Source organism: Rattus norvegicus, chromosome 14 (genome assembly GCF_021556685.1).
Source record: "Rattus norvegicus strain SHRSP/BbbUtx chromosome 14, alternate assembly SHRSP_T2T, whole genome shotgun sequence".
In the NCBI taxonomy this organism is placed as follows: Eukaryota; Metazoa; Chordata; class Mammalia; order Rodentia; family Muridae; genus Rattus; species Rattus norvegicus.
The window spans coordinates 26,369,544-26,441,632 of NC_141547.1; the positions used below are offsets into that span (position 1 = coordinate 26,369,544).

Consider the following 72,089-nt stretch of genomic DNA (forward strand, 5'->3'; position numbering starts at 1 on the left):
AAGACCAGGGGAAAGAGTCGAGACACCCCCACTCCCACCCTTAGGAGTCCCACAAAAAGTGTTTTACAATTTATATTAAACTGAAATCATAGGGACATGGAGATTATAATTTCCCCAAAATAATTTAATTATTTTGTTCTTTAATCTCAAACCACGAGGAGCAAGGGCTTTAGTGCTATACAAAAATTCTCCAGATAGTTTGTTCTATCTAGAGATGCTGGCTGTCTTCCTCGTCCCCACTTCAGATGAAGGTATGCTTGAAGTCCAATGAGTTATGCTTGGCTCCATCCTCCCTAGTCATCCCTGTAGATATTGATGTCTCTTGCTCTTGATTACATTCGATATCCACAGTAAAATTAGTGAAAGGTGACTTTCGTCATTGTAACGTAAGCAGGCATATGGTATATGAGGTAACTGCTCTTATTTTGCTTGACAGACTATTAAAATAGAGGAATAATTGCTTCATGCCTTGCTATCAAATGATTAATTAGTATTTTCTATATGTTGCTTACATGTGTGAACATGTAAAGCACATGTTATAAAAGTGTTCATTTAAGTACATATACCTCCGTGATTGTATGTGAGCAATTACACACAGATTTAACACTAATCCCGTTCTTTCCTTATCCCTGGGTTTATTTTTCTATGTTATAGTAAATAAAAAAGTCATTCAGGTACCTGTGTAAATTTATGTGAACACATAAACTCATAGCCATTCTAATTAAATACATAGAAAGCTTTGTGTGTGGTCTGTCAGGATGAGTGATGTAAGGCTTCAATCTGAGGTTTGTTATACTGTCTCAAAAAAGAAAAAAAAAAGTCCAATCCTAAGTTACCATGGTTTCCTGCAGAAAGTCACAAACCCTGAAAATTATCAGAGTGAGTGGTCATCACAAAAAATTGCTTGTATTTCCTATGTAATTTAATAATAACATTTTATATAGTGATATATATAGTTTACTTATGATCAAAACAACTTTCAGTAAATGATTGCATATTTCAAATCGTACTTAATATTGTCATTATGTATTTTCTTTTCTTCCCAGTAGCTCAATGTGTTTTCTTCCTATTTTTACAAACAGCGAAGCAGAAATCTGGTGAATAGTGTAATGACCCACTGTAAAGTGTGTTGTTACTATGGCAATAAGAAGAGCAAATGTCCAAATTCCTTTGGATGAAATTCCTTTCTTTTTGTGACTATTTAGCTTTCTGTATTTAATGTAAGCAACCATCCATGTGAATACTTAAATTAAATAAAATACTTTGTTTTAACTTATATTTATTTAAACAAAATCCTACCATGTCTTACATAGAGATACTAACACCATCAAAATACCACTTCTGATCTCTATAATATTGTCTGTTTGAGAAAATGGGAAAACGCATGAGCATAATGCATTGTAATAAAAAAGATGTACATAAGAAACAACATCTAACATTTTTCCTCCTCCTCTCCCTCCTCTCCCTCCTCCTCTCCCTTTCTTCTCCTGCTCCTCCTCTCCTATCCCTATCCTACTCCTTTGTTCTCTTTCTCCTTCTCTCCCCTGCCATCCTCTTCATACCTCTACCTTACTCGCCCTGAGCTCCTACTCCTCTCCCTTCTCATTTTATTTCAATGAATAAAAGGGAATTTCATACAGTAGTTAAAAAAAGCCAAAGAAAGGACAATGAGAAGTATAGATAGTTAATATCATATGGAATTAAACAAATATCTATTTCCCCTCAATTCATGTATTCTAACACATTTTTTGCATTCAGCTATAAGTCCTGGATCTTATTCCATAGTAAAAAAATAAGATATCTGACAAAATTGTGGATACTAAGAGTTTAAGATGATTGGTACCAATGCAGAACTAATCTGTCATATTAAGATTATTAAAATATAGCTTCAGGCATAGTATCAACCTTTTTCAGTTGTGACATTGTGCTTGTTTTCACAGTGCTAACTCTTGTGTTGCCAACTAAATCAGCTTTATTAGAAACACAATGAAGAGGTATGAAATCGGAGACACAGAAAAGGGCACACATTCTAATAGAGCACGTATTTCCTCCAAGTTCTGCACTATATACAAATATACACAGATATACCACATGTGGAAAACTTCCTTTCAGGACTTGACTCAAAGGATTGTGGAGATTGGTAAGACCAAAGAGCCTGGTGTGGCCCCTCTGGCTGTCAAAATAGAGCATAGAGACTGGTGCTAGAGAGACTGTCTCAAGATGGTGCACTGGCACTCACTCACTCTTTCTTGACCTCAAGCCCATCTTCTACTGATTGGATTAATCCTATTCACATTATGAATGAAACTGTCTTATCAAGAACACTGATTTAAGTGAAAATATTGCATTTAATCCTAGAAGAAGAGGGGAGTTGTGCCCAAACCCCCACCCCTAGCTGAGGAACAAGTGACAATTGTCAGCTGCTGGGAGAGGGCAGATCAATTGATAAGTTGATCATGCTGAAATGGAAGGCCATATATCCAAGATCATTCAAGTGACTTGGTAGGTGGAAAATGGGGTGTGAACCCAGAAAGAGTAGAGGGAGGGTAAATATGGACAAAACACTAATAAAATTTTGAAAATAGTTAATATGAATATTAAAATTTTGGATAATTGAAACGTCTTTCTTGGCTAAGTTGACATGTGACATTATCGAACATGTTTTAAAATGTATTTTCACCATATTTATTCACCATTTAGCATTAAATATAAGACTGTATAAATATTATTTGTCATATCTTGTAAGATAGAAAATGTTTGCTGCCAATCATTTCATAATCAAGTACGTGGCTATTGGTAAATTGTCTTGGACTTATGAAAAAATGAGAAAGGGATTTAGCACACCCAATTTGTTTACAAGTCTTATTCACCCTTTTATCTCCTTCCTACCCTGTCATGTTCCTGCTCCTGAATGTCCCTTCCTCATTTATGGTATGTTATTTTCCTTTGTTTTGTAGTCCTCTGATTTTAACTAATCTGTGTAGTGAAACAGTTTGGAAAACTCCACTATAAAACTTGGTTCACTAATTCTTCTTAAGGTATAGAGATGCATGAGCTCTTAATCAAGACTGGTGGCTTTGAGGCACAGTGCAGGCAACCATATCTGCTGTAAAGAAAATGTTTGTGACGGCCACGTTATGCTCTGGAGACAGTATTTTACATCTCTTCTCCCTGCCTTAACACTTGTTATACTCTCTGCTTCCTGAACTTTATGTGGAATTCTATAAAATGCACTGATAGATCTGAGCATCAACGTTTATTATAAGTATCCAGAGTAGCCATGCGGCTCCGGTTTGACTACCATTCACTCAAGAGAAGTTTCTTTGATTAAAGATGAAAGTTATATTTGCCCTTGTGTATAGACAAAAATAACAGTCTTGGGTATGCTTATTTAGCTAACAATAGAAGTAAATTCCTCTTAGGACCTGTACTTTTCCCCATCCAGGATTTTTGATGAAGTTTATGGTACCAGACACATATTTCCTCTTGGAGTGGGCCTCAAAATCAGTCTGAGACCAGAAAATTTCCCAGATGATAGTTACTGAGAGGTTACAAGAAAATCCATCTGAAGAATACAGACACAGGGATACCTGTTATATTTGATATCATACCTATGGCAATTTATATGTGAAGCATTTCCTCCCATAGGCTCATATCTTTGGTATTTATTTGGTTGTCTCAATCTGATTAAGAATACATTTTAAAAGACTACAACTACATATGTAAAGTATATTTAAAGACATGGAATGGACAATCTAAAATAAGAGATACTCATACACAAGTTTCAGGAAGCCATGAAATACTGGAAAATGTTACTCTATGAGTATCTCTTAAAAATTTATGCTTTTCTTCTAATATAAAACCAACTTTTAGGAATACATACTCTGAATGTTGAATGATTTGTTGGTGTGAAACTCTTCATGTATGTATAGCTATGTGGCCAATGAATTAGTACTAACTAGAAACTTTTATAATCCCATAAACTGAAAATGTGTGCAAATCTACAGTTTATACATGAAATCTATCATTTAAATAATCCTTACTCACATTTAAGGATATCCCTGCCCTGCCAGTCATTGTTGTAATTCGTGGGCATCTTAGCATTTCCATTGCTGTGAAGAGACACCAGGACCAAGCCAACTCTTATAAGGAAAACATTTAATTGAGGCTGCTTTACAGTTTCAGAGGTTTAGTCCATTATCTTCATGGCAGTAACTATGGCAGCATACAGTTGGACATGGTGCAAGATAAGGAGCTGAGATTTATAAATCTTGATGGAAAGGCAGCCAGGAGACTGTCTGATACTACCCTGAGTTTGAGCACTAAGGAGACCTCAAAGCCCACACCCACAGTGATATACTTCCTCCAACAAGGGCACATCTACTTGTAGTGACACTCCTTGTGGGCAAAGCATTCACAGAGGAGTATATGGGTACCAAACCTGTTTAAACTATCACAATGGGTTACACAGATGAATTGGAATAATGGCTTCTCCTCTCCATTGACAACTTGTAAAGCACCTACTGATACTATTTAAAATAGCCCTTAGGGAAGAGGCTTTCAGGTTAACCTAACTTTAATCTTCCTAGTTTTGTGTCCAACAATGATGATGTCTTCTCCAATAGGACTTTCCTTCAGTGTACTCAGACCTTGAAATAACGAACATCTATTTGTACCTAAGGCTAACTCAACAAGAGAGAAGGCATAAAGCTTTCCTGAGCTCTGAATATTTTTTATACATACAAATAAGAATAGCTCTCTCCTCTCATTAAAGAAGCTTCTCTTTGCAGCAGACGGGGACCATTACAAAATACCACAACTGGTCAAGATTCAAAGAACTGTTTACTGTATAGTATCTGAACACAAAGAATACTTCTACAGTAGAATTGCACCTAAGGCTCAAAGATTATCACCAAATATACACAGGGTGATTGTCTCAAATACAGGCAACTATCTCCTCAAATTATACTAGGAACTTCTAAAGACAGCATAACAAAAATATCTGCATAACCAAGTAAAGTAGATTTTTTTCCAGTTTTTTTTTATTAACTTGAGTATTTCTTATATACATTCCAGTGTTATTCCCTTTCCCAGTTTCCGGGGAAACATCCCCCTCCCCCCACCCCTTTCTTATCTGTGTTCCCCACACCATCCTCCCCCCATTGCCACCCTCCCCCCAACAATCTAGTTCACTGGGGGTTCAGTCTTAGCAGGACCCAGGACTTCCCCTTCCACTGGTGCTCTTACTAGGATATTCATTGCTACCTATGAGGTCAGAGTCAAGGGTCACTCCAAGTATAGTCTTTAGGTAGTGGCTTAGTCCCTGGAAGCTCTGGTTGCTTGGCATTGTTGTTCATAAGGGGTCTCAAGCCTCTTCAAGCTCTTCCAGTTTTTTCTCTGATTCCTTCAACGGTGGTCCAATTCTCAGTTCAGTGATTTGCTGCTGGCATTCGCCTCTGTGTTTACTGTATTCTGGCTGTGTCTCTCAGGAGCGATCTACATCCGGCTCCTGTCAGCCTGCACTTCTTTGCTTCATCCATCTTGTCTAATTGGATGGCTGCATATGTATGGGACACATGTGGGGCAGGCTCTGAATGGGTGTTCCTTCTGTGTCTGTTTCAATCTTTGCCTCTCTCTTCCCTGCCAAGGATATTCTTGTTCCACTTTTAAAGAAGGAGTGAAGCATTCACATTTTGATCATCCATCTTGAGTTTCATTTGTTCTAGGCATCTAGGGTAATTCAAGCATTTGGGCTAATAGCCACTTATCAATGAGTGCATACCATGTGTGTTTTTCTGTGATTGGGTTACCTCGCTCAGGATGATATTTTCCAGTTCCAACCATTTGCCTACGAATTTCATAAAGTCATTGTTTTTGATAGCTGAGTAATATTCCATTGTGTAGATGTACCACATTTTCTGTATCCATTCCGCTGTTGAAGGTCATCTGGGTTCTTTCCAGCTTCTGGCTATTATAAATAAGGCTGGGATGAACATAGTGGAGCACGTGTCCTTTTTATATGTTGGGGCATCTTTTGGGTATATACCCAAGAGAGGTATAGGCGCATCCTCAGGCAGTTCAATGCCCAATTTTCTGAGGAACCTCCAGACTGATTTCCAGAATGGTTGTACCAGTCTGCAATCCCACCAATAATGGAGGAGTTTTCCTCTTTCTCTGCATCCTCGCCAGCATCTGCTGTCACCTGAGTTTTTGATCTTAGCCATTCTCACTGGTGTGAGGTGAAATCCCAGGGTTGTTTTGATTTGCATTTCCCTTATGACTAAAGATGTTGAACATTTCTTTAGGTGTTTCTCAGCCATTCGACATTCCTCACCTGTGAATTATTTGTTTAGCTCTGAACCCCATTTTTTAATAGGGTTATTTGTCTCCCTGCAGTCTAACTTCTTGAGTTCTTTGTATATTTTTTTTATTAACTTGAGTATTTCTTATATACATTTCGAGTGTTATTCCCTTTCCCGGTATCCGGGCAAACATCCCCCTCCCCCCTCCCCTTCCTTATGGGTGTTCCCCTCCCAACCCTCCCCCCATTGCTGCCCTCCCCCCACCAGTCTAGTTCACTGGGGGTTCAGTCTTAGCAGGACCCAGGGCTTCTCCTTCCACTGGTGCTCTTACTAGGATATTCATTGCTACCTATGGGGTCAGAATCCAGGGTCAGTCCATGTATAGTCTTTAGGTAGTGGCTTAGTCCCTGGAAGCTCTGGTTGCTTAGCATTGTTGTACATATGGGGTCTCGAGCCCCTTCAAGATCTTCCAGTTCTTTCTCTGATTCCTTCAACGGGGGTCCTATTCTCAGTTCAGTGGTTTGCTGCTGGCATTCGCCTCTGTATTTGCTTTATTCTGACTGTGTCTCTTAGGAGCGATCTACATCCGGCTCCTGTCGGTCTGCACTTCTTTGCTTCATCCATCTTGTCTAATTGGGTGGCTGTATATGTATGGGCCACATGTGGGGCAGGCTCTGAAGGGGTGTTCCTTCAGTCTCTGTTTTAATCTTTGCCTCTCTCTTCCCTGCCAAGGGGATTCTTGTTCCCCTTTTAAAGAAGGAGTGAAGCATTCACATTTTGATCATCCATCTTGAGTTTCATTTGTTCTAGGCATCTAGGGTAATTCAAGCATTTGGGCTAATAGCCACTTATCAATGAGTGCATACCATGTATGTCTTTCTGTGATTGGGTTAGCTCACTCAGGATCATGTTTTCCAGTTCCAACCATTTGCCTACGAATTTCATAAAGTCGTTGTTTTTGATAGCTGAGTAATATTCCATTGTGTAGATGTACCACATTTTCTGTATCCATTCCTCTGTTGAAGGGCATCTGGGTTCTTTCCAGCTTCTGGCTATTATAAATAAGGCTGCAATGAACATAGTGGAGCACGTGTCTTTTTTATATGTTGGGACATCTTTTGGGTATATGCCCAAGAGAGGTATAGCTGGATCCTCAGGCAGTTCAATGTCCAATTTTCTGAGGATACTCCAGACTGATTTCCAGAATGGTTGTACCAGTTTGCAATCCGACCAACAATGGAGGAGTGTTCCTCTTTCTCCACATCCTCGCCAGCATCTGTTGTCCCCTGAGTTTTTGATCATAGCCATTCTCACTGGTGTGAGGTGAAATCTCAGGGTTGTTTTGATTTTCATTTCCCTTATGACTAAAGATGTTGAACATTTCTTTAGGTGTTTCTCAGCCATTTGGCATTCCTCAGCTATGAATTCTTTGTTTAGCTCTGAACCCCATTTTTTAATAGGGTTATTTGTTTCCTGCGGTCTAACTTCTTGAGTTCTTTGTATATTTTGGATATAAGGCCTCTATCTGTTGTAGGACTGGTAAAGATCTTTTCTTAAGCTGTTGGTTGCCGTTTTGTCCTAACCACAGTGTCCTTTGCCTTACAGAAGCTTCGCAGTTTATGAGATCCCATTTGTCGATTCTTGATCTTACAGCATAAGTCATTGGTGTTTGGTTCAGGAAATTTTTTCCAGTGCCCATGTGTTCAAGATGCTGCCCTTGTTTTTCTTCTATTAGTTTGAGTGTATCTGGTTTGATGTGGAGGTCCTTGATCCACTTGGACTTAAGCTTTGTACAGGGTGATAAGCATGGATTGATCTGCATTCTTCTACATGTTGACCTCCAGTTGAAGCAGGACCATTTGCTGAAAATGTTATCTTTTTTCCATTTGATGGTTTTGGCTCCTTTGTCAAAAATCAAGTGCCCATAGGTGTGTGGGTTCATTTCTGGGTCTTCAATTCTGTTCCATTGGTCTATCTGTCTGTCTCTGTACCAATACCATGTAGATTTATCACTATTGCTCTGGAATACAGCTTGAGTTCAGGGATAGTGATTCCCCCTGAAGTCCTTTTATTGTTGAGGATAGTTTTAGCTACCCTGGGTTTTTTGTTATTCAAAATGAATTTGCAAATTGTTCTGTCTAACTCTTTGAAGAATTGGATTGGTATTTTGATGGGGATTGCATTGAATCTGTAGATAGCTTTTGGTAAAATGGCCATTTTTACTATATTAATCCTGCCAATCCATGAGCATGGGAGATCTTTCCATCTTCTGAGGTCTTCTTCAATTTCTTTCTTCAGAGTCTTGAAGTTCTTATTGTACAGATCTTTTACTTGCTTGGTTAAAGTCACACCGAGGTACTTTATATTATTTGGGTCTATTATGAAGGGTGTCGTTTCCCTAATTTCTTTCTCGGCTTGTTTCTCTTTTGTGTAGAGGACGGCTAATGATTTATTTGACATAATTTTATACACAGCAACTTTGCTGAAGTTGTTTATCAGCTTTAGTAGTTCTCTGGTGGAACTTTTGGGATCACTTAAATATACTATAATATCATCTGCAGATAGTGATATTTTGACTTCTTCTTTTCCGATCTGTATCCCCTTGAGCTCCTTTTGTTGTCTGAATGCTCTGGCTAGAACTTCAAGAACTATATTGAATAAGTAGGGAGAGAGTGGGCAGCCTTGTCTAGTCCCTGATTTTAGTGGGATTGCTTCAAGTTTCTCTCCATTTAGTTTAATGTTAGCAACTGGTTTGCTGTATATGGCTTTTACTATGTTCAGGTATGGGCCTTGAATTCCTATTCTTTCCAGGACTTTTATCATGAAGGGGTGTTGAATTTTGTCAAATGCTTTCTCAGCGTCTAATGAAATGATCATGTGGTTTTGTTCTTTCAGTTTGTTTATATAATGGATCACGTTGATAGTTTTCCATATATTAAACCATCCCTGCATGCCTGGGATGAAGCCTACTTGGTCATGGTGGATGATTGTTTTGAAGTGCTCTTGGATTCGGTTTGCCAGAATTTTGTTGAGTATTTTTGCGTCGATATTCATAAGGGAAATTGGTCTGAAGTTCTCTTTCTTTGTTGTGTCTTTGTATGGTTAAGGTATAAGAGTAATTGTGGCTTCATAGAAGGTATTCGGTAGTGATCCATCTGTTTCAATTTTGTGGAGTAGTTTGGATAATATTGGTATGAGGTCTTCTATGAAGGTCTGATAGAATTCTGCACTAAATCTGTCTGGACCTGGGCTCTTTTTGGTTGGGAGACCTTTAATGACTGCTTCTATTTCCTTAGGAGTTATGGGGTTGTTTAACTGGTTTATCTGTTCCTGATTTAACTTCGATACCTGGTATCTGTCTAGGAAATTGTCCATTTCCTGAAGATTTTCAAATTTTGTTGAATATAGGTTTTTATAGTAAGATCTGATGATTTTTTGAATTTCCTCTGAATCTGTAGTTATGTCTCCCTTTTCATTTCTGATTTTGTAAATTTGGGCACACTCTCTGTGTCCTCTTGTTAGTCTGGCTAAGGGTTTAATCTATCTTGTTGATTTTCTCAAAGAACCAACTTTTGGTTCTGTTGATTCTTTCTATGGTCCTTTTTGTTTCTACTTGGTTGATTTCAGTTCTGAGTTTGATTATTTCCTGCCATCTACTCCTCCTGGGTGTATTTACTTCTTTTTGTTCTAGAGCTTTTAGGTGTGCTGTCAAGTTGCTGACATATGCTCTTTCCTGTTTCTTTCTGCCGGCACTCAGAGCTATGAGTTTTCCTCTTAGCACAGCTTTCATTGTGTCCCATAAGTTTGGGTATGTTGTACCTTCATTTTCATTAAATTCTAAAAAGTCTTTAATTTCTTTCTATTTCTTCCTTGACCAGGTTATCATTGAGTGGAGCATTGTTCAATTTCCACGTATATGTGAGCATTCTTCTCTTATTGTTATTGAAGACCAGTTTTAGGCTGTGGTGGTCCGATAGCATGCATGGGATTATTTCTATCTTTCTGTACCTGGTGAGGCCCGTTTTTTGACCAATTATATGGTCAATTTTGGAGAAAGTACCATGAGGAGCTGAGAAGAAGGTATAACCTTTTGCTTTAGGATAGAATGTTCTATAAATATCTGTTAAGTCCATTTGGCTCATGACTTCTCTTAGTCTGTCTATGTCTCTGTTTAATTTTGTTTCCATGATCTGTCCATTGATGAGAGTGGGGTGTTGAAATCTCCTACTATTATTGTGTGAGGTACAATGTGTGTTTTGAGCTTTAGTAAGGTTTCTTTTACATATGTAGGTGCCCTTGTAATTGGGGCATAGATATTTAGGATTGAGAGTTCATCTTGGTAGATTTTTCCTTTGATGAATATGAAGTGTCCTTCCTTATCTTTTTGGATGAATTTTAGTTAAAAATTGATTTTATTTGATATTAGAATAGCTACTCCAGCTTGCTTCTTCCGACCATTTGCTTGGAAAGCTGTTTTCCAGCCTTTCACTCTGAGGTAGTGTCTGTCTTTGTCTCTGAGGTGTGTTTCCTGTAGGCAGCAGAATGCAGGGTCCTCGTTGCGTATCCAGTTTGTTAATCTATGTCTTTTTATTGGGGAGTTGAGGCCATTGATATTGAGAGATATTAAGGAATAGTGATTATTGCTTCCCGTTATATTCATATCTGGATATGAGTTTATGTTTGTGTGCTTTTCTTCTCTTTGTTTTGTTGCCAAGACGATTAGTTTCTTGCTTCTTCTAGGGTATAGCTTGCCTCCTTATGTTGGGCTTTACCATTTATTATCCTTTGTAGTGCTGGATTTGTAGAAAGATATTGTGTAAATTTGGTTTTGTCATGGAATATCTTGGTTTCTCCATCTATGCTAATTGAGAGTTTTGCAGGATACAGTAACCTGGGCTGGCATTTGTGTTCTCTTAGGGTCTGTATGACATCAGTCCAGGATCTTCTGGCTTTCATAGTTTCTGGCAAAATGTCTGGTATGATTCTGATAGGTCTGCCTTTATATGTTACTTGACCTTTTTCCCTTACTGCTTTTAATATTCTTTCTTTATTTTGTGTGTTTGTTGTTTTGACTATTATGTGACGGTAGGTGTTTCTTTTCTGGTCCAATCTATTTGGAGTTCTGTAGGCTTCTTGTTTCCCTATGGGTATCTCTTTTTTTAGGTTAGGGAGGTTTTCTTCTATGATTTTGTTGAAGCTATTTATGGTCCTTTGAGCTGGGAGTCTTCACTCTCTTCTATACCTATTATCCTCATGTTTGATCTTCTCATTGAGTCCTGGATTTCCTGTATGTTTTGGACCAGTAGCTTTTTCTGCTTTACATTATCTTTGACAGTTGAGTCAATGATTTCTATGGAATCTTCTGCTCCCGAGATTCTCTCTTCCATCTCTTGTATTCTGTTGGTGAAGCTCATATCTACAGCTCCTTGTCTCTTCTTTTGGTTTTCTATATCCAGGGTTGTTTCCATGTGTTCTTTCTTGATTGCTTCTATTTCCATTTTTAATTCCTTCAACTGTTTGATTGTGTTTTCCTGGAATTCTTTCAGGGATTTTTGTGACTCCTCTCTATGGGTTCTTAAATTTGTTTATGTTTTCCTGGAATTCTTTCAGGGATTTTTGCGATTCCTCTCTCTAGGCTTCTACTTGTTTATTAATGTTTTCCTGTGTTTCTCTAAGGGAGTTCTTCACAACTTTCTTGAAGTCCTCCAGCATCATGATCAAATATGATTTTGAAACTAGATCTTCCTTTTCTGGTGTGTTTGGATATTCCGTGTTTGCTTTGGTGGGAGAATTGGGCTCCGATGATGCCATGTAGTCTTGGTTTCTGTTGCTTGGGTTCCTGTGCTTGCCTCTTGCCATCAGATTATCTCTAGTGTTACATTGGTCTGCTATTTCTGACAGTGGCTAGACTGTCCTATAAGCCTGTGTGTCAGGAGTGCTGTAGACCTGTTTTCCTGTTTTCTTTCAGCCAGTTATGGGGACAGAGTGTTCTGCTTTAGGGCGTGTAGTTTTTCCTATCTACAGGCCTTCAGCTGTTCCTGTGGGCCTGTGTCTTGAGTTCACCAGGCAGGTCGCTTGCAGCAGAAAAGTTGGTCTTACCTATGGTCCCGAGGCTCAAGTTTGCTCGTGGGGTGTTGCTTATGAGTTCTCTGAGGCGGCAGCAACCAGGAAGATCTGTGCCGCCCTTTCTGGGTGCTTCAGTGCACCAGGGTTCCAGATGGCATTCGGTGTTTTCCTCTGGCGTCAGAGATGTGTGCAGAGTGCAGTCTCTTCTGGTTTCCCAGGCGTGTCTGCCTCTCTGAAGGTTTAGCTCTCCCTCCCATGGGATTTGGGTGCAGAGAACTGTTTATCCGGTAGATCCCTTCAGGTTCTGGCGGTGTCTCAGACGCAGCGGTCCTGCTGCTCTTGGGCCCTCCTTTATGGGAACCCAGAGGCCTTATACAGTTTCCTCTTGGGCCAGGGATGTGGGCAGGGGTGGGCAGTGTTGGTGGTCTCTTCTGCTCTGCAGCCTCAGGAGTGCCCACCTGACCAGGCGGTGAGGTCTCTCTCCCACGGGGTTTGGGAGCAGAGAGCTGCTGCGGGCCGGATCCACGGGTTTGGGACTCCCGGTAAACACCAGAAGTGCCCGGTCCTACAAGAATTTTGCCTCTGTGTGTCCTGAGTTCACCAGGCAGGTCTCTTGCAGCAGAAAAGTTGGTCTTACCTGTGGTCCCAAGGCTCAAGTTTGCTCGTGGGTTGCTGCCTACGAGCTCTCTGCGGTGGCAGCAACCAGGAAGATCTGCCGTGAAGTAGATTTTAAAAAAATAAAATCATAATCAATGAATAATTTTGATGAATTAGATTTCACTAAAGTCGAAAGCTTTATGGAATGATTATGATTTTAAAATAGAAATCACAAATGGAAGGAAATGCTTGCAAAACACTTGTCTCATTACCCATATAAGCAAGAATTCCAAATAAATAAATAAATAAAGCAACATTGAGAAAACAAGCTAATTAAACAGAGGTCAAGGGTGTGTGAATATTCAAATTACCAGAGAAAATCTACAGATGAACAAAATAAGCAAATGAACTGTGAAAATGCTAACAGCCATAAGTCATTAGGAAAAGTATCTTATTGTGAGATTCTATTTTGTACCAATTTGGATACTCAAATTAAATGTACTTTAAATATTAAATATAGGTATGCATAAATGGTGTGAATACTAAATTGTATTTGAAGGCAGAAGAACAGTTTTAAAAAGTAAAACTAATTTTCCAATGTCATCTAGGAATTACAACTCATGGTATTTTCAAATGACTTGAAGACATCTAAATAAAATGTTCACAATTTTTGTACAATTTTATTCATTATTGGTAAAACTTGGATATAACAAGGTCTCTTGTTATATGTGAGTTATAAATTGTGATATGTGAAATTGTATCCTCAGATAAAAGTAACAGACCTGCCAAATCACAGAAAAGCATGAGGAAAGGTTACATTTGAATTGACCAGTGAAAGAAGAGTTTAAATCTACATCGTATTTGGTTATATTTAATTGCCATTACCATTAGGAAAAGGTAAAAACAACAATCTGTAATTGCCCGGTTTGTGGCAAGAAGTGAGAATAAAAAACTCTCTGTGACATATAGGATGATTTTCGCTCTCCATTATTCTTGTAGATACATGACATTGTGCATTTATTAAAAGTTACTTCACTATAACAATGAAGTGTTAGCTCTAATTTAAAGAACTGGCTTTATTTCATCATAATGTATCAATATTAGTTTATCAATTCTATCAATGTCATGCAAACATAATATATTATTAGCATATATAACCACTGTGAGTTAAACCCTGAGTTCTAAAACATAGTATGTAGGAAGTTAGTACATATTACTTATCTTCATTGAATTTCAAAACTGTTCTGAGAATTAAATGTATGAAAATAAGAAAAAGGGACTTAGTGGAACTGCTTGAGAGAAACAAACTTGTTTTCTATTTTTCTGTGGTTATTAAAATGATGACTGTTCTACCGTTATTTTATTTGTATTTATATTCTGGCCTGTTTATCCAATTGACAGTATTCTCTAAAAGAATGTATTTGGAACAGTTGTCAATGTATTAATAGAGGCAACACTTATGACACCAAGTGAGAATCAGTTCTATATTTCAACAGTAGAGCACAAGCTTTGAATTCCTTCAGGAATCCACAAAGTGCATATTAAACTTTCACACATTACTTCTAAAAGCAAAGGCAGAAGCCAGGCCTTAAAAAACAATGACTCAATAAAAAAAATAAAAAATAAATAAAACAAACCACACACAAAAGGCAACTGCTATTTTGTTCTGCAAACAAACAAATCTGTAAAAGAAAATGTTTATATTTTATTCAATGGTAGGTCTCAGAGATTCTGTAAAGAACGAATTCTATTCCAAAAGTCTATATCACCTCTATTGTAAGGGAAAGGTCAGTGTGAAGGGGAAGTTGACCCCTACCATGTTAAGACATGCAAGCAACCAGAAAGTTCTTTCCTTTAGACACTTAGAAACATGACTTCAGGTTTTTCTAAGAGACAACTATAAATGGGGCTAGTTCCAGGCCTTTTTTTTTTTTTTTTTTTTTTTGTGGGGCAGGCTCTGAATGGGTGTTACTTCTGTGTCTGTTTTTTTTTTTTTCTTTTTTTTTTTTTTATTAACTTGAGTATTTCTTATATACATTACGAGTGTTATTCCCTTTCCCGGTTTCCGGGCAAACATCCCCCTCCCCCCTCCCCTTCCTTATGGGTGTTCCCCTCTCAACCCTCCCCCCATTGCCGCCCTCCCCCCATAGACTAGTTCACTGGGGGTTCAGTCTTAGCAGGACCCAGGGCTTCCCCTTCCACTGGTGCTCTTACTAGGATATTCATTGCTACCTATGGGGTCAGAGTCCAGGGTCAGTCCATGTATAGTCTTTAGGTAGTGGCTTAGTCTCTGAAAGCTCTGGTTGCTTGGCATTGTTGTACTTTTGGGGTCTCGAGCCCCTTCAAGCTCTTCCAGTTCTTTCTCTGATTCCTTCAATAGGGGACCTATTCTCAGTTCAGTGGTTTGCTGCTGGCATTCGCCTCTATATTTGCTGTATTCTGGCTGTGTCTCTCAGGAGCGATCTACATCCGGCTCCTGTCGGTCTGCACTTCTTTGCTTCATCCATCTTGTCTAATTGGGTGGCTGTATATGTATGGGCCACATGTGGGGCAGGCTCTGAATGGGTGTTCCTTCAGTCTCTGTTTCAATCTTTGCCTCTCCCTTCCCTGCTAAGGGTATTCTTTTTCCTCATTTAAAGAAGGAGTGAAGCATTCACATTTTGATCATCCGTCTTGAGTTTCGTTTGTTCTAGGGATCTAGGGTAATTCAAGCATTTGGGCTAATAGCCACTTATCAATGAGTGCATACCATGTATGTCTTTCTGTGATTGGGTTAGCTCACTCAGGATGATATTTTCCAGTTCCAACCATTTGCCTACGAATTTCATAAACTCGTTGTTTTTGATAGCTGAGTAATATTCCATTGTGTAGATGTACCACATTTTCTGTATCCATTCCTCTGTTGAAGGGCATCTGGGTTCTTTCCATTTTCTGGCTATTATAAATAAGGCTGCGATGAACATAGTGGAGCACGTGTCTCTTTTATATGTTGAGGAATCTTTTGGGTATATGCCCAAGAGAGGTATAGCTGGATCCTCAGGCAGTTCTATGTCCAATTTTCTGAGGAACCTCCAGACTGATTTCCAGAATGGTTTTACCAGTCTGCAACCCCACCAACAATGGAGGAGTGTTCCTCTTTCTCCACATCCTCGCCAGCATCTGCTGTCACCTGAGTTTTTGATCTTAGCCAATCGCACTGGTGTGAGGTGAAATCTCAGGGTTGTTTTGATTTGCATTTCCCTTATGACTAAAGATGTTGAACATTTCTTTAGGTGTTTCTCAGCCATTCGGCATTCCTCAGCTGTGAATTCTTTGTTTAGCTCTGAACCCCATTTTTTAATAGGGTTATTTGTTTCCCTGCGGTCTAACTTCTTGAGTTCTTTGTATATTTTGGATATAAGGCCTCTATCTGTTGTAGGATTGGTAAAGATCTTTTCCCAATCTGTTGGTTGCCGTTTTGTCCTAACCACAGTGTCCTTTGCCTTACAGAAGCTTTGCAGTTTTATGAGATCCCATTTGTCGATTCTTTATCTTAGAGCATAAGTCATTGGTGTTTTGTTCAGGAAATTTTGTCCAGTGCCCATGTGTTCCAGATGCTTCCCTAGTTTTTCTTCTATTAGTTTGAGTGTGTCTGGTTTGATGTGGACGTCCTTGATCCACTTGGACTTAAGCTTTGTACAGGGTGATAAGCATGGATCGATCTGCATTTTTCTACATGTTGCCCTCCAGTTGAATCAGCACCATTTGCTGAAAATGCTATCTTTTTTCCATTGGATGGTTTTGACTCCTTTGTCAAAAATCAAGTGACCATAGGTGTGTGGGTTCATTTCTGGGTCTTCAATTCTATTCCATTGGTCTATCTGTCTGTCTCTGTACCAATACCATGCAGTTTTTATCACTATTGCTCTGTAATACTGCTTGAGTTCAGGGATAGTGATTCCCCCTGAAGTCCTTTTATTGTTGAGGATAGCTTTAGCTATCCTGGGTTTTTTGTTATTCCAGATGAATTTGCAAATTGTTCTGTCTAACTCTTTGAAGAATTGGATTGGTATTTTGATGGGGATTGCATTGAATCTGTAGATTGCTTTTGGTAAAATGGCCATTTTTACTATATTAATCCTGCCAATCCATGAGCATGGGAGATCTTTCCATCTTCTGAGGTCTTCTTCAATTTCTTTCCTCAGTGTCTTGAAGTTCTTATTGTACAGATCTTTTACTTGCTTGGTTAAAGTCACACCGAGGTACTTTATATTATTTGGGTCTATTATGAAGGGTGTCGTTTCCCTAATTTCTTTCTCGGCTTGTTTCTCTTTTGTATAGAGGAAGGCAACTGATTTATTTGAGTTAATTTTATACCTGGCCACTTTGCTAAAGTTGTTTATCAGCTTTAGTAGTTCTCTGGTGGAACTTTTGGGATCACTTAAATATACTATCATGTTATCTGCAAATAGTGATATTTTGACTTCTTCTTTTCCGATCTGTATCCACTTGATCTCCTTTTGTTGTCTGATTGCTCTGGCTAGAACTTCAAGAACTATATTGAATAAGTAGGGAGAGAGTGGGCAGCCTTGTCTAGTCCCTGATTTTAGTAGGATTGCTTCAAGTTTCTCTCCATTTAGTTTAATGTTAGCAACTGGTTTGCTGTATATGGCTTTTACTATGTTTAGGTATGGGCCTTGAATTCCTATTCTTTCCAGGACTTTTATCATGAAGGGGTGTTGAATTTTGTCAAATGCTTTCTCAGCATCTAATGAAATGATCATGTGGTTCTGTTCTTTCAGTTTGTTTATATAATGGATCACGTTGATGGTTTTCCGTATATTAAACCATCCCTGCATGCCTGGGATGAAGCCTACTTGATCATGGTGGATGATTGTTTTGATGTGCTCTTGAATTCGGTTTGCCAGAATTTTATTGAGTATTTTTGCGTCGATATTCATAAGGGAAATTGGTCTGAAGTTCTCTTTCTTTGTTGTGTCTTTGTGTGGTTTAGGTATAAGAGTAATTGTGGCTTCGTAGAAGGAATTCGGTAGGGCTCCATCTGTTTCAATTTTGTGGAATAGTTTGGATAATATTGGTATGAGGTCTTCTATGAAGGTTTGATAGAATTCTGCACTAAACCCGAATGGACCTGGGCTCTTTTTGGTTGGGAGACCTTTAATGACTGCTTCTATTTCCTTAGGAGTTATGGGGTTGTTTAACTGGTTTATCTGTTCCTGATTTAACTTCGATACCTGGTATTTGTCTAGGAAATTGTCCATTTCCTGAAGATTTTCAAATTTTGTTGAATATAGGTTTTTATAGTAAGATCTGATGATTTTTTGAATTTCCTCTGAATCTGTACTTATGTCTCCCTTTTCATTTCTGATTTTGTTAATTTGGACGCACTCTCTGTGTCCTCTCTTTAGTCTGGCTAAGGGTTTATCTATCTTGTTGATTTTCTCAAAGAACCAACTTTTGGTTCTGTTGATTCTTTCTATGGTCCTTTTTGTTTCTACTTGGTTGATTTCAGCTCTAAGTTTGATTATTTCCTGCCTTCTACTCCTCCTGGGTGTATTTGCTTCTTTTTGTTCTAGAGCTTTTAGGTGTGCTGTCAAGCTGCTGACATATGCTCTTTCCTGTTTCTTTCTGCAGGCACTCAGCGCTATGAATTTTCCTCTTAGCACAGCTTTCATTGTGTCCCATAAGTTTGAGTATGTTGTATCTTCATTTTCATTAAATTCTAAAAAATTTTTAATTTCTTTCTTTATTTCTTCCTTGACCAGGTTATCATTGAGTAGAGCATTGTTCAATTTCCACGTATATGTGGGCATTCTTCCCTTATTGTTATTGAAGACCAGTTTTAGGCCGTGGTGGTCCGATAGCACGCATGGGATTATTTCTATCTTTCTGTACCTGTTGAGGCCCGTTTTTTGACCAATTATATGGTCAATTTTGGAGAAAGTACCATGAGGAGCTGAGAAGAAGTTATATCCTTTTGCTTTAGGATAGAATGTTCTATAAATATCCGTTAAGTCCATTTGGCTCATGACTTCTCTTAGTCTGTCGACATTACTGTTTAATTTCTGTTTCCATGATCTGTCCATTGATGAGAGTGGGGTGTTGAAATCTCCCACTATTATTGTGTGAGGTGCAATGTGTGTTTTGAGCTTTAGTAAGGTTTCTTTTACGTATGTAGGTGCCCTTGTATTTGGGGCATAGATATTTAGGATTGAGAGTTCATCTTGGTTGATTTTTCCTTTGATGAATATGAAGTGTCCTTCCTTATCTTTTTTGATGACTTTTAATTGAAAATTGATTTTATTTGATATTAGAATGGCTACTCCAGCTTGCTTCTTCTGACCATTTGCTTGGAAAGTTGTTTTCCAGCCTTTCACTCTGAGGTAGTGTCTGTCTTTGTCTCTGAGGTGTATTTCCTGTAGGCAGCAGAATGCAGGGTCCTCGTTGCGTATCCAGTTTGTTAATCTATGTCTTTTTATTGGGGAGTTGAGGCCATTGATATTGAGAGATATTAAGGAATAGTGATTATTGCTTCCCGTTATATTCATATTTGGATGGGAGGTTATGTTTGTGTGCTTTCATTCTCTTTGTTTTGTTGCCAAGACGATTAGTTTCTTGCTTCTTCTAGGGTATAGCTTGCCTCCTTATGTTGGGCTTTACCATTTATTATCCTTTGTAGTGCTGGATTTGTAGAAAGATATTGTGTAAATTTGGTTTTGTCATGGAATATCTTGGTTTCTCCATCAATGTTAATTGAGAGTTTTACTGGATACAGTAACCCGGGCTGGCATTTGTGTTCTCTTAGGGTCTGTATGACATCAGTCCAGGATCTTCTGGCCTTCATAGTTTCTGGCGAGAAGTCTGGTGTGATTCTGATAGGTCTCCCTTTATATGTTACTTGACCTTTTTCCCTTACTGCTTTTAATATTCTTTCTTTATTTTGTGCGTTTGGTGTTTTGACATTTATGTGACGGGAGGTGTTTCTTTTCTGGTCCAATCTATTTGGAGTTCTGTAGGCTTCTTGTATGTCTATGGGTATCTCTTTTTTTAGGTTAGGGAAGTTTTCTTCTATGATTTTGTTGAAGATATTTACTGGTCCTTTGAGCTGGGAGTCTTCACTCTCTTCTATACCTATTATCCTTAGGTTTGATCTTCTCATTGAGTCCTGGATTTCCTGTATGTTTTGGACCAGTAGCTTTTTCCGCTTTACATTATCTTTGACAGTTGAGTCAATGATTTCTATGGAATCTTCTGCTCCTGAGATTCTCTCTTCCATCTCTTGTATTCTGTTGGTGAAGCTTGTATCTACAGCTCCTTGTCTCTTCTTTTGGTTTTCTATATCCAGGGTTGTTTCCATGTGTTCTTTCTTGATTGCTTCTATTTCCATTTTTAATTCCTTCAACTGTTTGATTGTGTTTTCCTGGAATTCTTTCAGGGATTTTTGCGATTCCTCTCTGTAGGCTTCTACTTGTTTATTAAAGTTTTCCTGTGTTTCCCTAAGTGTGTTCATGTCTTTCTTGAAGTCCTCCAGCATCATGATCAAATATGATTTTGAAACTAGATCTTGCTTTTCTGGTGTGTTTGGATATTCCATGTTTGTTTTGGTGGGAGAATTGGGCTCCGATGATGGCATGTAGTCTTGGTTTCTGTTGCTTGGGTTCCTGCGCTTGCCTCTCGCCATCAGATTATCTCTAGTGTTACTTTGTTCTGCTATTTCTGACAGTGGCTAGACTGTCCTATAAGCCTGTGTGTCAGGAGTGCTGTAGACCTGTTTTCCTCTCTTTCAGTCAGTTCTGGGGACAGAGTGTTCTGCTTTCGGGCATGTAGTTTTTCCTCTCTACAGGTCTTCAGCTGTTCCTGTGGGCCTGTGTCTTGAGTTCACCAGGCAGCTTTCTTGCAGCAGAAAATTTGGTCTTACCTGTGGTCCCGAGGCTCAGGTTTGCTCGTGGGGTGCTGCCCAGGGCTCTCTGCAGCGGCAGCAACCAGGAAGACCTGTGCCGCCCCTTCCGGGAGCTTCAGTGCACCAGGGTTCCAGATGGTCTTTGGCTTTTTCCTCTGGCGTCCGAGATGTGTGTGCAGGGAGCAGTCTCTTCTGGTTTCCCAGGCTTGTCTGCCTCTCTGAAGGTTTAGCTCTCCCTCCCACGGGATTTGGGTGCAGAGAACTGTTTATCCGGTCTGTTTCCTTCAGGGTCCGGAGGTGTCTCTGGCAGGGGTCCTGCCGCTCCTGGGCCCTCCCCCACGGGAGCCCAGAGGCCTTATACAGTTTCCTCTTGGGCCAGGGATGTGGGCAGGGGTGAGCAGTGTTGGTGGTCTCTTCAGCTCTGCAGCCTCAGGAGTGCCCACCAGACCAGGCGGTTGGGTCTCTCTCTCACTGGGTCTGGGAGCAGAGAGCTGCTGCGGGCCGGGATCCGCGGGTGTGGGATTTCCGGTAAACACAGAACGTGCCCGGTCCTAGAGAAATTCTGCTTCCGTGTGTCCCAAGCTCACCAGGCCGCTTTCTTGCAGCAGAAAATTTGGTCTTACCTGTGGTCCCGAGGCTCAGGTTCGCTCGTGGGGTGCTGTCCAGGGGCTCTCTACAGCGGCAGCAACCAGGAAGTCCAGGCCTTATTGAAACATAGCATCTACAACTCCTTTATTTTAGTGTGACATAGGTGCCCATTGTTGATGCTGATGAAGACTGTCAATATTGAGGCCTTTGAAACTTGTAGCATCGATCTCTATGTGGTGAGAAGAATATGTTATCAGTATTCACTCACAGGAGAAGGCACTTTCGGTGTTTCCTCAAATATAAACTTATCCTATAAAATTTAGTCCACATATGAAAAATATATTCAATAAAACCCTGTCTTATGACTAACTAAACTAAAACAGCATATCAAAAGGGACATAAAACACAAATGTCATTGTATACTATTTCTACATTATAAAAATGCAATTACAGACCCGGTGAGAGAGAGACCCAACCGCCTGGTCAGGTGGGCACTCCTGAGGCTGCAGAGCGGAAGATACCACCAACACTGCTCACCCCTGCCCACATCCCTGGCCCAAGAGGAAACTGTATAAGGCCTCTGGGCTCCCGTGGGGGAGGGCTCAGGAGCGGCAGGACCCCTGCCAGAGACACCGCCGGACCCTGAATGAAACAGACCGGATAAACAGTTCTCTGCACCCAAATCCCGTGGGAGGGAGAGCTAAACCTTCAGAGAGGCAGACAGGCCTGGGAAACCAGAAGAGACTGCTCCCTGCACACACATCTCGGACGCCAGAGGAAAAAGCCAAAGACCATCTGGAACCCTGGTGCACTGAAGCTCCCGGAAGGGGCGGCACAGGTCTTCCTGGTTGATGCCGCTGCAGAGAGCCCCTGGGCAGCACCCCACGAGCGAACTTGAGCCTCGGGACCACAGGTAAGACCAAATTTTCTGCTGCAAGAAAGCTGCCTGGTGAGCTTGGGACACAGGGAAGCAGAATTTCTCTAGAACCGGGCACGTTCTGTGTTTACCGGAAGTCCCACACCCGCGGATCCCGGCCCGCAGCAGCTCTCTGCTCCCAGACCCGGTGAGAGAGAGACCCAACCGCCTGGTCAGGTGGGCACTCATGAGGCTGCAGAGCGGAAGAGACCACCAACACTGCTCACCCCTGCCCACATCCCTGGCCCAAGAGGAAACTGTATAAGGCCTCTGGGCTCCCGTGGGGGAGGGCCCAGGAGCGGCAGGACCCCTGCCAGAGACACCGCCGGACCCTGAAGGAAACAGACCGGATAAACAGTTCTCTGCACCCAAATCCCGTGGGAGGGAGAGCTAAACCTTCAGAGAGGCAGACAGGCCTGGGAAACCAGAAGAGACTGCTCCCTGCACACACATCTCGGACACCAGAGGAAAAAGCCAAAGACCATCTGGAACCCTGGTGCACTGAAGCTCCCGGAAGGGGCGGCACAGGTCTTCCTGGTTGCTGCCGCTGCAGAGAGCCCCTGGACAGCACCCCACGAGCAAACCTGAGCCTCGGGACCACAGGTAAGACCAAATTTTCTGCTGCAAGAAAGCTGCCTGGTGAACTCAAGACACAGGCCCACAGGAACAGCTGAAGACCTGTAGAGAGGAAAAACTACACGCCCGAAATCAGAACACTCTGTCCCCATAACTGACTGAAAGAGAGAAAAACAGGTCTACAGCACTCCTGACACATAGGCTTATAGGACAGTCTAGCCACTGTCAGAAATAGCAAAACAAAGTAACACTAGAGATAATCTGATGGCGAGAGGCAAGCGCAGGAACCCAAGCAACAGAAACCAAGACTACATGCCATCATCGGAGCCCAATTCTCCCACCAAAACAACCATGGAATATCCAAACACACCAGAAAAGCAAGATCTAGTTTCAAAATCATATTTGATCATGATGCTGGAGGACTTCAAGAAAGACTTGAACACACTTAGGGAAGCACAGGAAAACATTAATAAACAAGTAAAAGCCTACAGAGAGGAATCGCAAAAATCCCTGAAAGAATTCCAGGAAAACACAATCAAACAGTTGAAGGAATTAAAAATGGAAATAGAAGCAATCAAGAAAGAACACATGGAAACAACCCTGGATATAGAAAACCAAAAGAAGAGACAAGGAGCTGTAGATACAAGCTTCACCAACAGAATACAAGAGATGGAAGAGAGAATCTCAGGAGCAGAAGATTCCATAGAAATCATTGACTCAACTGTCAAAGATAATGTAAAGCGGAAAAAGCTACTGGTCCAAAACATACAGGAAATCCAGGACTCAATGAGAAGATCAAACCTAAGGATAATAGGTATAGAAGAGAGTGAAGACTCCCAGCTCAAAGGACCAGTAAATATCTTCAACAAAATCATAGAAGAAAACTTCCCTGACCTAAAAAAAGAGATACCCATAGACATACAAGAAGCCTACAGAACTCCAAATAGATTGGACCAGAAAAGAAACACCTCCCGTCACATAATTGTCAAAACACCAAACGCACAAAATAAAGAAAGAATATTAAAAGCAGTAAGGGAAAAAGGTCAAGTAACATATAAAGGGAGACCTATCAGAATCACACCAGACTTCTCGCCAGAAACTATGAAGGCCAGAAGATCCTGGACTGATGTTATACAGACCCTAAGAGAACACAAATGCCAGCCCAGATTACTGTATCCAGCAAAACTCTCAATTAACATTGATGGAGAAACCAAGATATTCCATGACAAAACCAAATTTACACAATATCTTTCTACAAATCCAGCACTACAAAGGATAATAAATGGTAAAGCCCAACTTAAGGAGGCAAGCTATATCCTAGAAGAAGCAAGAAACTAATCGTCTTGGCAACAAAACAAAGAGAATGAAAGCACACAAACATAACCTCACATCCAAATATGAATATAACGGGAAGCAATAATCACTATTCCTTAATATCTCTCAATATCAATGGCCTCAACTCCCCAATAAAAAGACATAGATTAACAAACTGGATACGCAACGAGGACCCTGCATTCTGCTGCCTACAGGAAACACATCTCAGAGACAAAGACAGACACTACCTCAGAGTGAAAGGCTGGAAAACAACTTTCCAAGCAAATGGTCAGAAGAAGCAAGCTGGAGTAGCCATTCTAATATCAAATAAAATCAATTTTCAATTAAAAGTCATCAAAAAAGATAAGGAAGGACACTTCATATTCATCAAAGGAAAAATCAACCAAGATGAACTCTCAATCCTAAATATCTATGCCCCAAATACAAGGGCACCTACATACGTAAAAGAAACCTTACTAAAGCTCAAAACACACATTGCACCTCACACAATAATAGTGGGAGATTTCAACACCCCACTCTCATCAATGGACAGATCATGGAAACAGAAATTAAACAGTAATGTCGACAGACTAAGAGAAGTCATGAGCCAAATGGACTTAACGGATATTTATAGAACATTCTATCCTAAAGCAAAAGGATATACCTTCTTCTCAGCTCCTCATGGTACTTTCTCCAAAATTGACCATATAATTGGTCAAAAAACGGGCCTCAACAGGTACAGAAAGATAGAAATAATCCCATGCGTGCTATCGGACCACCACGGCCTAAAACTGGTCTTCAATAACAATAAGGGAAGAATGCCCACATATACATGGAAATTGAACAATGCTCTACTCAATGATAACCTGGTCAAGGAAGAAATAAAGAAAGAAATTAAAAACTTTTTAGAATTTAATGAAAATGAAGATACAACATACTCAAACTTATGGGACACAATGAAAGCTGTGCTAAGAGGAAAACTCATAGCGCTGAGTGCCTGCAGAAAGAAACAGGAAAGAGCATATGTCAGCAGCTTGACAGCACACCTAAAAGCTCTAGAACAAAAAGAAGCAAATACACCCAGGAGGAGTAGAAGGCAGGAAATAATCAAACTCAGAGCTGAAATCAACCAAGTAGAAACAAAAAGGACCATAGAAAGAATCAACAGAACCAAAAGTTGGTTCTTTGAGAAAATCAACAAGATAGATAAACCCTTAGCCAGACTAACGAGAGGACACAGAGAGTGTGTCCAAATTAACAAAATCAGAAATGAAAAGGGAGACATAACTACAGATTCGGAGGAAATTCAAAAAATCATCAGATCTTACTATAAAAACCTATATTCAACAAAATTTGAAAATCTTCAGGAAATGGACAATTTCCTAGACAGATACCAGGTATCGAAGTTAAATCAGGAACAGATAAACCAGTTAAACAACCCCATAACTCCTAAGGAAATAGAAGCAGTCATTAAAGGTCTCCCAACCAAAAAGAGCCCAGGTCCAGACGGGTTTAGTGCAGAATTCTATCAAACCTTCATAGAAGACCTCATACCAATATTATCCAAACTATTCCACAAAATTGAAACAGATGGAGCCCTACCGAATTCCTTCTACGAAGCCACAATTACTCTTATACCTAAACCACACAAAGACACAACAAAGAAAGAGAACTTCAGACCAATTTCCCTTATGAATATCGACGCAAAAATACTCAATAAAATTCTGGCAAACCGAATTCAAGAGCACATCAAAACAATCATCCACCATGATCAAGTAGGCTTCATCCCAGGCATGCAGGGATGGTTTAATATACGGAAAACCATCAACGTGATCCATTATATAAACAAACTGAAAGAACAGAACCACATGATCATTTCATTAGATGCTGAGAAAGCATTTGACAAAATTCAACACCCCTTCATGATAAAAGTCCTGGAAAGAATAGGAATTCAAGGCCCATACCTAAACATAGTAAAAGCCATATACAGCAAACCAGTTGCTAACATTAAACTAAATGGAGAGAAACTTGAAGCAATCCCACTAAAATCAGGGACTAGACAAGGCTGCCCACTCTCTCCCTACTTATTCAATATAGTTCTTGAAGTTCTAGCCAGAGCAATCAGACAACAAAAGGAGATCAAAGGGATACAGATCGGAAAAGAAGAGGTCAAAATATCACTATTTGCAGATGACATGATAGTATATTTAAGTGATCCCAAAAGTTCCACCAGAGAACTACTAAAGCTGATAAACAACTTCAGCAAAGTGGCTGGGTATAAAATTAACTCAAATAAATCAGTTGCCTTCCTCTATACAAAAGAGAAACAAGCCGAGAAAGAAATTAGGGAAACGACACCCTTCATAATAGACCCAAATAATATAAAGTACCTCGGTGTGACTTTAACCAAGCAAGTAAAAGATCTCTACAATAAGAACTTCAAGACACTGAGGAAAGAAATTGAAGAAGACCTCAGAAGATGGAAAGATCTCCCATGCTCATGGATTGGCAGGATTAATATGGTAAAAATGGCCATTTTACCAAAAGCAATCTACAGATTCAATGCAATCCCCATCAAAATACCAATCCAATTCTTCAAAGAGTTAGACAGAACAATTTGCAAATTCATCTGGAATAACAAAAAACCCAGGATAGCTAAAGCTATCCTCAACAATAAAAGGACTTCAGGGGGAATCACTATCCCTGAACTCAAGCAGTATTACAGAGCAATAGTGATAAAAACTGCATGGTATTGGTACAGAGACAGACAGATAGACCAATGGAATAGAATTGAAGACCCAGAAATGAACCCACACACCTATGGTCACTTGATTTTTGACAAAGGAGCCAAAACCATCCAATGGAAAAAAGATAGCATTTTCAGCAAATGGTGCTGGTTCAAGTGGAGGGCAACATGTAGAAGAATGCAGATCGATCCATCCTTATCACCCTGTACAAAGCTTAAGTCCAAGTGGATCAAGGACCTCCACATCAAACCAGACACACTCAAACTAATAGAAGAAAAACTAGGGAAGCATCTGGAACACATGGGCACTGGAAAAAATTTCCTGAACAAAACACCAATGGCTTATGCTCTAAGATCAAGAATCAACAAATGGGATCTCATAAAACTGCAAAGCTTCTGTAAGGCAAAGGACACTGTGGTTAGGACAAAACGGCAACCAACAGATTGGGAAAAGATCTTTACCAATCCTACAACAGATAGAGGCCTTATTTCCAAAATATACAAAGAACTCAAGAAGTTAGACCGCAGGGAAACAAATAACCCTATTAAAAAATGGGGTTCAGAGCTAAACAAAGAATTCACAGCTGAGGAATGCCGAATGGCGGAGAAACACCTAAAGAAATGTTCAACATCTTTAGTCATAAGGGAAATGCAAATCAAAACAACCCTGAGATTTCACCTCACACCAGTGCGATTGGCTAAGATCAAAAACTCAGGTGACAGCAGATGCTGGCGAGGATGTGGAGAAAGAGGAACACTCCTCCATTGTTGGTGGGATTGCAGACTGGTAAAACCATTCTGGAAATCAGTCTGGAGGTTCCTCAGAAAATTGGACATTGAACTGCCTGAGGATCCAGCTATACCTCTCTTGGGCATATACCCAAAAGATGCCTCAACATATAAAAGAGACACGTGCTCCACTATGTTCATCGCAGCCTTATTTATAATAGCCAGAAGCTGGAAAGAACCCAGATGCCCTTCAACAGAGGAATGGATACAGAAAATGTGGTACATCTACACAATGGAATATTACTCAGCTATCAAAAACAACGAGTTTATGAAATTCGTAGGCAAATGGTTGGAACTGGAAAATATCATCCTGAGTGAGCTAACCCAATCACAGAAAGACATACATGGTATGCACTCATTGATAAGTGGCTATTAGCCCAAATGCTTGAATTACCCTAGATCCCTAGAACAAACGAAACTCAAGACGGATGATCAAAATGTGAATGCTTCACTCCTTCTTTAAATGAGGAAAAAGAATACTCTTGGCAGGGAAGGGAGAGGCAAAGATTAAAACAGAGACTGAAGGAACACCCATTCAGAGCCTGCCCCACATGTGGCCCATACATATACAGCCACCCAATTAGACAAGATGGATGAAGCAAAGAAGTGCAGACCGACAGGAGCCGGATGTAGATCGCTCCTGAGAGACACAGCCAAAATACAGCAAATATAGAGGCGAATGCCAGCAGCAAACCACTGAACTGAGAATAGGTCCCCTATTGAAGGAATCAGAGAAAGAACTGGAAGAGCTTGAAGGGGCTCGAGACCCCAAAAGTACAACAATGCCAAGCAACCAGAGCTTCCAGGGACTAAGCCACTACCTAAAGACTATACATGGACTGACCCTGGACTATGACCCCATAGGTAGCAATGAATATCCTAGTAAGAGCACCAGTGGAAGGGGAAGCCCTGGGTCCTGCTAAGACTGAACCCCCAGTGAACTAGTCTATGGGGGGAGGGCGGCAATGGGGGGAGGGTTGGGAGGGGAACACCCATAAGGAAGGGGAGGGGGGAGGGGGATGTTTGCCCGGAAACCGGGAAAGGGAATAACACTCGAAATGTATATAAGAAATACTCAAGTTAATAAAAAAAAATCAAAAAAAATGCAATTAATTTAATAGTAATGAAAATAGAGTTGATTTTTTGGCTATCATGACTATCATAATAGCTGGAATATTTTTGAATAAAAATGTATAAAATTATTAGATGTTCCAGAGAAGCCTCGGAGGATGGGCTATGAAATTATGATTAAATTTAAGCATTAAGCCTTGCCTTAAAACACTGGAGGAAGTTATTCCAGATATTAAATTACTTTTGAAAATTAAACTTATTTTAAAAGCAAAAAAACTGTGTGAAAGGAAGATACTTTTAATGAGAAGTAGGATAGGGACTAGATAGGATAGAAGGAATAGTTTTTCATTATTGCAAAAGACCAGATTTAGTTGCTAGCATCCATATTAGGTAACTGTGAGCTGCCTCTGACTCTAGATGCAGGGATTCTAGATGCAAATGCTGGCGTGGATGTGGAGAAAGAGGAACACTCCTCCATTGTTGGTGGGATTGCAGACTGGTACAACCATTCTGGAAATCAGTCTGGAGGTTCCTCAGAAAATTGGACATTAAATACCTGAGGATCCAGCTGTACCTCTCTTGGGCATATACCCAAAAGATGCCCCAACATATAAAAAAGACACATGCTCCACTATGTTCATCCCAGCCTTATTTATAATAGCCAGAACCTGGGAAGAACCCAGATGCCCTTCAACAGAGGAATGGATATAGAAAATGTGGTACATCTACACAATGGAATATTACTCAGCTATGAAAAGCAATTACTTTATGAAATTTATAGGCAAATTGATGGAACTGGATTGCCCCTAAAACTAGATAAGATGGATGAAGCTAAGAAGTTCATGCTGACAGGAATGGGATATAGATGTCTCCTGAGAGACACAGTCAGAGCATGTCAAATACAGAGGCAAATGCTAGCAGCAAACCACTGAATGGAGAAAGCAACCCCCATTGGAGGAATTAGAGAAAGGATTGAGAGAAGTGAAGGGCCTTGCAGCCTCATAAGAACAATAATGCCAAACACCATGGACTGAACCCTGGGTTTAACTGCATGTGTAGCAAAGGATGGCCTTATTGGGCACCAGTGGAAGGAGAACCCCTTGGTCCTGCCTAAGTTGGACCCCCAGTGTAGGGGAATGTCAGGGAGCGAGGGGGATTAGATGGGGAGCTTTTTTTGAAGAAGGGAAGGGGGATGGGATAGGGTAAGTTTGTTGGGAAACCCTGGGAAAGGGAATAATATCTGAAATGTAAATTTAAAAAATCCAATAAAAAATGAAGGTAAAACATTCCATCTTTCATAAAATTATTTAACCTCAGGAATTAAACAATTCAAATGCTTCAGGAATTCCCTGAAACTGACCAGATTCATAAGGCTTCCGTATCTACAAGTGAATTGAAGCAGTTAGGACTGCTAAGAGATATTTTGCCAGGAGAGGCTCAGAGCAGCCGAGCCACATGGCTGAGGTCCCTTCACTACAATATTTATAACATTTGTTCCACAATGGTTTTCAGAGATGCTTTCCACTTTCTGTAAAGACAGGCATCCTTAACGAGTAATGGGAGCTACACTTATCAATGGCTATAATGATAGTATTAAGGATATAATAAATATTATGCTGGTCTGGCAAGGTAGAGGGGAGTACTTTCTTTTAAGGTCTGCGAATGCAAATGCCCAGGTGGCTGGAAGTTTTTCAGTATGAGGCATACATTCCCTCCTGTTGAGTCAGCTTTCAGTCAATTTTGAGAGATGTTGGTTGCCATTGATGTGGGCGCCACCTACTGCACCTGCTTGCATATCTTGCCATGCTGCTAATTGCTGTGAACCATTTGTGGTGCAGCTGGCTAGGATTGTTAAATTGCCTCCCCCCACCCTTGGGCACATGCGTAGTATTTTTGTTAACCATGAAACTTCAGGAAAAATGCTTTGAGGATAGATCCATCATGAATTATCCAGGTTTTCTGTCCTAAGTGTGTGGTACCAACTGCAAATTACAGTTCACAATCAACTGCAACCAAACACTATAGCTACAGTATTGATTTTTGTGTGTCTGAATCATTTGGGCTATACTGGCCAACTATTGAAAAAGAGGTATCTCATGCCTAATACTAAAGTTTTCAATAGTTCATGGTTCCGTATATAGCACTCTCAGTTCAGGTGGTTTAACTATATTTAATATATACATACACACATACATATACACATACACACATACATGTATACAAACATACACAAACATACACATATATGCATATATACGTATACACATAAGCAGATACATATACTACATATACATATAATGTAAGTTATATATGCATGCATTACATATAATTTATGCATATGTATACACATATACATGTGTAGTATACTTTAGGTAATGCAAAATAATGATTCCTTGAAATTTTATTAAGCAACCTTGATGCTATTTGTCCTTCATCCCTGACTTTTTTCTATGTCAGCCTTTCTTCTCCCAAGTAGAAACCCCTCCACAGTATTTTCTATGAAGGAAAATATAATTAAATATTACCATTTGAACTATTTTTTAAAGATCATTCTTTTTTGTTATCTCAGTAACTATATCATGAATACTTTAATATAACTATTGTATAAATATACCAGAAATTTTGCTTAAATTTACATGCTTCTAAATTCTGAGACAAGTGAAAACAAATAAGAGGTAAGTTCAAGTTTTCAATTTCCAACTGTAAAATAGTAGTTGAAAATTTTACTTTAGCACAATTTTATAAAATTTTAGAATGATTACAAATGCTCTCATTTTTTTTTTTTTGGTTCTTTTTTTCGGAGCTGGGGACCGAACCCAGGGCCTTGCGCTTCCTAGGCAAGTGCTCTACCACTGAGCTAAATCCCCAACCCCTACAAATGCTCTCATTATAATTAATTATAACACATGATCGTCAAGACTTATTATATGCCAAGGAAGTATTGAAGATAATGAGCAAGCTAGACAGTCCTGTGAAGACATTTGCTAACTACAAAGAAGTGCTGGACAAGATCTGTCTGTCAGGAAGATTAGTGAATAATTGCAAAAAGTTGTCTGGAGTCTTATAAACAAAAGGTAGTAATCAAATTGTTCTGATTACTATATTGGAGTGGTGTGTGAGCATATGCTGTTTACGGAAAATATTCAGTTAAGTACTCAGGAATGATGTATCAATGCCAGCAAGTTACTGCCAAAGGATTCAGGAACGTTATACCTAAAAAGAAAAGAAATAAGGAAAGAAAGGGAGCAAATAGAAAATCCAGGGAGATGGGAAGAAAAACGTAATAAAGGAAGAAAAAAAGAGGGAGAAGAGACCGAACTTTATTCTACCTTTCTATTATCATTCTATAGCAGTCATTCTATAACATTAGGGAATACTTCCTTGTAGCCTTGATTGCTTATCATAATGATATCTAATTTTGAAAACAAATTTCTACTACCACTGGTAGTGATGTAGGTTTATTCTGCCTAATTTTAATAGGAGTATTTTCTTCCTTGATATTTATTTGGATTGTAAAGGTTTATAAAGTAAAACACCTTATCATATGTGTCATTTGTAATTTTTCTACTGTTTCGTGGGCTATTCTTATCCTGTTAATTGTCTCCACTGTTCCCAAGGGGAATGCCAACCTTAAATTTGATGTAATTATCTTTACACAATTTTGCTCATATTGTTGTTATATGTTCTTCTGTTTTCTTCTAGTAGTTTAGTGATTTATCTTACACTAAATATTTGTCATGGTTTGTATCCATTTTCATATGATGAATAGTGTTGACATCATTTTTTTTCACATTGATGTTCAGTTTTTACAGATGTATGATGAATTGCTCCCTTAATCTTACATGACAACCTTGCCTCTTTTCACAAGTCTTGATTTTACAATCTCCTGTTATTCCTTCTCTCCTCATTCCATTCTCTTGGAATTTATATTTTCAAACTTTCACTTTCAGTTTACATGGACCCTTGGAGGTGAAATACAATTTCAAATTCTACCACAATCTCTAAGAGAAAAAGCTGAGTTTCACCTAGGCAATGAACTGTATCCTAATGGAGAACCATTTATATATGACATAGCACCTTTCTATTGTGTTATACTTCTTTTTGTCTTTGTCTTGTAATAATATGATTCTATTTTGCATACAGAGTAATATTCTTTGAATCTATGTGGACACTATAGAGCAGTATAGATCTAGATGTATGAATCCTTTTGGAAATGCTAAGCTATCACTTTCAGTGATCAGAGTGCAATGACAACAGAGCCTTAGAAATGAAGACATACAGAGGTGAGTGCTAGCAGCAAACCACTGAATTGAGAACAAGATTCCCATTAGAGGAGTTAGAGAAAGGATTGAAAGAGCTGAAGGTGTCCCCCCTATACTTCTACTTTACTGCCTTCCTGTATTCCCCCGCACTGGGGGTCCAACCTTGGCAGGACCCAGGGCTTCCCCTTCCACTGGTGCTCTTACTAGGATATTCATTGCTACCTATGAGGTTAGAGTCCAGGGTCAGGCCATGTATAGTCTTTGGGTAGTGGTTTAGTCCCTGGGAGCTCTGGTTGGTTGGCATTGTTCTTCTTATGGGGTTGCAAGCTCCTTCAACTCTTTCAAGGGGATTCTAGAGCAGGACTCACTATAAAAGTACCAGCTTAGGTTAAAAGGTATAAGGGAATTATACAGCATGGACTTCCTCCCTGAAATAACACAGTTGTGTACCTTCCGAGAAGATCTCCAAAGTGGCCTCAGCATATTTTAAGAATGCAGGATTGTGGGGTAGATAAGAATACAGTTGATCATGGCAACAAGTGGGCTGTTTGGGCCTCTGGTTAACCTTTCATCTTAACAAGAAATTCCCACTGGTTCTAAGCTGATTCCAGCTAGGAAGGCAGGGTGGCCAAGGTAAGACCTTTCCTCTCCTTCTCTATATGGAATTTCTGAGTTCCTGAAATCAGTAGGAATTCTAAAAACTTTCTTGCTGTATTCCCATAGGCCTTCTACAGAAATTGTAATTATTCATTTGCTGACTTACGTTCTTGTGTGAATAAAGAATTTAGAAGACTCTTAGACATGTTTTGTCATTTTTTTATTTTGTGATTTTTGTGTTACCATTCAAAGTTACATTTAATTATTATAATAGTATAGTTTTGTTACTCAACAATGAAGGCTTACTCATCAGTACACATTACAAGAATAAAATTAAAATTAGAAGAATTCAAATCAATTAAAAGACACACTGAGAATGAATCCACAATATCTCTCATATTTTAAGAATGAATACCTGCAAGCATTTCCTTCATGAGAAAAAAAATTGAGGGGAAATAGCTCATATATGGACCCATTACATGGTTTGCAAAACCAACCACCTGTAACCAGTGATAATAATAAAACAAAAGGAAATAAAAGGATAGTTTGGTCACAGTTTAAATCCTCGCCGTACATCAGTTATGCTCCTTTAAAACTTTTAAACTACTTGAGATTCGACATCTTTATCACCAAAGTATGACTGAGATATTTTTCTTCATAAATTCTTTTCAAGGTTAATTCAGTAGAGCAGTACAACAGAAAATGTATTGATACTAGAAGATACACTATGGAAACACTGGAAACCTGGAGATATTGGTATATCACATTTCTGGTGGCAGCAAGAAAGTCCTCTACAAAGACAAGTCAAAGGTATTAAAGGTTTATAATATGTCATAGTGTGAAAGTCGTCCAACTCAGCAGAAAAGTCATGATGAGCTTGAAGCAGTTGTCAACATTGCTTCCACAGTCAAGAAGCTTGGAGGTCCCGTGGATCTGTGTCTTGCTTCAACAGTGTTTGGATGGAATGGACCCGGGGACTCCCACTTTATTAGCTTCCAGCCACCTTACAAGTCTCTCAAGTTGCAGCGTCGGGGACCATCTCCTTGGAGTGTTCTGCTGCTAGGATGAGCCAGCACCATCTTCACGGTTAGCCCCATACTCTGGAACAGCCGTGTCCTTTCGGATTCGTCAGAATTCTTCCACCGGAATGGAAGCTTCGGTGAACTGCCTGATCGACTTGCACCTGAGGGCCTCCTACACCTACCTTACTCCGGGCTTCCTTTTTGATTGGGATGAAAGGGCGTAGGCCACTTCTTCCATGAATTGGCCAAGGAGAAGCGCGAGGGCACAGAGGGCACAGAGCATCTCAAGTCAAAGACTGATTGCGGGGTTACACTCTTCCAGGGTGTGCAGAAGCTGTCTCAAGATGAATGGGGTACAACCCCGGTTGCCATAGAAGCTGCATTGACCCTCAAGAAGAACCTGAACCAGGCCCTCTTGATTCTGTATGCCCTGGGTTCTGCCCACACAGGCCCTCATCTCTGTGACTTCTTGGAAAGCCACTTCCTGGATAAGCAGGTGAAGCTCATCAATAAGATGGGCAACCACTTAACCAACCTCCCTAGGCTAGCAGGGTCTCAACCAGCACAGACTGGCATGCACCAGGTATCTCTGGGCGAGTATCTCTTTGAGAGTCTCACTCTCAAGCACAACTAGGCCTCTGCGCCTTCCAAGAGACTCCCTCCTCTGCATCTCACTAGTCAGCTTCAGGACCTCCACCTGGACGAACCTATCAAGCTACGAGGCAGCTTTGTAACCACCCTGGAGCATCTCCCAAATCTTAGACCAAGTAAAAGTAAAGCATTTTGAAACAGAAAAAAAAAAAAGCTATTTGAAGGCAAGACAAGTAGCTTATACTAGCATGATCAGGTTGGGCTTTCTTCACTGACATTTCCTAAGCAATCACTGTATAGGACTATGCATCATAGCTCTTAATATTTATATGAAAACTACAGTAAGTAGTAATTTAATGTTTTCAGAAATTAAGATTGGAGAACTTAAAAATATTACCCCAAAAACTCACTGAGAAGTTCATTCAGAGACAGCCTTTTCTAACTCTAAGTTGTCTGCTTTGATACATTAAGTATTGTATTTTCATTTCACCTATGATCATGTTTAATTATATTTTCTTCTTTTGAAAATAAATTACTGGAGTCAATATGTTCATAATTAGAAATACCTTAGGACAATTGTTAGCGAATGAAATTGCTTTCTCACGGTTCTGGATGCTGGAAAGCCCAAGATAAAAATGTTTTCATCTTGGATGATCACTTGCTAAGGCCTGCATGGAACAAATGGGGAAGAAAAAAATGAATAAATCTCAGTTACTTCCTTCTAATCCTTTTGCTAGGCAATTGCCCATTTATGAAGCCAAAGCCATTATGACTGACATTAGTTAATAAAAATATAAAAATCCCCTTACTCTCAATACCATTTCAATGGAAATTGAGTTTCAATGTGAATTTTAGTACTGCTCTCCACACACTCACTCTCTGAAAAATTTTATCATCCTATTTCACAGGTAATATGCATAAGGGTCTTGTTCAAAACATAGCATGTACTTTTCAGTCTTAGTCATGAAATTAATATAAAATAAAATTAAGCCAAAATAGATTGCATAGATTTTTTTGCTGATAAATATGAAAAATAGATATAATGAATATAGACTTTCATTGTACATTCTAAAGTATGTTATAATCTATACAGAGACTTAGGAGAGTGCCTGAAATGCTTTATTTACAATGTTTATATTGATTTATTAAAGCATAATTAGAAATGATGAATTTGTGTGATGTGTTCTTCTCTTTATTACTATGGATTCATTTATGGGCAACCACAGGATCACTGTGTTTGTGGTGGTTTGAATATGCTTGGCTCAGGGAGTGGCACTATTAGGAGTTGTGGCCTTGTTGGAGTGGGTGTGGCCTTTTTGAAAAAATGTGTCATTATAGGTATGTCATATTTTCCACCATGAAGATAATGGACTAAACCTCTGAACCTGGAAACCAGCCTCATTTAAATGTTGACCTTATAAGAGTTGTCTTGGTCATGGTGTCTGTTCACAGCAGTAAAACCCTAAGCCAGTGTTCTTCCCTCATCTCGAATAAATATGTCCTAAATTTCCAGTTCATGGACAAGGAAAATATTAGCATCTGGTTGATTTGGAAAGACAAGTCCTCTCCCCCTAAATAATGCAGCCTACATTCCTAGCACCAAGAATAGCATATTAAATCTATCACATCAATAGGCTAGACATCAGGAAAATCCATGTGTCAACAGTTAGGTAAAGAGAAAATCTGGTAATCTCCTCTCAGGAAATTAAATGGGATTCTCTGTAGAATGTCATACTTGGAATGTAGGAACGTCATTAAAATAAACAAGCTTCATAAAGTGAAACTGAAAATGAAATGTAATTACGAAAACTGTATCTGAGGGTTTTGGGATTTAAAATATAAAATGCATGTAGATCTTAGTTATAAACCTATGAAAATCCAGTGTAACAATATTATTTCCTTACATTATTTTTCACTAAGAATTGTTAATACCTTTGTCACTGATTTCTAAAAGTAAAATAATGTAACTACCAAGTGAATTCCATCATAAATCTACTCTAAAACATAAAACAAAGATGATGTGATGTAGCAGCCTTTTATGTACATTTTAAAAATAGTGAACTAGATGCAACACTCTTCAAGGCCGAAGCAAGCTTTCATAGGTTTTATATTTTCTATGACATCATATTCAGTCTGGACTGTGGGTAGAACTGAGCCAAATGTTTTCCATTTGAAGCTGGCCACAGCAAAGATTTCAGTGCTGCCCAATGACCTGGAAGTGCGTTATGGGCAAAAGCTCAAGGAAAGCTTATAAAAGAGGCACCTGTGGTTTTTAAATTAAGCCCATTTGCTGTAATTAGCTGGCTTTATTTTTAATAAGTCAACCTTCTCCATTGTTTTTTAAATCATCCCTGTGGTGGTCATAAACACCATGCAGTTTTAATGGGAAGGATTTTGTTTCTTAAAACCCCAGGTGACTTGAATTAAATCACGATGGCCAGTACAAAAGGGGTTGGAGAGAAAGAAGAAATCATGGACACTGGTGAACTCAACTCCCATTATGAGCGACTCAATCCAAGTGAACGTGACTAAAATGATTTCAGTCTGTCCTGTAGTTTGTCTGTGGATTTGCTTTTCCACTGGCAGCTGATTCAGAGCCTTGTTTCCCCTTCACGATAGCCTACTATTCTGTAGACTGAACTTCTTAAGACTAACTGTACATGCCAGAGAAATATTTTCTGACAGAAAATTTCAGGGAAAGAATGTAGTCACCAAATTATTTAAATTTATTATTTAATCGTGGCCAAAGACATGAACTACAGTGTAAAATGTTTACATATTTTACAAACCTATAGTCCCTACAAGTTACTGATGCTTTAATTCATTCTAGTTCTGCTATAACATCATCACTCCTAAAATTCACCAAGCAATATTTTACAGATTTAGATAAACATGTTTTACACCTGCTATTTTTGCTTGAAGTTAGTCAGAAAGCCAGAACTTTTCAACACTTTTTGTACCAGAACAGAACTTTGTGGAGTTTTATCATGGGCAACTTTATTGGAAAAAACTACATAATTTTAATTTTTAATACAGAATTTCAAGACCCCATTGAAAGGCAGTGCTACGCTTCAGAAAAACTGAGACCCACCTTGATCTTGGAAGTGCCTGCTAGATGTAAGAACAGTATCATCGATGATGAGTTTGGCATTGTAGTTGGTTTGTTCCTTGACGTTGCTATGCAGCTGACTGTCTGATGCAGCCCTGTATGAGTGCCCACAGGTCTAGAAAAATGTGGAAATTATCACAGACAAATTGTGTTTTACCACTAAAATTATGTGACTAACCCCACAATTGATCAAACTCTTCAAAACAATGTCAGATCTGACCAATAAACATGAAGAGAGACAAGGGAAGCTTGACTTCAGGAATGCTGCATCCGGAACATTGAGAGTCACATCACAGATAGTCGGAAAGAAATGAAAACAACTTAAATTTAAAGATAAGTAGATGTATAATGCAAAGTAGATTTGCTTAAAATTTTATAGGGAATAGTTTGGGATGACTCACAAAGTTGAAAGCACCTTACGGTGTAGCAATTTTATCTCCACTATATACCCTAAAGAAGACCACACTTCTAAGCATAAAGAGAAGCTGGTGGTAGTGTTGTTAGTGGTGATGGCGGTGCTGGTGCTGGTGCTGGTGCTGGTGCTGGTGCTGGTGCTGGTGCTGGTGCTGGTGCTGGTGCTGGTGGTGTCAGGGGCAGGTGGTGGTAGTGGTGGTGGTGATGGTGGTGGTGTTGGTGATGGTGGTGATGGTGGTGATGGTGGTGGTGGTGGTGATGGTGGTAGCAGTGGGGGTGGTGGTGTGCTGCTGGTGCTGCTGGTGGTGGTTGTGGGAGTAGGAGTGGTGGTGGTAGGAGTTGGCACGGTGATGATGATGATGGTGCTACTGGTGGTCATGGTGGTGCTGGTGGTGTTGGGAGTGGTGGTGGTAGTTAAGTAGCTTGAATGAGTTAACAAAGCAGCCTGGTTTGAAATAGCAATTTACTGGGGCAACACATATATTATTGACAATAAAATGAATAAAACATTTGTAATATTGTTACAAAATAACATACAACACATCTATAAAAATGACTAACTAGAGCTTCATACACTACAATGCATTAACTATAAAACATAAAATTTAGGATACAAATTATATATATATATATACATATATATATATATATATACATATATATATATTACAGTTCCTTTATGGAAAATATTTTAGAAGTAGTTATGTCATTTTAATGGAATATATGTACTTGATAAATTATACATAACAATGACAGAACATTTTTATGAGGTTAAAAATGAATGACTACTAATGTTGGAACATTTCTTGATATACAGAGAGGGTTCTGACTAGTAGAATACAAAATAGGCTTCTAAAGTGTAGATTTATGCCAGAGATTAATGCTATCTTGTTATACTGCCTTTTACATACAAAGACAGTGTTTCTGAGTGCATAACTTTATTCTCAGTTCTTACATGAAGCAACAGTACTACTACACAGATAGAGCAGGACTTCCTTTTTATCTTTTTAACTGTATATGCAAATATTCATATGTGTCTAGGCATAAATTATACTTTGATAGTTAAATTTATTCATACTGGGCTTAACATTTTCTCATGGATACATGAGATACACACATATACATATATAAAGTAAATATTCTAAACCAGATATTTGTAGTATGTAGTAGAGACCCTGATTTCCTAAGGGTTGATTTTGATTTGGGTGAGGCGCATGTAGTGTTGGGTAGCATGAAGCTTACTATGAAGACCAGGCTAGCCTTGAACTTATAGAACCCTATCTCTACCATTGAAGTACTAAGATTAAGGCATGCAACACTAGAGCCATAACTTCTTTATATTTGGGGCAAAAAAGCATAATTCTCAACCCAGAAACCATGTCATAGAAAGTAAGAGCTGTGGTTGAGTTGAAAAGGTTCTGTTTGTATAGTATTGTAATGTATTGTATTGCATTTGTATTGACAATGAAACAATAAACAGATAAATGTTTACTTACACATTTTCTCTAATTATGGATATGATCAGTTATCTGAATTCTACAACAAACAAGCGAGAAACTATGAGTGTTAAAATGAGAAATTGCGTCTCAAAAGAAACTGATGAGCATAATGTAGTCAGAATTTAGCTCCCTCTGACAACCCCGATGGTTCTATTTTCATTTTACATGGAGTCTTTAGCATTGTACTTTCTAAGTTCCCCAGGCTTATTTCAGAAGTCTGATCACAGAAAGAGGCATCTCACTTCACCCTTAGTCCACCAGAGTATAAAACCAAGACCCACTAGTCAATCAAATATATCTAATCTACATGGTCAGTGCTAGGAAACACAACCTCGACGCTCGGGCTTGTTTGATCATTTTCCTAAATGTTAGGGGTTAGTAGTCTCCTTTTAAAGAAACTTCACATTTTTAGTAGGGAAAAGTATCTTCTCCAAAGTTACATATTGGATGTCCATAAATACAGAGCTAAACTATATGTCTGTAAATACAGAGCTAAAATAATTCATACTTGAAGGACTAGATGTGAAGATTATCATTTTCTAATTAGACAGTTTTTCCTACTCCTTGTAAACAGATGTACATAAGGGATAGCAGAATAAGAAAAGTAAGGCCAGTAAATACCAAGAAGAAAACCACAACCCTCCTTTTTTCCAGGGAGCATACACCTATTACTTTATAGGCTAAAACTAACTTTTCTAATAATAGAGAGCTGTCTTAAGTGATCCATTTTCATATTGTAATATCATAACAAGGAAAAGGTTTCATTCCTCTCTAAGTATAAATCAATAAAGGATCTAATGCACAGAACTCCAGAGTAACTAAAATCTGTTGCACAATTTCCCTGCAGGTACCCATGAAAAGAAACATACCCCAGTTGAATGAAAACTCCTCACTAGGCTTGAAAACACAGACCTGAAATTTCAACTACTTGAGAGGCTGAGACAGAAGGAACAAAAATGCAAAGCCAGACTAGGCAACTTAGCAAAAACCTGTCACACAATTAAAACCAAAAAAATCTAAGGGCCCACTACAGCTCAGTAGGAGAGCCCTTGCCCAGCACACATGAGTCCTGGTCCAACCTTCAGTAAAAGAAACAACGTTAAAAGACGAAGAAGAAAAAGTGACAAAGGGAAGAAAGGAGAGGAAGGAGAAAACAGGAGAAAAAGGGAAAAAAGCAAATCACGCAAGACAGAAAAATTAGCATTCAATTTATAATTTCAAAAGAAAAATAGGCCAGGAGTAATAGAAACTTAATTTAAAAATTTAAGCACACAAAAGGCAAGCTATCTACTTGTGATTCCAGATTTCTGTGATTCCAGATGAGAGAAATGGTTTGGGATTGTCGGTTGAACCAAGAAAGATGAGTATTTCCTCACTACAAATTCTCTTATCCTCCTTTCCAATATGTAAATAGTTGTTTTTATACAGTGTGCAATTTTTCTCTGGTAATGTTTTATCTCCACACATGTGTGGTTTGCAGAAGAACCCCAGTTTATCTGGATGAGAAAGGTCAGAGGCTGCTTATTCGCCCCCTTAATTGTAATTATGAAAGGCATACCCATAATATCATTCGGCAGAGATACTTTGAGCCTTTTGATGTAGAGCAGAGTCAGATGCTCTAATCCTCAACTTGATGAAAGGTAGGTGATGAATATGACCACAGTCAGTTCGTAGTTCTGTCCTGTGAGAAGCTCGTGATATCTATCTCCTTATGGTCAAGTGTGACAGTACCAGCTCTTGAGCTGTTCTCGGCTTATTTTGCACATGAAGCATGCAGATGTACCTTCTTCAGGCTTCTTAGACACAAAATCCATTTTCAATAATGTAAGAGTTTATTTGGACACCAGTAAGCAAATATGTACCTCTGATAACAGTAATTTATACAAGCTCCATTGATGGACACTTTTGTGTTCTTACTTATCACTGTGGAAACAAGGATAAGAGAGTTGAACTACTCATTGTCAGCAAAAACCAGCAAAAACATACAGAAGAAGAAGCTGGTTTCAGTCTCATTTCTGTGACTTCAAAATTGGAGTTCTTAAGGGTTACTAAAATACTACTTGAGGAATGCTGCTTCAAATAATCAAGATGAGTTTCTGGTCCATGTAATTTTCTTCCTTACTTTCTAACAGTTTTAGTGTTAACTGGGCTTCTATAAAATTAAAATTAATATCTGTGAGAAGGCTCTGTAAAGTATTGCACACAATATAAATGTCAAAATTTCTAGTATCTACATGCTTGGCTATAACAGGATTCGGAGAAAAAATGTATCAAGATAGATAAGGGTGAAATTTATTATTTGCAAAGCCAAAAAGATCTTTTTAGTACTATCCCACATTCTCTCTCTCTCTCTCTCTCTCTCTCTCTCTCTCTCTCTCTCTCTCTCTGTCTCTCTCTCTCTCTCTCTCTCTCTCTCTCTCTTTTTCACACACACACACACACACACACACACACACACACACACACACCTGCACATTCATACACACACGCGCGAACACTCCCTTTGATCAAGTTGACTTTGATCAACCTTCAGGAAAACCAGACATAATCCAAGCTATTATCTTGAACATGAATAAAAAACCATCTCTCCAGGCTACAACCATGAATATATAAGTGTTATTAATGACTGCAAATGCCTTGAAATTGTCGAATAAAACCAAGGTATCTTTCAATCTATGATAGATTAATTGAACTTAATAAGGTGGGATTGAAAAAGCCACTGTAACTCATTGCTCCTACAACTGCGAGTGCATCTAAGTGTGATGTATAGTATCGTATGGCTGTACTTTAGTTAAGGATCTTGTTATTAAATTACCTTGAAACATCAATGCTGGAGGTTATAGAGCTCATTTGCTATTTATCTGTGTTCTAAAATGGAAGGTCACCTTTTCTTTGAACATTTCATTTTTATATTTTGCAAGTGCCTGCGGCTAATGATACTAACCTTAAAATAATGGGATGGAGCCACTAAATGAAACAATAGCAACCAATCCCTACAGACATATGGAGGAATTAAAAATGTTGAAAAAAATTGATTGATTGCCTAAATTACACCTTATCATCCAGGAACTAGTGAGAATAAATTAGCTATATGGTGAGGGCCTGCTGCTGTCTTTCCTGGTATGCTAGTTAGTACCCTCAGAAGCAACATTGTTCATTTGTTTGCAAAATGCCACTGACACATACATTAGCCCTCATGGTGGGTTAAGACAACCATCTATCTTCTTAAAATAGTGTAAGTTTCCCAAAGAGTTAGTTTCTCTTATCTTTCCCCTGAGAGAACTTCCGGTACCGAACAACTGGATGGTTCCTGGCACACATTTCTGAACATGTGCTGTTCCCTTTTTAGTTCCTTTCTGAGTCAATTTCGAGCATTTATAACAGAACTGCCCAAATACTATTTGAGAATTTCTGGAAGAGAATGCAGGAAGAATAAAAAACAGAAATTAGAAAAGTATAATCAATGTTTCTACCCTCAGCTTTTACCATGTTTTATGTATATGGGAGTTCTGGTAGATATGACGATCAGAAGAGGGTATTGGATCCCCTGTAACTGGAGTCACAGATGGTTGTCAGTCACAGTGTGATTGCTGGGAACTGAACTTCAGTCCTCTGCAAAAGTTGCAAGTGTTCGTAAACACTGAGGGATCTCTCCATCACCCCCCTAATCCTTTACCATTATTCTAGACATAAGAACTCTGAGTAGGAGAAGTAGTTGTTTTCATAGAATGGGGAGCAAATAGAAATACTCAGATTAAAATGAAACAGTGACAACTAGAATATTACACAATATTTATTATCTAAGTGTGTCTAAGACAGAATTATACTACATGGTAAGTATTTGACACTTATTTTACAATCCTTAAAACTAAATTTCACTGGGCTTTTGTGGCACATTATCATTTTTTTTTTACAAAAGAACAAAAGGAGAAATTAACTTTTGCATATCAGTACACTCAAATATTGTCATCCCTACATTGCCCGCAGGAACACTTATGATTCGGTCTACCTGAATAAACCAGGATTATCTAATTCTACGCTCAGTTAATTAGCAGAACACAGGCATACATGATATGTAGATATATATCATATATATAATTAATATACATATCATATATAATTAATATATTAATTACATTTATTATAAAAATTATAATCAGTATAATTTTAAGCAGCAATTAGATATGAACATAGTCTTCTCTTATGTTCTTGTTTTGTTATTAGTAGTAAATATAATTGTTTATTTCAATGTTTCTAGGTATTTTATGTGTGTGTAATTTTAAACCTGTCATTATCATCCCCTAAAACAGAAGAGACATGCAATAAGTTTATTATTAATGATATTGTCAACATTGTCCAAAAGATCATGTGTATCCATAACTATAATCAAGAATGAGAACAATTAAAAACAAATTGATCCTATAATGCATATACACACACGTTTCTCCCATCATTGCCTTCTGATTATGCAGCATAAATCATTTCTGTAGACTGTGTAGTATATATGGGATTTAAGTAATATAGAAATTCTTAAGATATACAAGAGGCTATGAGTAGGCTACAATATGTGTGCCACTTCAGTTAAGGGAATTAAATGCTCATGGATATTTTACCCGGAAAGAGATTAGAACCAAATTGAATTATATTGAAGCAAAACTTATTTTCCATTTATGATTCACATATGATTTTATGTAAAATTAAATCATTCAAATTCCTTAATTAATACAAATGAGATATTAGTATGTTTCACATAGTACATAATTCAGAAGAACTTCAGAGTGTAGCGCAAGTTATGTTTGTGTGGGTGTGTTGGTGTGTCTTGGTTCTTGCAGCCTGACTCATTTTTTTAATTTTTTAAAACTTTATACATATACACAGTGTATCTTAATCCTATCCAAGCTCCTATCATTTCGACATCTCAACTTCCTTTTTCCATTATTTTTAAAGTTAGTGCTCCAGCTATGAATATGATGTGGGGCCATTGACTAGGACATGAGGAACATCACCTAAAACATTGATTGTCTCTCCCTCCAGAACCATTGTGATGGATTGAATATGCTTGGCCCAGGCAGTGTCACTATCAGAAGGTGTGGCCCTGTTGGAATAGGTGTTTTTCTGTGGGTATGAGCTATAAAATATTCACTCTAGCTGCCTGGAAGTCAGTCTTCCACTAGCAACCTTCAGTAGAAAATGTAGAACTCTCAGCTCTGCCTGCATGCATGTTGCCTGCCTAGATGCCACCAAGCTTGTACCTTGATGATAATGGACTGAAACTCTGAACCTTTAAGCCAACCCCAAATATATCTTGTCCTATATAAGACTTGCCTTAGTCATGGTGTCTGTTTACAGCAGTAAAACCCTAAGAGAAAAGTTGGTACCAGGGACTGGGGGATTGCTATGATAAGCCTTACTATGTGTTTCTTTGGAAGAATGTGGATTTGGAAAGTCATGGAATGATTTAAGTAGAGTTTAATGGGCCATCCTAGTAAAAATATGAATGACAGTGGTGCTGAGGGTCATACAAAAGGTATAGGCCTACTGGCTCAAGAGATTTCAGTGGGGAACAACTTTAATAGGTGACTGAAAGACTGTTTTTATGACGTTTTGATGAAGAACATGACTGCTTTTTGTCAATGTCTGAAAAAACTACCTGAGAGTAAGGTAAAGAGATTTATATGCATTGTATCAACAAAGACAGTTTCACAAAGGCCCAACAGAGACTTTGTTCTCTGGTTAAGTCTGATGAAGAGCATTTTGAACAAACACAGCAAGCCGAGAAAGGAAAAAGATAAAATATACACTTTTAGTATTAAATGAATACCAGGAAGTGAAATGGATCAGAATCCTGCATTCCAGGATATTAAATTGAATTAAGAGAGTAATTAAGTAACCTTTTGGCAAGATTTCACCCAGCTAAATTTAGGTTCAGGCATGGTAGTACAAGACTTTAATCCCAGGAAGCCAAGACAAGCAGATATCTGAGTTCAAGACCAGCCTACAACAGAGCAAGTTCTAGGTGAAGAAAAACTTAAATCCAGGCTTGGTGGACCACACCTTTAATCTCAGTGTTTAGGAAACAGGTCTGCAGATCTCTTGTTCTGGATCAAGTTTTAGGACAGCCAAGCTTAGGCAACGAAGGAGTTGGAAAACAGAAAGTTGGTGATACTTTAATAAAACAAGGGTGCCATGTTCCAACTTCTGTAAGCAGCAGAACTTGGGCGATTAGGCCATGTGGCTCTGACTTTAGAGAAAAACAGAAGGGACTAGTGGGACAATTGATGCTGGTAAGCTGGAGCTAAGAAATTAGCAATGATTAAGAAGAGGCCAGCATCCCTGAGGTGAAATCATCTAGGATGTGTTTTCTAAGAACACAAAGAAGCTGTGTTCAAGAGATAGCCAAATTTATACCTCGTGTTGCAGCTGAACTTGGTAATATGTAAGAGTCTCCCAGGTGATATTTGTTTTGAAGGTATGAAGGGGTCTTGAAGACCAGTTGAGGCTTGGCACTGTGAGAGGCCATGGACAGTCATTGGTGAATGTGCAGCTTCACTTGCAGTTGATGGTTCAGGACCTAAGGGGTCATGCAAACAATTTGAGGTTTGGTCCCAAGAAGAGATCTTCTGAGAGGCTACTGCTGAAGCCTAATTGCAACAGAAAACTCCAGTGTACTGGAGATGCCAATACCATGGGCTGATCACCAAGAACAGCAGCAGTGGAATGGATCAACCTGAGCTTAGAGAGCTAGACTTGGAGAAGTAACACCAGCCCTTTGGAGGAACTCAGAAGATCATGTGTGGATCCCAGACATTGAAATAAGACACTGTAACATTGAAGTTGCCTTGGAGACCCCAAGATGTTCAAGATGCCAGAGCTATAGTTTATCTGCTGAGCAAAGATGCTAATAGGGAGTAAAACCAGCCCAGGAGAAAGAAGTTTGTTATCCTCAACAAAGATAAAAATGAGTTAGAGATCTAAAGACTGCATAGACATCACTTGAGATTTTTATACAGATACAGAGAGCGAATTATGGGTATAGGTGATATAAAAATAGATACATAGATCTGTGTATGAGAAATAGTAATGGAAATATAAGACAATTTATAGACTGAAACTTTCATATACATCTTTTCAATATGACTATATATATACACATATGTATGTATATAAAATCTGTTACAACAGTTATATACTATATAAAAAGTCTCAATTCCAAACAAAAGCCAATTTCTTATAACAATATATAATACATTTTTAGGGCTAAAATAAAGCACTAAGATGATTAGATACATCCTTTAACCAGGTGCTAAGTGGTGTTTACTGAAAATGTATTTTAAAATCTGAAGTCAGAACACATGGGCTCCCCAAGATTAAAAAAATGACTGTTCAAAATATAGTCTTTTGAGATTACTTTGCAAAAGTTTTTAATGTTTACAATTAATATTCCAGTATTTATAGTCTTACACAATTTTCCTTTCTCCATAAATGTCTTTAAAAAAAACCCTGTGTGACTGAGTTGTTACCTTTAAAAATGTTTAATTTCACGGAGAGAAAACACTGAAACTCATACAGTCATTATAAACAGCTGGGAGTGAGGTACAGTGTGTTGTTATAGCCAGCTTCCTCTTTGAAAAAAGGCATTGCATGGAAAACTCTTTAAAGTAAACAATCTTCAGTTTATAAAAGCAAACCCGACCTTTGCAGCCTTGTTTTGGTGGTACGTGGAATTACAATTACATTAGATTAAATAAAATATAGGAAAGCAGCAACACAGTAACTTTACTTTTTCTTTCCAGTACTTTCCTCAAGCACAAAATCAACTTTTGGTAATATAAGTAGTATATAGCCTAGAGAAACACATATTATGCTGTCAAAGAGGATTAAGATAGATGAGGACTCATCCTGACTCCTGGGGGTCCACCTTTATCACTTAGAGTAGCTGGAGGGATAAAGTACAAAGTTATTACCCGGGACCATTCCAATTTTTATGTTGGTTGGTACTTTCCCCTCTCCCTGTTACCGCTGATGAGACAAAAGTCTCACACTGAGTAGTGGAAGTTTGATTCACAATGAACAAACTATAAATGGGTTGTTTTGGCTGAATTCAGGATCCTTCAGAATTCAGCACTTCAAGGGAACATGGGATAAAATTAAAATTGAAGGACAGTTTGAAGAGTGAGGGTCTTCACAAATGCAAACTTATTAGCCACGGATGAAGTGGAGGGCTATGTTTGGCAAGAGAATATAATTACACATGAGTCAAATTATCTGCATTCTATATGTTTGTTTTATTAACATGAATTGAGTGAGTCTGTTCTTTCTCATCTCCTTTTCTGTCACAACCAGGTAGCATTAAAATACTGTATTTCTCAACAAACAAAAGATCTAAGCTTTTAGCCTGAGGATGTGGCATAGTCTCCCCATGGATGTCATCAGCCAGACAGCAAAAGATTAAATCCCCTCTGTGATTTGGATTTGATCACTTGATTTTCTGAGGTGTGAGTTCCTCAGATAGCACTAATCTAAGAATTAAAACATGTATGCTTTCTCCCAATTCAGTGTTCACATATAACGAATGCTCTTTCTATGCATGGCAACTGCTTACCTCATCTACAATATATTTTGGTGAATACTGAAATTTGATGAGTACTGTTAGCAATGTCTCAATCTAATCAGGTTGATTAGAACCATCTCCCATTCATTGTTCTTGTAGCAGATACAGTCATGTGTACCATGGTGATGGAGAGTACGTTTTGAAAGGCGGGCTGTGACACTTCAGCACTGAGTGACCTGAAGTATAAACTAGTAAATTATATATTCATTCAAATAAAACAGGTAATACCTGTGAAATTATGAATGCAAATGACAACCACATAGTCATATTTATATCTTAATCATGAATCAATAGTTTAAAACTTCCCTGTGAAATTTTTTTTAATTCACAATGCTAATGAATTCTAGAGCCCTCTCACCTGGATCACAGAAAAGAAGAAATACCTAACACCATCAGTGGCAACATCACTAGTGTCTCATCTAACCATTCGATGAATCTGTAGGCACTCCTCGGCATACTCTTCGCTGTTTGACACAGCCCACTCTGATTGTCCAGATCTACTCCCTCAACATGCATTGTACCAACTTGCCTATGAGTAATTCCACATGCTCTGCAATTGGGTTCATTCATAGCTTATCTGGCCACTAGCAGTGATGATCCCAACTCACTGTCCCAGGTCAACAGGGTTCTAAATTCTGTGGTCTCATTAATCCTTTCGTAGTCAGATAAATAGAAAGATAGAAAGATAGATAGATGATATATACATAGATAGATAGATAGATAGATAGATAGATAGATAGATAGATAGATAGATAGATAGTAGATAGATATAGAGTATATAGATATCTATGTAGACATTATATATGTATATATATATATGTATATATGCTAAATATATGGCCAGGGACTTATTAGAAACTAAAATCACAATTAAAATATTTTGTGAATAACAACACTTATAATATCAAATTAACTCAGGACAGCAGCAAAAAAAAACCCTTGTTAAATGAGAATTTATTAATATTCAATAAATTCTGACACTGTGGAAAATACAAATGGATCTGCCTATGTATCCAATTTAGCAAGCTTATAAGACTTTGCCATGAAGAATATTATTGATCATTCTCTTTGGCATTCATTGATTAAAAAGTAGCTATTACCTCTTGGTTTGATATGGCCTTTATCATCTTGAAACATAACTATGAAGACTGACAAGAAATTCTGGCTTTTACTCAATTAACACAATTAGCAGAACAATGCAGCAGACAGCTAAACAGATGTCCATGATGACACATGAAATCCCAGTACCACAGATTCTTGCCCTATGACATGTGGTCCTAAATTTTATGGGGTTTGAGCAAATTGACTGGGGAATAGGAATCCTAGGTGGGGAAGGTACCCAGGAGCTGTCCCATTGTGCAATATCAATGGACTCATTTTTTTTCACAAAACTAGGCTTAGAAGACTCTTTTCTTTTGCTCTGTTCGTTCCCTTTTTATTGAGGTTGAATAGATCTTTCATTAATGTCTTCCTAGGAAAGCACTGAAACACGGATCAATTACTATATCTAAGTATTTAGTGTCAAAATTTCATAAAAGAACAGCTTTAAAAGCAGTTTCCTTAGGTTATAACAAACTAATAATATTTAAATAGAGAAAACCATGAGACTAAATGTCCTGAGGACATTATTATATCTGTATCATATCCATCGATAACTTACAAATTCTGTACCTTTGTGTTGTCTTGAGATCATATTCTGTTACCTGAGCCCCAGTCATTGAAAATGTTGAAATGCTGGTATGCTGGTTCATGAGAGCTTTGGGCACACAGAGAGAAAAGAACAGATTTCTCAGTACTGAAAAAGGCTCCTTTCTCTCAGTCACCCTCATCTAGGGGCCAATAGTTCATCTCTTTCAGCTTCATGTCAACAAATGTTCTTTCTACCTACTCATAGTTGTAGTTTATGTAACAAGTTTGCTTCAAAGAATCCAGGTATTTTTTTCTTCTAATATCTAATCATAATTATGATAAAGAAAATCAGTAAGGTGTACTTATATTCTTAATGTCAATTGACTAATAAAATGTCTGACAAATGTGCATAACCTGTAGAAACATACATAATTTAGTTTTTAAATTTAAAACTATTTATATATTTATGTATATTTAAAATCCTATGTATATGTAAATATTGTTTTTAAATAATTGCTTTTATTTCTGACATTTTATAATTTTTAGTTGGCATTTCTAGTTTTGTAAAAGTGGAGAAATAAGTCAGAGCTAATCTCCAATCCATATGAGGTAATTATTGTCTTTTATTGATATATATTTTAAATTATTCATTATATATTCCCTCACTGCCCCTCTTGGTAGCCCCTCCCCAAATCTTTACTCCCATCATTCCTTTCTCCTCAGAGAGGGTGATGGTTCCCTCCTGGGTATCCCCTCACCTTGACACTTCAAGTCTCCGTGAAGCTGGACACTTGATCTCCCGCTGGGACCAGACAAGGCAGCTCAGCTAGAAGAATATATCCCAGGTACAGGCAATAGCTTTGGGGATAGCCCTCATTCCAGTTGTTCAAGACCCATATAAAGCCCAAGCTAAACATCTACTACATATGTGTGGGGAGTCTAAGTCCAGCCCATGTATGTTCTTTGGTTGATGGTTCAGTCTCTGACATCCCAAGGATCCAGGATAGTTGACTCTGTTGGTCTTCCTATATAATCCCTATCCCCCTTGCAGCCTGCAATCCCTTCTACTCTTCCATCAGTGTCCCCAAGATCCATTCATTGTTTGGCTGTAGGTTTTTGTATTTGTCTGAGACAGATGCTGGGTAGATCCTCTCAGAGGATAACTTGTTCCTATCTCCAAGCTTAACAGGGTATCATTAATAGTGTTAGGGGTTGGTGCTTTCCCATGGGGTGGGTCTCAAGTTGGACCAATTATTGGTTGGCTAGTCCCTCAGTCTCTGCTCTAGCCCCCATGTCTGCATTTCTCATACACACGATAAATTTTTGGTAGGTTAATGTCTCTATCACTCCAGTGGGGTAATTATGATCTTTTTAAAAAACCCAGGAGAATTGCTCATCTCTTTCATCAAATTACATTGTAGGAGGAAGAAACTTAGTAGGAAAACTTTGACAAAATTAAGATGATAGATTAAGGGGGCTGGAGAGATGGCTCAGAGGTTAAGAGCACTGACTGCTTTTCCAGAGGTCCTGAGTTCAAATCCCAGCAACCACATGGTGGCTCACAACCATCTGTAATGGGATCTGATGCCCTCTTCTGGTGTGTCTGAAGACAGCTAGAGTGTACTCATATACATAAATTAAATAATTCTAAAAAAAAATACTGTTAAAAAAAGATGATAGTTTAAAAAAATCTTTTTTTTTACATCTTTTATTGGTTATTTCATTATTTACATTTGACTTGAGTATTTCTTATTTACATTTCGAGTGTTATTCCCTTTCCCGGTATCCGGGCAAACATCCCCCTCCCCCCTCCCCTTCCTTATGGGTGTTCCCCTCCCAACACTCCCCCCATTGCCGCCCTCCCCCCACCAGTCTAGTTCACTGGGGGTTCAGTCTTAGCAGGACCCAGGGCTTCTCCTTCCACTGGTGCTCTTACTAGGATATTCATTGCTACCTATGAGGTCAGAGTCCAGGGTCAGTCCATGTATAGTCTTTAGGTAGTGGCTTAGTCCCTGGAAGCTCTGGTTGCTTGGCATTGTTGTACATATGGGGTCTCGAGCCCCTTCAAGCTCTTCCAGTTCTTTTCTCTGATTCCTTCAACCGGGGTCCTATTCTCAGTTCAGCGGTTTGCTGCTGGCATTCGCCTCTGTATTTGCTGTATTCTGGCTGTGTCTCTCAGGAGCGATCTACATCCGGCTCCTGTCGATCTGCACTTCTTTGCTTCATCCATCTTGTCTAATTGGGTGGCTGTATATGTATGGGCCACATGTGGGGCAGGCTCTGAATAGGTGTTCCTTCAGTCTCTGTTTTAATCTTTGCCTCTCTCTTCCCTGCCAAGGGGATTCTTGCTCCCCTTTTAAAGAAGGAGTGAAGCATTCACATTTTGATCATCCATCTTGAGTTTCATTTGTTCTAGGCATCTAGGGTAATTCAAGCATTTGGGCTAATAGCCACTTATCAATGAGTGCATACCATGTATGTCTTTCTGTGATTGGGTTAGCTCACTCAGGATGATGTTTTCCAGTTCCAACCATTTGCCTACGAATTTCATAAAGTCGTTGTTTTTGATAGCTGAGTAATATTCCATTGTGTAGATGTACCACATTTTCTGTATCCATTCCTCTGTTGAAGGGCATCTGGGTTCTTTCCAGCTTCTGGCTATTATAAATAAGGCTGCAATGAACATAGTGGAGCACATGTCTTTTTTATATGTTGGGGCATCTTTTGGGTATATGCCCAAGAGAGGTATAGCTGGATCCTCAGGCAGTTCAATGTCCAATTTTCTGAGGAACCTCCAGACTGATTTTCAGAATGGTTGTACCAGTTTGCAATCCCACCAACAATGGTGGAGTGTTCCTCTTTCTCCACATCCTCGCCAGCATCTGTTGTCCCTTGAATTTTTGATCTTAGCCATTCTCACTGGTGTGAGGTGAAATCTCAGGGTTGTTTTGATTTGCATTTCCCTTATGACTAAAGATGTTGAACATTTCTTTAGGTGTTTCTCAGCCATTCGGCATTCCTCAGCTGTGAATTCTCTGTTTAGCTCTGAACCCCATTTTTTAATAGGGTTATTTGTTTCCGTGTGGTCTAACTTCTTGAGTTCTTTGTATATTTTGGATATAAGGCCTCTATCTGTTGTAGGATTGGTAAAGATCTTTTCCCAATCTGTTGGTTGCCGTTTTGTCCTAACCACAGTGTCCTTTGCCTTACAGAAGGTTTGCAGTTTTATGAGATCCCATTTGTCGATTCTTGATCTTAGAGCGTAAGCCATTGGTGTTTTGTTTAGGAAATTTTTTCCAGTGCCCATGTGTTCCAGATGCTTCCCTAGTTTTTCTTCTATTGGTTTGAGTGTGTCTGGTTTGATGTGGAGGTCCTTGATCCACTTGGACTTAAGCTTTGTACAGGGTGATAAGCATGGATCGATCTGCATTCTTCTACATGTTGCCCTCCACTTGAACCAGCACCATTTGCTGAAAATGCTATCTTTTTTCCATTGGATGGTTTTGGCTCCTTTGTCAAAAATCAAGTGACCATAGGTGTGTGGGTTCATTTCTGGGTCTTCAATTCTATTCCATTGGTTTATCTGTCTGTCTCTGTACCAATACCATGCAGTTTTTATCACTATTGCTCTGTAATACTGCTTGAGTTCAGGGATAGTGATTCCCCCTGAAGTCCTTTTATTGTTGAGGATAGCTTTAGCTATCCTGGGTTTTTTGTTATTCCAGATGAATTTGCAAATTGTTCTGTCTAACTCTTTGAAGAACTGGATTGGTATTTTGAAGGGGATTGCATTGAATCTGTAGATTGCTTTTGGTAAAATGGCCATTTTTACTATATTAATCCTGCCAATCCATGAGCATGGGAGATCTTTCCATCTTCTGAGGTCTTCTTCAATTTCCTTCTTCAGAGTCTTGAAGTTCTTATTGTACAGATCTTTTACTTGCTTTGTTAAAGTCACACCGAGGTACTTTATATTATTTGGGTCTATTATGAAGGGTGTCGTTTCCCTAATTTCTTTCTCGGCTTGTTTCTCTTTTGTATAGAGGAAGGCAACTTATTTATTTGAGTTAATTTTATACCCAGCCACTTTGCTGATGTTGTTTATCAGCTTTAGTAGTTCTCTGGTGGAACTTTTGATCACTTAAATATACTATCATATCATCTGCAAATAGTGATATTTTGACTTCTTCTTTTCCGATCTGTATGCCCTTGACCTCCTTTTGTTGTCTGATTGCTCTGGCTAGAACTTCAAGAACTATATTGAATAAGTAGGGAGAGAGTGGGCAGCCTTGTCTAGTCCCTGATTTTAGTGGGATTGCTTCAAGTTTCTCTCCATTTAGTTTAATGTTAGCAACTGGTTTGCTGTATATGGCTTTTACTATGTTCAGGTATGGGCCTTGAATTCCTATTCTTTCCAGGACTTTTATCATGAAGGGGTGTTGAATTTTGTCAAATGCTTTCTCAGCGTCTAATGAAATGTGGTTTTGTTCTTTCAGTTTGTTTATATAATGGATCACGTTGATGGTTTTCCGTATATTAAACCATCCCTGCATGCCTGGGATGAAGCCTACTTGGTCATGGTGGATGATTGTTTTGATGTGCTCTTGGATTCGGTTTGCCAGAATTTTGTTGAGTATTTTTGCGTCGATATTCATAAGGGAAATCTGTCTGAAGTTCTCTTTCTTTGTTGTGTCTTTGTGTGGTTTAGGTATAAGAGTAATTGTGGCTTCGTAGAAGGTATTCGTTAGTGATCCATCTGTTTCAATTTTGTGGAATAGTTTGGATAATATTGGTATGAGATCTTCTATGAAGGTTTGATAGAATTCTGCACTAAACCCGTCTGGACCTGGGCTCTTTTTGGTTGGGAGACCTTTAATGACTGCTTCTATTTCCTTAGGAGTTATGGGGTTGTTTAACTGGTTTATCTGTTCCTGATTTAACTTCGGTACCTGGTATCTGTCTAGGAAATTGTCCATTTCCTGAAGATTTTCAAGTTTTGTTGAATATAGGTTTTTATAGTAAGATCTGATGATTTTTTGAATTTCCTCTGAATCTGTTGTTATGTCTCCCTTTTCATTTCTGATTTTGTTAATTTGGACACACTCTCTGTGTCCTCTCGTTAGTCTGGCTAAGGGTTTATCTATCTTGTTGATTTTCTCAAAGAACCAACTTTTGGTTCTGTTGATTCTTTCTATGGTCCTTTTTGTTTCTACTTGGTTGATTTCCGCTCTGAGTTTGATTATTTCCTGCCTTCTACTCCTCCTGGGTGTATTTGCTTCTTTTTGTTCTAGAGCTTTTAGGTGTGCTGTCAAGCTGCTGACATATGCTCTTTCCTGTTTCTTTCTGCAGGCACTCAGAGCTATGAGTTTTCCTCTTAGCACAGCTTTCATTGTGTCCCATACGTTTGGGTATGTTGTACCTTCATTTTCATTAAATTCTAAAAAGTTTTTAATTTCTTTCTTTATTTCTTCCTTGACCAGGTTATCATTCAGTAGAGCATTGTTCAATTTCCACATATATGTGGGCATTCTTCCCTTATTGTTATTGAAGACCAGTTTTAGGCCGTGGTGGTCTGATAGCACGCATGGGATTATTTCTATCTTTCTGTACCTGTTGACACCCGTATTTTGACCAATTATATGGTCAATTTTGGAGAAAGTACCATGAGGAGCTGAGAAGAAGGTATATCCTTTTGCTTTAGGATAGAATGTTCTATAAATATCCGTTAAGTCCATTTGGCTCATGACTTCTCTTAGTCTGTCTATATCTCTGTTTAATTTCTGTTTCCATGATCTGTCCATTGATGAGAGTGGGGTGTTAAAAACTCCCACTATTATTGTGTGAGGTGCAATGTGTGTTTTGAGCTTTAGTAAGGTTTCTTTTACATATGTAGGTGCCTTTGTATTTGGGGCATAGATATTTAGGATTGAGAGTTCATCTTGGTGGATTTTTCCTTTGATGAATATAAAATGTCCTTCCTTATCTTTTTTGATGACTTGTAGTTGAAAATTGATTTTATTTGATATTAGAATGGCTACTCCAGCTTGCTTCTTCTGACCATTTGCTTGGAAAATTGTTTTCCAGCCTTTCACTCTGAAGTAATGTCTGTCTTTGTCTCTGAGGTGTGTTTCCTGTAGGCAGCAGAATGCAGGGTCCTCGTTGCGTATCCAGTTTGTTAATCTATGTCTTTTTATTGGGGAGTTGAGGCCATTGATATTGAGAGATATTAAGGAATAGTGATTATTGCTTCCCGTTATATTCATATTTGGATGTGAGGTTATGTTTGTGTGCTTTCATTCTCTTTGTTTTGTTGCCGAGATGATTAGTTTCTTGCTTCTTCTAGGGTATAGCTTGCCTCCTTATGTTGGGCTTTACCATTTATTATCCTTTGTAGTGCTGGATTTGTAGAAAGATATTGTGTAAATTTGGTTTTGTCATGGAATATCTTGGTTTCTCCATCTATGTTAATTGAGAGTTTTGCAGGATACAGTAACCTGGACTGGCATTTTTGTTCTCTTAGGGTCTGTATGAAATCAGTCCAGGATCTTCTGGCCTTCATAGTTTCTGGCGAAAAGTCTGGTGTGATTCTGATAGGTCTGCCTTTATATGTTACTTGACCTTTTTCCCTTACTGCTTTTAATATTCTTTCTTTATTTTGTGCGTTTGGTGTTTTGACTATTATGTGACGGGAGGTGTTTCTTTTCTGGTCCAATCTACTTGGAGATCTGTAGGCTTCTTGTATGCCTATGGGTATCTCTTTTTAGGTTAGGGAAGTTTTCTTCTATGATTTTGTTGAAGATATTTACTGGTCCTTTGAGCTGGGAGTCTTCACTCTCTTCTATACCTATTATCCTTAGGTTTGATCTTCTCATTGAGTCCTGGACTTCCTGTATGTTTTGGACCAGTAGCTTTTTCCGCTTTACATTATCTTTGACAGTTGAGTCAATGATTTCTATGGAATCTTCTGCTCCTGAGATTCTCTCTTCCATCTCTTGTATTCTGTTGGTGAAGCTCATATCTACAGCTCCTTGTCTCTTCTTTTGGTTTTCTATATCCAGGGTTGTTTCCATGTGTTCTTTCTTGATTGCTTCTATTTCCATTTTTAATTCCTTCAACTGTTTGATTGTGTTTTCCTGGAATTCTTTCAGGGATTTTTGCGATTCTTTCAGGGATTTTTGCGATTCTTCTCTGTAGGCTTCTACTTGTTTATTAATGTTTTCCTGTGTTTCCCTAAGGGAGTTCTTCATGTCTTTCTTGAAGTCCTCCAGCATCATGATCAAATATGATTTTGAAACTAGATCTTGCTTTTCTGGTGTGTTTGGATATTCCATGTTTGTTTTGGTGGGAGAATTGGGCTCCGATGATGCCATGTAGTCTTGGTTTCTGTTGCTTGGGTTCCTGTGCTTGCCTCTCGCCATCAGATTATCTCTAGTGCTACTTTGTTCTGCTATTTCTGACAGTGGCTAGACTGTCCTATAAGCCTGTGTGTCAGGAGTGCTGTAGACCTGTTTTCCTCTCTTTCAGTCAGTTATGGGGACAGAGTGTTCTGCTTTCAGGCGTGTAGTTTTTCCTCTCTACAGGTCTTCAGCTGTTCCTGTGGGCCTGTGTCTTGAGTTCACCAGGCAGCTTTCTTGCAGCAGAAAAGTTGGTCTTACCTGTGGTCCCAAGGCTCAAGTTCGCTCATGGGGTGCTGCCCACGGGCTCTCTGCAGCGGCAGCAACCAGGAAGATATGCGCCGCCCCTTCCGGGAGCTTCAGTGCACCAGGGTTCCAGATGGCCTTTGGTGTTTTCCTCTGGCGTCTGAGATGTGTGTGCAGATAGCAGTCTCTTCTGGTTTCCTAGGCTTGTCTACCTCTCTGAAGGTTTAGCTCTCCCTCCCACGGGATTTGGTTGCAGAGAACTGTTTATCCAGTCTGTTTCCTTCAGGTTCCGGCGGTGTCTCAGGCATGGGTCCTGCTGCTCCTGGGCCCTCCCCCACGGGAGCACCGAGGCCTTATACAGTTTCCTCTTGGGCCAGGGATGTGGGCAGGGGTGAGGGTTGTTGGTGGTCTCTTCCACTCTGCAGCCTCAGGAGTGCCCACCTGACCAGGCGGTGAGGTCTCTTTCCCACGGGGTCTGGGAGCAGAGAGCTGCTGTGGGCCGGGATCCGCGGGTGTGGGACTTCTGGTAAACACAGGACGTGCCTGGTCCTAGAGGAATTCTGCCTCTGTGTGTCCCGATTTCACCAGGCAGCTTTCTTGCAGCAGACAAGTTGGTCTTACCTGTGGTCCCGAGGCTCAAGTTTGCTCGCGTGTTGCTGCCCACGGGCTCTCTGCGGCGGCAGCAACCAGGAAGACCTGTGCTGCCCCTTCCAGGAGCTTCAGTGCACCAGGGTTCCAGATGGCCTTTGGTGTTTTCCTCTGGCGTCTGAGATGTGTGTGCAGAGAGCAGTCTCTTCTGGTTTCCCAGGCTTGTCTGCCTCTCTGAAGGTTTAGCTCTCCCTCCCACGGGATTTGGGTGCAGAGAACTGTTTATCCGGTCTGTTTCCTTCAGGTTCCGGCGGTGTCTCAGGCAGGGGTCCTGCCGCTCCTGGGCCCTCCCCCACGGGAGCCCAGAGGCCTTATACAGTTTCCTCTTGGGCCAGGGATGTGGGCAGGGGTGGGCAGTGTTGGTGGTCTCTTCCGCTCTGCAGCCTCAGGAGTGCCCACCTGACCAGGCAGTGAGGTCTCTTTCCCACGGGGTCTGGGACCCACTATTTCTTACAAATTCCTCTCCCACTTTAAATATTTTATTTTCAGTTTAGTGTCCCATGGAGTTTAGGGTTCTCTCCATGACCCTAGATTTGGAATTACCTATCCAACCCTGATGTGCTGACCAGAAGGTAGACAACTAGATACTATGTCACCCTATCTCCATGGAATTGTTAGTGTCCCATACATCAGCAATAGTAGAAAGACCACATGGGAACCCTCCAATCTGCATAGGCCCAGTATTAGCTGTGTTGTGCTTAGGGGATTACATTTTAGAATCCTTTTTCACATCTTTAAACTCTCTTTCAGCCTTCTTTGTTCAATGTTGTCTGATCCTTATGTGGATGTCACAAATTTCTTATACGAGGCTAAATCCTTAACAGTAATTTATTCAGATTATCCTGTATATCTTTTGTCAATATATCTATACATTATATGCATATCTATCTATCTATCATCTATCTATCTATCTATCTATCTATCATCTATCTATTTATTTAAAGTTTATAAAATGGTAGATTTTCATATGTTTTTCCCAAACCCCCTTAGTATTAGAAATGCTGCCTTTCACAATGTCAGGTATAGGATAGCTCCCCTGGAGTTGTCAGGGGTATCCCAGAGAAATTCCAACACAATGATTTGAGTGAATATCAGAACTTAATGGTAAGACAATACACACTTTGTTCATAGGACATGAAAAAATTTACATAGATATGTACCAGCAAGCTATGAGAAGACTTTTATGTAACTGGAAGGTGCTTTGCAGGTTGGGAAGGAAGAGTTCAAGAGTGTACCCAGCTACAAACCTTGTGAGCGACAGTAATGACCAGCATTAAAAGCATGTCTATGAATACAACAGTGGCTGGAATGGTAGAGAGGTAATAAACTACTTTCTGATTCTGTTTAAGGCTTCTTCACAGCGAGAAATGTATATTTGTATTGTAACTCTGTATAAGAACTGGGGATTGGGAGTAGCTGCTACAGCCCATGGCTTATCCCATTGTTGGGAAATCCTGCTATTAAGGTTGAAGTCAACCATGTCCTGGTAGCTCCACTGAGATCTGTGCATAGTGGAGGATTCCCTTTTCCAGAGGGATTTCCTCTTCCATGCCTGAAATTATCTGGGCAGCTCAACAACCACACCCTCTACCTGAGGTCAGAGCTAGGGCAAGCCTACAAGATCAACTTCTCCTCTCTCCCGACCCCCAATAAGAGCAGCCCAGGAATTTCCTGGGGACCCTGGAATGCTTCTCCATGAAATGAGGCATTCACTGTATATTAAACTACAGCCAATGATTTACACTTACCCTGAAAACTCCTTCCCACTCTTCAAGGTTCATGTATATCTCTTGCCCACCTAAAGAAAAGTATATGCACCCAAGCTGCTGCACTGAAGATGATCTAAGAGAATTGTTTCATTGAATTTCAGCTAAAAAAGAGCTATAACGCTAATATACTTGGAAAAGGCCTCCCCACCCCTGGCGTTCCTGTCTGAAACTTGGTCCTGCAGACACTACTCATTCCAGGTTCCTCTTCACCCTCCCAGCCTCTTGTGTACCTGAACACCCTGAGGGAGGAAATGGGGCATTTGGAACCACATCCTCCTCCTCCTTCTCCTTCTCTTCCTCCCCCTTCTCCTCCACCTTCCTCTCCCCCTCCTCCTCTTCCTCCACCTACTACTACTACTACTACTACTACTACTACTACTACTACTACTACTGTTAACTGGACATAGTATCAAATTTCCTTTAAAGTCATATCTTTATATGCATACCCAGAGATGAGTTAGGTCTCTGACCTCATCCTAATAAACTTGTATCTCTAAACCCACACTCATACATTAGTGCAGCACTTTGACATAATTAAAAAAGTGTTTTATTGTTGTTGCTATTTGTCTATTTCTGTTTTGCAGCAGAAGGCAGTTGACACAAAACATAAACAAACAAACAAAAATTAATCAATGCACAGAGAATGAATTGTCTCTGGAACGTTCAGCTGAGATGGGACATCTATATCGCACCATCGCTCTCTAAGCCTCGGGAAGTACTGTTGTACTCATGGACTCCCAGTAGATGTGATTGCTTGTACAATATGTATACAGATCAATAAGCTCACCATTTAGCATGCCAGGGAGAGGGATGAGGGGCAGGTCTCATGAAGGTTCACCTATAGCCTAGGATCTATTGATAATAGAAGATACTTGGGAAGGAAGTCAGCTTTCTTTAATAGTGTTTGTTACTCCAAGTAGGTCAGTAATACACAAGTGAATGGTCACACACCAATTGGTTTATTTATAACACTGTGGGTCGATTAACAAAAAAACTGCTCAATTTTTTGAGAGGTAGTGATTATGGGAGGCCGGTGTGCATTAGGGTGTCTTCATCATTTATTTGTATAGGTATATTAAAGATTTAATTAAGATTTGATTTTTTATTGAAACAGATGGATCACTACCGAATACCTTCTACGAAGCCACAATTACTCTTATACCTAAACCACACAAAGACACAACAAAGAAAGAGAACTTCAGACAGATTTCCCTTATGAATATCGACGCAAAAATACTCAACAAAATTCTGGCAAACCGAATCCAAGAGCACATCAAAACAATCATCCACCATGACCAAGTAGGCTTCATCCCAGGCATGCAGGGATGGTTTAATATACGGAAAACCATCAACGTGATCCATTATATAAACAAACTGAAAGAACAAAACCACATGATCATTTCATTAGACGCTGAGAAAGCATTTGACAAAATTCAACACCCCTTCATGATAAAAGTCCTGGAAAGAATAGGAATTCAAGGCCCATACCTGAACATAGTAAAAGCCATATACAGCAAACCAGTTGCTAACATTAAACTAAATGGAGAGAAACTTGAAGCAATCCCACTAAAATCAGGGACTAGACAAGGCTGCCCACTCTCTCCCTACTTATTCAATATAGTTCTTGAAGTTCTAGCCAGAGCAATCAGACAACAAAAGGAGGTCAAGGGGATACAGATCGGAAAAGAAGAAGTCAAAATATCACTATTTGCAGATGATATGATAGTATATTTAAGTGATCAAAAGTTCCACCAGAGAACTACTAGAGCTGATAAACAACATCAGCAAAGTGGCTGGGTATAAAATTAACTCAAATAAATCAGTTGCCTTCCTCTATACAAAAGAGAAACAAGCCGAGAAAGAAATTAGGGAAACGACACCCTTCATAATAGACCCAAATAATATAAAGTACCTCGGTGTGACTTTAACAAAGCAAGTAAAAGATCTGTACAATAAGAACTTCAAGACACTGAAGAAGGAAATTGAAGAAGACCTCAGAAGATGGAAAGATCTCCCATGCTCATGGATTGGCAGGATTAATATAGTAAAAATGGCCATTTTACCAAAAGCAATCTACAGATTCAATGCAATCCCCTTCAAAATACCAATCCAGTTCTTCAAAGAGTTAGACAGAACAATTTGCAAATTCATCTGGAATAACAAAAAACCCAGGATAGCTAAAGCTATCCTCAACAATAAAAGGACTTCAGGGGGAATCACTATCCCTGAACTCAAGCAGTATTACAGAGCAATAGTGATAAAAACTGCATGGTATTGGTACAGAGACAGACAGATAAACCAATGGAATAGAATTGAAGACCCAGAAATGAACCCACACACCTATGGTCACTTGATTTTTGACAAAGGAGCCAAAACCATCCAATGGAAAAAAGATAGCATTTTCAGCAAATGGTGCTGGTTCAAGTGGAGGGCAACATGTAGAAGAATGCAGATCGATCCATCCTTATCACCCTGTACAAAGCTTAAGTCCAAGTGGATCAAGGACCTCCACATCGAACCAGACACACTCAAACCAATAGAAGAAAAACTAGGGAAGCATCTGGAACACATGGGCACTGGAAAAAATTTCCTAAACAAAACACCAATGGCTTACGCTCTAAGATCAAGAATCGACAAATGGGATCTCATAAAACTGCAAACCTTCTGTAAGGCAAAGGACACTGTGGTTAGGACAAAACGGCAACCAACAGATTGGGAAAAGATCTTTACCAATCCTACAACAGATAGAGGCCTTATATCCAAAATATACAAAGAACTCAAGAAGTTAGACCACATGGAAACAAATAACCCTATTAAAAAATGGGGTTCAGAGCTAAACAAAGAATTCACAGCTGAGGAATGCTGAATGGCTGAGAAACACCTAAAGAAATGTTCAACATCTTTAGTCATAAGGGAAATGCAAATCAAAACAACCCTGAGATTTCACCTCACACCAGTGAGAATGGCTAAGATCAAAAACTCAGGGGACAACAGATGCTGGCGAGGATGTGGAGAAAGAGGAACACTCCTCCATTGTTGGTGGGATTGCAAACTGGTACAACCATTCTGGAAATCAGTCTGGAGGATTCTCAGAAAATTGGACATTGAACTGCCTGAGGATCCAGCTATACCTCTCTTGGGCATATACCCAAAAGATGCCCCAACATATAAAAAAGACACGTGCTCCACTATGTTCATTGCAGCCTTATTTATAATAGCCAGAAGCTGGAAAGAACCCAGATGCCCTTCAACAGAGGAATGGATACAGAAAATGTGGTACATCTACACAATGGAATATTACTCAGCTATCAAAAACAACGACTTTATGAAATTCGTAGGCAAATGGTTGGAACTGGAAAACATCATCCTGAGTGAGCTAACCCAATCACAGAAAGACATATATGGTATGCACTCATTGATAAGTGGCTATTAGCCCAAATGCTTGAATTACCCTAGATGCCTAGAACAAATGAAACTCAAGATGGATGATCAAAATGTGAATGCTTCACTCCTTCTTTAAAAGGGGAACAAGAATCCCCTTGGCAGGGAAGAGAGAGGCAAAGATTAAAACAGAGACTGAAGGAACACCCATTCAGAGCCTGCCTCACATGTGGCCCATACATATACAGCCACCCAATTAGACAAGATGGATGAAGCAAAGAAGTGCAGACCGACAGGAGCCGGATGTAGATCGCTCCTGAGAGACACAGCCAAAATACAGCAAATACAGAGGCGAATGCCAGCAGCAAACCACTGAACTGAGAATAGGACCCCCGTTGAAGGAATCAGAGAAAGAACTGGAAGAGCTTGAAGGGGCTCGAGACCCCTTATGAACAACAATGCCAAGCAACCAGAGCTTCCAGGGACTAAGCCACTACCTAAAGACTATACATGGACTGACCCTGGACTCTGACCTCATAAGTAGCAATGAATATCCTAGTAAGAGCACCAGTGGAAGGGGAAGCCCTGGGTCCTGCTAGGACTGAACCCCCAGTGAACTAGACTGGTGGGGGGAGGGCTGCAATGGGGGGAGTGTTGGGAGCGGAACACCCATAAGGAAGGGGAGGGGGATGTTTGCCTGGATACCGGGAAAGGGAATAACACTCGATATGTATATAAGAAATACTCAAGTTAATAAAAAAAAAAGAAAAAAAAAGAAATAGTGGGTATCATGTGAGTCAGAATAAAATAAGAAGGTATGTTGGTAATCAGTATATATTTATTATAAACATGTATGAACTTATAAGAGGAAGTGTGTATTAATTAAAAATGAACTTTAAAAAAGATAAACCTGAAGGTTACCTGTTTGAAAAATTAAAACAAGTAATTTAAAATTGTGTTATTTGATAAAGAGTTAAAGGTAGGTATTTGTGGGAAGCTGAGGAATCCTGTTTGGATGCATACTGAGCTGATGAAGTCTTCAGTTAACGTGTCCTCCTTGACAGGGACATGGGTCACATCAAGGACCTTAATGGATCAGACCTATTGCAGTGGCAAAGCCTTCCCTCAGGAGACTGTCAGTGCAATGGGAAAGAGTTCCTTCTGGTTTGAATCTAAATATTGACAGTGTTTCCTGATGACTGAACAAGCGCATGCAAAAACTGGCAACCGCAACTTCCTCCAGCTATGTGACTGCAGCCTGAGCCTGCTTCCCTACAGAGACCTCCTACCAAGACTTGCTAGCCCCTCCTCCTGTGCTGTACATAAGAAACATATTGAGGTTTTGAAAAAAGAAGAAACATGATTCCTGAAATACTCACCTTATAAACAATGTTGTGTTTGGATCATATTTTGGAGAAATCCATCTATTTCTGTTTGGCTTCATTACTTTGAACACAATGACCTGTCATAGCAAGAGCACAAGGTAGGACAAAACCACACACCTCACAGGCGATGGAAGAGAGGATGAAGAAGGAGAGAGGGTTAACTTCAAATATACTTCACTGAAGCCATCTAGAAAAGGCTATGGCAAATTTTCTGCAGCTCAATGTGAAGATGAACTTTCATGAATCGATGCTGTTTAGATGAATTGCTGGCTTTATAGAATTTCTGATTTACTTTAAATAATTCTATGAAGAAAGGCTAAGGAGATGATTTCAGTTGTTTTGCCAGAAAGATAAAATCAAGAATAGAATGTGCCCTTTCCTCAAAGAAGAGTGAGCAAAGGCTGCATCATAAGGAAAAAAATGAGCTTTCATAAAATTGCATCAAGAAGGAAAATATGCTTGGAGCATATTGTGATCAAGTAAAACCATTCATTCTTGGTCTGGTCCAAAGACGAAGCCACATGTGTGTACTATGGTAAATTAAGGCCATGTGAAACAGTTGCTTTGAACTCGTAATGAGCTTATAGAATGAAACAATATTTTGAACTCACTATTCACATTCTTCTGTAACTACACTTTTGTGTAACATTTTATCTATGAGGTAATATTCCAAAAAAAAAAACCTTTTGCTTAAGAAGATATAAAAATGCTGAGAGGAAAAAAATGAAGTGTGGCTGTTGGGGCTATGCCGCATCCACCAAATGTGTATGTATGTCTGTGTATTTGTATGTACGTAGATGTGAATATAGGCATATGTGTATGTATAATTCATGTGCACTGGTAAAATTGATGAAACAGGTGGTTGGACAATAAATGCTATCAAAATGGTTATTCACATGCAAAATACAATTTTACCCGTATTATACATAATATATTTTAAAAAATGATACAAAGTGACTTATAGACTTAAAACATAATATTTAAAATTATAAACATCTAGAGGAAAATTTAAGAGGAAAGCTCTGTAGTGTTATCCTTGATAATTATGTTATATGTATACCAGAAACAATATACACATAAATAGATCAACAGGACTGATATTAACTTTCAGCACAGGAAAGCAAACAGTGAAGTTAGGATGTAAGGTGGAGAACCTTAAAAAAGTTTGTGAAGCAGCAGAATCTTTATGTTGACATATAAAAGGCACCTACAAATAAAATAGACACAACTGAACAGAAATAATGAGCACATAAATGAATTCATATGGAAAGAACCAAAATTTTACATACTCAAGGATGTGGTTCTTTTCACTGAAATCTTTGGTCCTTAAGATATTTCTGGATCCAGGTTTTCTAGCATCTAGATTCTTCAACTTATCATCTAGTTCTATGAACTACATGAAACAAGGTTTTGGTTCTCCACTTGTCATGTGTTCTGTTTTCCTTGGTCCATTTTCTATTCAGATTGGACTTACTTGACCAGCTCTGGCCAGCGGCCAATGCTCAGAAGTGGTGATCTATTATGATCCAGAGAGTTTGCTATTGGTCTTCTGCATCTTTCTTGTTGCAGGATATCTGGGGATCATAATTATCCCTGCAAAGAACAAATTCTGCTTTTTTTGTCAAATCATACATAAGAATAAAATAAAATAAGCTACTAAGATTTTTGCTGTCTGTTTTGCTTTGGTTATCTAGAGGACTTGAATCATGAATACAATACAAAAAGAATAGCTATGTTGGCTCTACCTATGAGCATATACCACATTTTATCTATTCTACTGATACTTTCTGCAAAGGGTAATAATACAGAATATTCTATCTGAATATATTGAATGTAATCAAAGTATAGTATGCTCCAAAGAAATTAATAAAAATGTTAATTTCAATAAAAAATATTTGTCAAATTACTATTTTCACAAACCAAATATTGTGGTGACCACTGTATTATACAAACCTAAAAGCCCTTTACTTAATGCCTGTATAACAGAAATAATAAACCTGTGGTTTATACTGTAATGCGGTTTCTTGTCAACAACATTGAACATTTAAAAGAAAATTTAGAAAATAAACCTCAGGGTGCAAACCACAATTTTAAAGCCCATTGGAACTCATCTTTAAGTATATAGGATTTAGGACTCATCTTCAAGTGTATAGGATTTAGGAATGAGTACTTCATTATAAATGCTTAATCCCAATATATTTTCTGATATTGTATTCCTCTTTAAAGTTTCAGAAAGTCTACATGACAAGTCAATGCTTGCTGATATCTGGTAGGGTTTTCAGTAAAGCATTGCCTTAGTTACATTTAAAGGAAGGAGTTTATTGGAGCTTCAGGTTCCCTTAGCACTATTGTCCCTTACATCAAACATGTCTGTCACTTTCTTCCTCTGTGCTGACCAATGTGCATACACAACTGGACTTTGAAAGAATACTCATGCAGTTTCTGCCTGGTCCTTTACAGTCTGCATGCTAGTTTGCTCTTTGGAAGACACTATATCCTGAAGCATACCAGAGGATCCTCTGCACTCAGAGCATTTGGTAAGTACCCCTTCAGCCCAGAAGTTCCACAGCTGCCTCTGAGGGCTGGTGGACTCGGGCAACCATCATTCCTCCTCACCCCCCGAATATCAATCCCTTTCTGCCTGGTCTTTCTCCTGGGAGAGACTGCTAGCTAGTCTGCTTCCCCGAAGACAGTATGTCCTAAGGCATACCAGAGGATTTGCTGCACTCAGAAAATTTGATATCATATGTTAAGGCATGCCAGAAGAACCACGGCACTCTGAACATTTGATACCAGAACCAAAGGAATCCCACAAAATGCAATGCACCATAGCTTGAAGGTATCCCAGGAATTCCTCTGTACACAGAGCAAATGGACAGTGAAAACCATGATTTGAAGATCTCCTGGGGGATCTGTGGCATGCAGGAAAACTGACCCAAAGGACTAAAAGTCTTGCTGGAGTGTGGCTGCACACAAAAAAATAGAAACCGCAGTCCTTCAACCCCCTTCATCCCCCAGGAGAATAGATTCACACTGGACACTTTGACTGCTCCTCTTCTGAAGACCCAGCAGTGTGAAAGCCTCCCAGGAGGTCTACTGCAGCCAGGACAGCAAATCAGCAGCTTCTCTGCCCCTCTGAAGACCCTCCAGTTGGAAGGCCCCAGAGGAGGTCTGCTACATCCAGGGACACAGACCTACCATGAGATCTGTTGCAACCCAGGGACAAGAAAGGTAGACTCCAGACAAAGTCACCCAGACCAGCAAATGCAAGGGATAACCAGATGGTGAGAGGCAAGCACAAGACCATAAGCAACAGAAGCCAATATGTGTGAGAATCATCAGAACCCAGTTCTCCCACCACACCAAGCCCTGAATACACCAACACACCTGAAAATCAGGAAGCTGACCTAAATTCCTATCTCATGAAGATAATAGAGTCCTTAAAGGAGGGTATAAATAACTCAGTGAAAGAAATACAGGAAAACACAGGTCAACAGGTAGAAGCAATTAAAGAGGAAACAAATAAATCCCTTAAAGGAATACAGGAAAACATAATTAAACAGGTGAAGAAATTATATACAGCAGTCCAAGACCTGAAAGTAGAAGTAGAAACAATAAAGAAAACAAATGGAGGCAACCTGGAATGGAAAACCTAGGAAAGAGATCTGGAATTACACATGTAAGTATCACTAAGACAAGACAAATGATAGAAGAAAGAATTTCAGGTGGAGAAGATACTGTAGAAAAGATTGACACAACTGTCAAAGAAAATACAAAACGTAAAAAACTCTTTTCACAAAACATCCAGGAAATTCAGGACACAATGAAAACACCAAATCTAAGAATAATTGGAGTTGAGCAGAATGAAGATTCCCAGCTCAAAGGACCTGAAAAATGTCTTCCACAAAATCATAGAAGAAAACTTTCCCAACCTAAAGAAAGAGATGAACATCAAGGTAAATGTAGCCTATAGAACACCAAACAAATAGGACCAAAAGAGAAAATCCTCTTGCCACATAATAATCAAAACTGAAAAATGGAGAACAAAGAAAAGTATAAGCTGCAAGGAAAGAGGGCCAAGTAACATACAAAGGCAGACCTATCAAAATTACACCAGACTTCTCAATACAGAATATGAAGCCAGAAGAACTTGAACAGAGGTCATGCAGACTCTAAGAGAACAGAAATGCCAGCCCAAGCTACTATACCCAGCAAAACTCTCAATCAACATAGATGGAAATACCAAAAGATTCTAGAACAAAACCAAATTCAAACAGTATCCATCTACCAATCCAGCCCTACAGAGGATTCTATAAGGAAAACTCCACCACAAGGAAGAAACCTACACTGAAGAAAAGACAAGATATTGAGCATCTCACAACAAAGCCAAAAGGAGGGAACCACGAGCACATAAGTCCACCTATAAAAAGCAAATATAACAGCAGCCAACAGTCATCTGTGTTTAATATCTCTCAATATTAATGGACTCAACTTACCTATAAAAAGACATAATAGACTGGATATGCAAACAAGATCCAGCATTTTGCTGCATACAAAAAACATACCTCATTAACAAAGACAGACACTATCTCAGAGTTAAAGGATGGAAAAAGATCTTTCAAAGTTTCCAAGAAAAAGACTGGAGATGCCATCCTAATATCCAAATGTTATAATGCATGATGAAGGACATTTCACAATCATAAAATCCACTAAGAGGAAGTCTCAATTCTGAACATCCATGCCCCAAATGTAAGGACACCCACATGCTTAAAAGAAACTTCACTAAAGCTTAAAACACACATTGAACTTCACACAATAAAGTGGAAGACCTCAACACCCCACTCTCACCAATGGACAGGACATTGAAACAGAAACTAAACAGAGACATAGGAAAACTAACAGAGGTTATGAGCCAAATGCATTTAACAGATATCTACAGAAAATTTCACCCTAAAACAAAATAATACAACTTCTTTTCAGCAACTCATTGTACCTTCTCCAAAATCAATTGTATAATTGGTCACAAAACACAACCCAACTGATACAAGAAGATTTAAATAATCCCATGCACCCTATCAGACTACCATGAACTAAGGCTTTTCTTCATTAACTGCAAAAGCAACAGGAAGTCCAAACACATATGGAAACTGAAGAACTCTTTACTCAATGAAAATTTGGTCAGGGAAGAAATAAAGAAAAAAATTAAATACTTTCTAGAATTTAATGGATATGTTGACACTTCATACTCAAAATTATGGGACACAATGAAAGCAGTGATAAGAGGAAAATTCATAGCACTAAGTGTAATGGTAAAGAAACTGGAGAGATCTTACACCACCAACTTAATAGCATATGTGAGAGCTCTAGAACAAAAAGAAGCAAATTAACCCAAGAGGAGTAGATGGCAAGAAGTAGTCAAAGACAGGACTGAAATCAACCAAATAGAAACAAAGAGAATAATACAAAGAGTTAGGAAAACCAAAACTGGTTCCTTGAGAGAATAGACAGATAGATAAATCCCTAGCCAAAGTAACTAACAGGCCCAGAGGCAATATCCAAATTAATAACTCAGAAAAGAAAAGAGAGACATAACAGGAGAAATGGAGGAAATTCAAAAAAAAATCATCAGATCTAAAACAAAAGTCTATACTCAATAAAATTGAAAAATCTAGATGAAATGGATGGTTTTTTAGACAGATACCACATACCAAGTTTAAATCAAGAGCAGGTAAACTTTCTAAACAGTCCCATATCCCATAAGGAGATAGAAGAAATCTCCCAAACAAAAAAAAAAGCTCAAGGCAAGATGGATTTAGTTTAGAATTCTACCCAACCTTCTAAGGACCAGATACCAATACTCTTCAAACTATTCCATAAAGTAGAAACAGCAGGGACACTACCCAATTCATTTTATGAAATCACTGTTACTCTGGTACCTAAACCACATTAGGACCATACCAAAAAAGAGAACTTCAGACCAATCTCACTTATGAATATCAATACAAAAATATTCAAGAAAATTCTTGCAAACCAAATCCAAGAATACATCAAAACCATCATTCACCAAGATCAAGTATGCTTCATTCCAGGGACGAAAGGTTGGTTCAATATACAAATCCCCATTAACATAATCTACTATATAAACAAACTCAAAGAAAAAAATCACATGATTATTATCTCCTTAGATGCAGAAAAATAGCATTTGACAAAGTACAATACTCTTATTTTAAAGGTATTGGAGAGATCAGGAATTCAAGGCCCATACCTAAACATAAGAAAAGTAATTTACTGCAAACCAACAGCAAATATGAAGTTAAATGGATAGATACTTGAAGCAATCCCACTAAAATCAGGGACAAGGATGCCCAGCCCCATATCTATTCAATATAGTACTTGAATTGCTAGTAGAACAATTAGACAACAAAAAGAGATTAAGTGGATACAAATTGGCAAAGAAGAAATAAAGGTATCACTATTTGCAGATTATATGATAGGATACATAAGCAACCCCAAAAATTCTACCAGAGATCTTCTCCAGCTGAGAAACAACTTCATCAAAGTGACTAGATATGAAATTAACTCAAATAAATCAGTAGCCTTCTTTATACAAATGATAAACAGAATGAGAAAGATATTAGGGAAACAACTCCCTTCAAAATAGTCACAA

The 72,089-nt window shown here is 39.0% G+C and overlaps 1 pseudogene; it reads left to right on the forward strand.

Annotated features, from left to right (window-relative positions):
- The first annotated feature begins 21,635 nt into the window (after nt 1-21,635).
- On the forward strand, nt 21,636-35,380 carry LOC148001290 (ferritin light chain 1-like; annotated as a pseudogene).
- The last annotated feature ends 36,709 nt before the right edge of the window (nt 35,381-72,089 follow it).